Consider the following 72,089-nt stretch of genomic DNA (forward strand, 5'->3'; position numbering starts at 1 on the left):
TGTGGTCCATTTAGGTGATGAGGATGGTGGTACTGAGCCAGGGAGTGATGAAGATGAACCGGTGCCGATGCAGAGACCGCAAAGAGAACGCAATGCGCCGATCTGGACACGGGATTATGAGATATGAATGATCTTTAATGATCATGGGGGCGTGTAGTAAAAAAAAAAATAAAAAAAAAATCGTGCAAACCTTTTACCACTGGCAACGCCCGCTTCAGAGAGTGAAAGAAGAAGAAGAGAATGGCCACTGCGTCTATTTATAGACTAGAGATCATGGGAAGAGTATGCAAATAATTTTGGACGGTTTTGTCCTATAAAAAGCCTGTATTTGGGAGAGAGGGTGTCTTTTTTGTTTGGCAGAAGCAATTGCTGTCAGAAGTGCATTGGACTGCAGGATTGAAGAGTGAAGATTGAGTTGTGGAGTCATTGTATTTAACCACACAGCAGAATAAAGCAAAAGTGCGACCAATAATGGACGCAAACTGAACGATTATATATATGCATTCATGGCCAATGCACATGTTTGCACTGCCAAGATGCGTGAGTGGCGCCAAAAAGGGACAAACATATCACTACTTGACATCCAGAGAGCATATCTCAAAGTACGTGTCCACAAGACACTGTGGTCATACCAAAGGTAGAGGTCGATGGGAAAAGATACTGTCTGACACGTTTAGGGTTTGGCTTGAACGTGACTCCCCTCATAATGAAGGCTTTCATTAGTAGGGTGCTATCACAGGAGGAAGCTGTCGACCGCACAACTTCATCTTACATCGATGATATCTTTGTTGATGAAGACGTTGTGCCCACTTCAAGGATTCGGGAACATTTAGCGTGATTCGAACTTGAATGCAAGGACCCGGAACAACTTGGGGATGGAATACGTGTGCTGGGACTGACAGCACAAAATGAAGGAATAGAATCCCTGAAATTCCCAATATCATAACCCAACGGATTGTATTTTTTTTGTGTGGAAAGCTTGTAAGACACGTCCCAGTCTGTGAGTGGCTGTGTGTGGCATGCTGAGTAATAAAGAGAAGAGCCTGTTCGATCACAAACGGTTGGAACAACGAGGGTGCAATGTCAATTCTGTAGGAAAGGGGTTGCAGGGAAGAGAAAAGGGCATCACATACTAAGTTTTAAAGCCGGTTTTGAACTCTATGAAGGCAGGATACCAGCTGCAAGCAGCTCCTGCCCAGATGTGGCAACAGTACTCTATTAAAGTATGTACTCAGCAGTGAGCTACCGACTAGCGTGGTAGAATAAGCCAACCTTTTTTCCAGCGACCTTGGCAACAGATTTGGTGTACGTGTTTCATTTCAGATCAGGAGCTAAGGCCAGTCAAGACATGATGTTTCCTGAAGAGGAGAGCAACTCATTTAAATTTAAGCCGGATGAAAAAAGAGATGCTTAGTTTTATATGCATTAAAATTAACTAGCCACCCTTTTCCCCATTGAACCACGTGCTCAAGATCAGAATAAAGAGACTCAGAAAGATGTTTGTCATTGTCAGCCTCGTAGAGATTTTTGCAGAGAACACCACAATCTATGGCAAAAATCTCTACGAGTGATCAAGAAATGTGATTTGAGTGATTATTGATTAAGATAAAAAATAGAACCCTGGTGGACGCTTATGAGCTTCTTATATCTACCCACCTTATAATCAAAGAGAAAGGATTTGATAACTAAGAGGACATTTCCAGATATTCAATAGCTGGCAATCTTGTAAAATAAACCTTTATGCCATACTTATCAAAAGCCTTTGATATGTCAAGGTTTATTGCTCTAGAAATAAAACATCTTCTGAGAGATTCACCAATCCTCTGTGATATTATAGCTAGTAAATCAGCTGTAGATCTACAAGAACGGAAACCATATTGCATGTTACTGAGTCGGTTATTTCTGCTGAGGCGATTGACTACTTCTCTATTTATCACAGATTTCAGAGACTGATTGGTCCGTACTGAGAGGCAGATGATTTATCTTCAGAAATTTTAAATACGAAAAAGACTGATGAAGCTTTCTAGGGTGTTGGGAAGCACAGATATTTGTATGTCGCATAGTGTGTTTTCAGTCACAGGAGGAAATACGGAGTGGGTAGGCAGCCATGGTTGCAAAGCGTGGAATTTGCTGCAAAGTTCTTGACAAAGAGTTTTGCTAACCTTAGGTCAGTTGATGATGTTTGGGATATAGGATACATTAGTTCGCCAGAACTGGTGTTACTTTAAACTTGACATACTGAGCATACAAATCTTTTACATTCTTTATTACTCTTTTACAGTGGTTGCAAGTAGTCTTGAAGGTGGCTTTAGTTTTATAACCTTTATTTCATTGAAAGCAATGGAAATGGTGGTTATTGTGTGCAATGGTAACTGCACATTCTGGAGTGAACCACAGCTGACTGTTAGGCTTTCACTGAAATTATTGGAGTAGCTGAAGCGGTCCATGCAAACAATCATTCTGTCAAAGAAGAGGTACATCCATAAATATAAAAGCGAAAATGTATGTATGTGTGTTCGCTTTTTCTGTATGTCTACAAAAGGCTTCTTTCAAAGAAGCGGTCGCTCGCTTCACAACTTTTTAAAACTTATATCACATATAAATCGTAATATTTCAGAGTTAACAACGAAGCTCGCCTGTCTATTTAATTTGCTCGATTTGGGGAAGATAAATCGCCGCATGTGGGTTAGTCTTTTTCCTATAACATCTTGGGAAAATAAAAATAAAAAAAAGCATTCTGCCGTAAATGAATACTATCCCGCAGTCAAACTTGACCACATTAACTCATTAAAACGGGAACCTGCCACATCCAAGTAATTAAATAAATTCAAACGTGTTTCCGTTAGCACATTGCGGTGGGGCAATGGTTAACGTCGCACGTTTTTTTTTTTTTTCACACTTTAATTTACAACTTTGCATCAAGGATTCGGGTTCGATCCTCATACTTACTTTATTTTTAACCCCCCCCCCCGGAGTTTCCACACACACCTCCAAACACCTGGGCAACGCCGGGTACCCCTCGCTAGTCTGATATAAATGTCGGAAGTTATCTCAATCAGCCGTAGAGTATCGATATACAGTACGATGAAGAGGTACACCTGAAGACACATTATATTCTTTTTTATCTCAACTGAGACAACTGAGTGATTGGAAGATCCCAGTGGAAACAGAACAGAGGATGGGCACAGTTCTGGGCAAGTTGTAAGAAAAAGGTCAAGGAGACTTGCATACTGTCCGTCAGTGTCGGGCATGTGGGTAGGTTCGTAAAAAATTTGTGTTGTGTCATAAACAATGGAGAAATCGTGAGAGTACCTCCCCCTCATTATCTGTCTCGTTTGAATGGGCTAGCCATTCAACAATATGAATATTGAAGTCTACACAGATGTGAATGTTAGCCGAGGGATGAGCAGATAGAATGTGGATCAATTTTTTCAGAGATATTCTTATTGATGGAAACTCCATGTTAAGGGCAAATAGCACATTCTTGCATCTGCATTAGTGAACTTGTATCGGATTTGGCACTTTCTTAGTATATTAGGAGGCATCATGTCTATGGTAAACAGTGGTGACAATAGGGAATCATCTTGGAAGATACATCTTTGTATTTTTATCTCAGTTATGTACTGTCCATCAGCTATCAGATCGTCTCCATCTTCTCATTGCATTTTAAATCAAATTGATGATCTTGCCTAGTATTTTGCACTTCTCAAGTATTCTATTATTTGCTTGTGGGATCATATCGTACGCTTTTTTTGTAGTCGATCGATGCCATTGCTGTGTTCTTTTTTTCTACTTCTTACATCCTTCGGGATCTTTTGGTCTATGTATAATAGGTCATGTGCTCCTCTTTTTCCTTTTTGACAACCATTTGCTTCCTCAATTGTTCTGGTAGTATTTACCACATTGTAGGTAAGCATGTTATAGGTGTGGATGGTTCTTTGGTTCTTTTTTCTGTGTCTTTTTTGCACCAGCGTCGTTTTACCGTTAGTCATCTGGAATTTTTATTTTAAATTTATCTTTTTTTAATATGAAGTGGTTTAAATTTTAATTTGAGTTTATGTGGATGCCTTATTATAATGCAACTTATTTAAACCTTTTTTAATCAGTTTTATATTCTATTATACTGGGTAGTGTCAATTTAAAATCCATATTATGGTTGGCAAAAAGCCAAAGTGTAATTTTCGCAAGAAAATTATCTTCTTGATAGAACGAGAAGAAAATACACGTTCTTTCCCTCTGTTATTATTAATCATATTACTTGAACAATGAGGAAAAAATGTTGAATAAAATTAAAAATAGACAATAAGAACATAACAGAATAACAAAATTGAAATGGATAGAGATAAACCAAAGTAATGAACAACAACAACAACAACAACAACAACAACAACAATAATAATAAAATTTCTGATTTCATCTGATAATGACTTCTTCAAAAGAAATGGAATTTATTCTAAGAGGACTCTCCCTCAATCGCGACATTAAAGCAGGAGCTTCAAAATTCAAAGATTTTTTTTAATTATTAGTGATAGCAACAATGGCAGAGGTCTGACGTCAGGGATTTCTTTTTTCAAATTTTCTTACAGATGAGTTGATTCCAAATCTAATGTATCCACTACCAACAGGACTACTTCGGTTTTAACAACAGTCATATGCCTTTTCTTCAATGCTAAGGAAGCGTAATTACCACACTTCTCATTCTCATTCACAATCACTTTCTTGTTCCAGGACACTGAAAATGCTCCTCCTCCTCCTCCTCCTCCTCCTCCTACTACTACTACTACTACTACTACTACTACTACTACTACTACTACTACTAATAATAATAATAATAATAATAATAATTCTGATTTCGTTTATCAACATCTCCCTGGAAAGGGATGGGATTCATTTCCAGAGGATTTCCATCAATCCCGGCTCCAAACCGGGAGCTTCAAAGATCAAGGGTTTTCCTAAGGATGTTGGTGGTACCTACAATAGCAGAGGTCTGACGGGCGCCTAAAACATCAGGGATTCCTAGTTTTTCAATTGTCCTTCCATACGACTTTATACTACTCCTAGCGTACCTACTATAATCGGGATTATTTCTGTTTTAATCCCGTGTATATGCCTTATCTCCAAGGCCAATGGAGCATAATTACTCGTTCTCCTTCTCTCTCACATTCCTGTCCCAGGGCACTGAGAAGCCAACAATCTGCCACTTTTTTGAGACCTTGTCAATGACGACCAAATCCAAACGATTATGTTCCAATTGCTTGGTCTTTATGACACTTTTGTCCCACCATACCTCAACATTTCCATCCACGATTGTTCTCACTTCATCAGGCACCTCCTCAAACCACTTTCCAGCACACTTCACCCCAACTTTCTTACAAACCTCCCAATATATCCGAAGTCCCATACGATCGTGCCTTTTGCAGTACTCTCTCTGGGCTAATCCACTACACCCTGCCGCAAGGTGCGCAATTGACTCTTAGGTCTTACCACAAATCCGGCATTCTGCAGCAATTTCCTCTCCTACAACCATTTTTTTAACAATAGTATTCCTAATGCCTGCTCTTGTGCTGCACAAACAAAAGCTTCAGTACTCTTGTTATATGATAAGGGCTGTCCCCTTTTCATGTAAGTATAAAAATAGAGAGATTTAATTAAAATGAAAATGAAATAGCAATAGACGAAATTCGAACCTTGTAATTTAGGTTTAGAAATAGATTACGTGTGAGAATTAGAAAATGGAATGTAAAACAGCTTAGAGATAAAATAGTTTCAAGAAAAGAATGTGCACTGTCAATTTTGTTATGAAAATTCAATTGAAAGAATGCAGCTACAAGATAATTTAATAAACATGTTTTTAACATATTGGAAATATAGGTTACTGAGTATAGGTTAAAATTCATTTTGTAAAAAAAGGAAAAGTTTTGGACACGTATGTCCAGAACACGTGTGTATGACGTCATGGAAAATAGAAAGTTCTAGAGATAGTTAGAAAAACTTTAGAGAAAAGAAAGGAAAAACTAGGAGAAACCCAGAGGGAGTCTGAGGGCGACAGACGATAGTCTGCAGTTTGTCATTCGAACGTCTAGAAGCGAGACGGTCACTTTGAAACTTAATATGTGAAGCTTTGAATTCTTGATGATGAAAACCACGGCCGGTCGGGAGAAGAAATAAACCCATCATGTGTTTTTATAAAACGTCGTCTTTGTGTTGTGATTATACCAAAAGGTAAAGTGAATTGTTATTATATATGTCTATGTGTCTGTGTTATAAAATGTCTTGACATACACATCTCATATCTACACTAAGACTGTCTGAACACTATCTCCTCACTCAAAGAGCTTTCTTCCATCTACAAATGAACATGAACATTTTAATATAAATATGAATCTTCATAAAACGAACAATCTCTTCATAACAGAAACAACGACATTCGTCATAAACGAACAATTTCTCTCTCACAACATCCCCCTCTCTCTCTCTCTCTCTAAGACTCAACGACAAATAAGACACAAACTCTCTCTCTTAATAAGACCCTAAATATAACACTCTTAGCCAGATACCCAGCTCGAGGCCATTGCCATGATCTTTCATCAGCCACTTCTGCTATATCCTGGAAGAACCTTCCATACATTTTCTTCCTAACCAGTTCCTCTGCCCTTTCTCTATCCATACGTTTCACATAATCAGCCTTGGTCTCACATACCTCCACTTCATTGGCCACAACCTTAAGCATCCACTCCTCACTTCTAACCACATGCTCCTTCAACGACATCTCCTCAGTTCTAACACAATCTTTTACACTTTTCAATCCTCTCCCACCATCTTTCCTCTTTTGATACAGCCTCGCTATGCTACTTCGAATGTGAAATATACCAAACATTGCTAAAACTTTTCTTGTTTTATCTATGGCATGCAAATCCTTATCAGACCATTCTAAAAATCTCACACTGTATTTCAAAACACTGATTGCCCATTCACTGCTTTCATTAAGTTTCCTCCATACAATTTCGACTTCGCAATTAATTTCACTCTTCTAAGATACTCCTTCCTGACTTTCTCTGTTCATGATGCCTACACCCTCCAATACTCCCAAATTCTGTATCTTCTATTTCTTTCATGATTTCTCCATTTGGCAGCACTATTCCATTCAAATGAACCTTTACTCCTCTTTTCATCACCAGCACCGCACATTTACTAATCCCAAACTCCATCCCGATGTCTTCCAAGCTCTACCAGTCTCTCTATTTCTTTTTCATTTCTACCTAATATCTTCAAATCATCCATAAACAGTAGATGGTTGATGAGTCTTCCACCAGATCCAAGGTTATATCTCAGTTTCTCTCTCTTCAAGAGGATGCTGAATGGCATCATTATCATTACAAAAAGAAGTGGAGATAACGAATCTCCTTGGAATATTCCACGTTTAATACCAACCTGCCCCAGCACCTCTCTGTTTGCTGTCAGCACCGTCTTCCATTGAGCCATACTTGTCTCCAAAAGTCCTACCACATTCCTAGCAACCTTCATCATCAATAGTATTTCACAGATCCACAAATGAGGAACCATGTCGTAAGCCTTTCTGTAATCGATCCATGCTGCACTCAGATTCCTCTTTGCATCCTGCATTACTGCCTTATCAATCAGTAATTGCTCCTTGGTACCCTTCGAGCCTTTCCGACACCTTTCTATTCATCAGGGAAAACAACATTACTCCCAAGATGTCCATAAATCTTTTCTGCAAAGATTCCAGTTAACAGTTTCCACATCCAGGATCTTTCCAAATTAGTGTCGCCCTTCCCTTAACAAGCCAATCAGGGACATCTACCGACTCTACGACCCTTTGCAGTGCAGCAGCTATAGGTGAATAAAGGCATTGGAACTGTTTGAACCAGAAGCCCATCATTCCATCTGGACCAGGTGCCTTCCAGTTTGTATGCCAGCCTTCACGTCATCAATTTTCATACCACCAGTGTGGACCTTCTCTTTCAACATCGTTAGAATGGTCGTCGTTCCCTTTTCCAGCAATCTATACCTCCTTTCAAGCTCGTCCTTGGCTTTCTGTCCTAGTTTAACCCTTTTCTTATTTCTTCGATTCTACCAATGTAATTCTGCCACCGTTTAATACTTTCTTCAAGCCGCTTCTCCCAGTATGGCCTTCTATCATTCATTTCTCTTTTTTGCTTCTGTGTTAAGCCAAGACGATTCGCACCAATGTATGACGCTGCATACAGAAGCCGGTTAAGTTCCGTAATCAATACGTTCTTTCTTATGATGTTGTGAATTACTCTTTGAACTCTTTTTACCTCGCTTTTTACCTTCCGCCTATCACTACTCTTCATGTTTGGAATATCTATGATCTCATCTCACAGAAGAACCTCTCTTAACTTCTGAAGTACTTATTTTTCTACAGGTCAAAGCTCGAACTAAATCACCACATCTCCATACATCTGCTCCTTCCACTGGTTCAATTGTCTTAGAATCATTGATCTCATCTGCCTTAGATCCTTCAAACTCCTTCTCATCATTTCCCTAACCATAGGATTCCATTGAGTCCGGCACAATCACGTTGACACACCAGTTCTCACCAGATCACCGAAGTTAAGCAATGGGTGACCATTTGGGAAGGCTAGGCGCTGTATGTACCTTCTGGGAAGGTTGGGCGTGAGGCCAACACCCTCACCCCGTAAAAAGAACTCAGTCACTACAAAAGCATCTACAAAGTTGTGGATGGCCTATGCTCTTAGGGGCTCAAGGCTATGGACGGATAGGATTCCATACGTCCTCAGTTGCCCGCCTCCCATCATCGCTTACATTTCCCTTCTGCACTTCTACTCTCTCAGTGCTTTCATCAGAGCTAGTTTCATCAATTTTACTTTCGTTATTCATTTCATTCCTAATCATCCGTTCAATCTCTTCCCTTACAATCACAGAAAGTAGGTTTTTATTTTTAAAACACCCCTAGCCCCTCCTCCTCTCGATTCCCATTATTCACTTTTTGGATATATCCATCCGATTTGGTACTTCCACTTCTTACAAAGCATTCCCACAGTACTCTTCTTCCCCCATCCGTCCATGTTTTTTTTACATTTCCTGTTCCAATTTCCTTAGTGTTTTGGCACCCTCTCTGCCAATCTTCACTGCCCCTACATCCCCTCACATCCTCAGAATTTAGAACAGTTGTATGATGACGACAGGACCCACCCTGTTGACCAGTGGGACACCTGACGGACGTGAGACCATCACAAGATGTTCCAGCCTCATTTACGCCATTATTTTCAATATTTTGATTTGACATTCTCCCATAAATCGGGTTAGTAAATTTTAGGTTACACCACCACCGATAGTTTTATCGAGACATCATCTCTAGGAGGGTTCGCCACCAAGGTTAAAGATCCCCTCCTGACCTTTCTCCTCCACCACCACCACTATTACCACTACCACCACCGCCAACAACAACAGCAACAACAGAAATAAAATTTACAATGATAATAGTAACACTAATATCGGTAGCAGTAACACCAATAACAATAACAACAACAACAACAATAATAATAATAATAATAATAATAATAATAATAATAATAATAATAATAGTCATAAAAATAATCAAAGAAATAATCAAAGAACTATTCTTAAAAAGATATGGAACATGAAGAAAGTCAATGTAACATCAATGATCGTAGGAACACTAAGAACAATCCCAAAAACTTTGAAAAAAAATGGGAGGGATTCGGATCAGAGGGAAGGATGCGACAACACAAAGAGTAGGAATAATGTAAGCAACTGCAAACACTAACCAATAACATCGATATTGCAATAGGTAAAAATAGAAAGAACACAACTACAGCTAACCAAGAAAACCGAAACCGCAAAATACTATGATCCCTTCCAAAATAAAATGAACAAGTCTACATCGGCCGGCATCATACAAAAGAGTGCACTAGCCAGACTTTGGGAGGTTCTTTGTCATCCAAACCCCAGGGAATACCAATGGCCGACGCCAGCAAAAAATCAAAGGTAAGCAGCTGTTACGATAGCGTGAAGTCATTTGCAGTAGTTGAGACCACTGAAAATCTGAATAGACCACGACAGGTTTTTGCCAGTTAGTGATCACCGGCAATGGCCTGTGTGAGAATTAGTGATTGGAGTGAATGATAAAAATAAGCTACCAGATATCCCATAATAAACTAATCCTAACTCTCCAAAGAAATATACACATAAACACATGTGCTGGCATAAGCATCGGTTGATCATGCAAGGTCAATTAAGGTGAAAAGGTAAAGGAGGAAGACAATGAACAAATGTTTTTGGGACCAATTTTTCATGTGAACTCGTTGCCAGTGAATCCACCCTTATCAAATATTTTAGCTGTACCACTTCTTTCAGCCACTTCTACAGAGTGGGCCAAAAAGTGCAGCAATTTCAATCTGAATCCCAGATCATATGATATGCATTTGCATTAAAACCTGGCCCCTTTGGAGATAGGAGGATGGTGTTCTGCTTTGTTGTCCACCCTGTAATGTGATCTCAACCCGATCCACATACAAGCATATACTAATACACCGTATACATATATTTTCAGGGTGAAACATGAATTCTCAGCTGATGCCAAAATCTGTCCTTTATTTGGACGAGTGGTGAAGAGATCCTGGTGGTTCGAGAAAAAGGGGTTTAAGGCATCAACTGTGAAAGTATCGAAAGAAGTGTGAGAGTCTGGGTTGAAGAGGAGCGCTCGTGTTTCTCCGGGATCATATGACAGTAGAACACATTGTTTATTCTATGAAACTGTTACTATGATGAAAGATCCAAAATCAAAAAAGTAATGAAAGGATTTTATATGTGAGGACAGATGCATTTGTTTAAACTATAATTGGTCTATTGCAAAACCAGGGGGGATGAGTGAGCCACTGCTGTTCAAATCAAAATCAAATATTTTGGTGGTGATCTTCTTGTTAAAAAAGACACGTCCAGAAAGGTTATTGGCATCAGACAAGCAGTTGTTCAAGCAGTGCTCCCAAAAACTGTTATTATGTTTTGTGTCATAAATCAGGATTGTGGATTGATAGTTTTTCAATCATGAGATTAGCTTCATCATATCTAGATGTCCAAAGATTTGAAATGAACGTGGCATGTGCACTTGCTCCATATGTGTCAGGCGGTGATATGAGTATTCTTGGTCAGTCCTTGTTGTTTGCAGGAGAGACTGCGAAACATAACATAATAACAATGGACAGAAAAGGGTATCTTCCATGGGATGGGAATGTTCAGTCATCACACCAGGGAAGCAACTCAATCATGCTATACCACGACAAAAACTGCCGACTTGAAACTTGTCAAAATAATGAAGATTGACATTATAGATTATCGCTTTTCAAAGCATGTTAAACGTTGCTTAGAATTTCTGTTGGTCCCATACACATCTGATGTCTGTGATTGCAAAGTGGATATTTTTTGGGAAATGTCTTTTCGCTTCCACAAGAGTATGACCAGTTGGCAAGGTATGATGCACTTGCTGCATAAGGAGTGCAAATATCCGAGAAAATCTTCAGCACAATTTCTTCCAATGATAGACATGAACTCAGGAGATAAAATCTGCATCTTGTCCACCTTAGATGACTTATGCAGTCTATTGTGAAAACACAACATGCTGACTATCATAAATTTTGATCAAATATTTTGGAAGGCATCTGAAATCGTGCATGCTCTTACTGATGATGGTTCAATTAGGGATGTGATACTGTTGCTTGGCAACCTTCATATGTTGAGTGCCATTGGGACTTTGATTTATGGAACTGCATAAGAGAATATAGTGGAGATAGTGTATGGTGAAAATGTCATTCTACCCATGATGAGTGGAAAGGCAATACAACGAGCATTTCGTGGCCACCTGCTGGTAGATCAGTGTCTCACATGTTAGACTGTTGCCAAGATCATGGAGGGTGAACCTGGTTTTCATGTAGAGTAACTTGAGCGATTGTACATGTTGATGGAGATTGGTCAGTGAGGTTTAGATTCATTGTTGGAATTAGATTATTACATAGACAGAATTCACAATTTACAACCAAGAAAAAAGATGAACTGGCAAGGACCTCCAAAACCAGCAAACTATGGATAAACTATCAGCACATGCTAAGTATAGCAATAGGGCATTTGTTTCAGCTGATCTAATGAGGTCTTGAGAGATGCATCTCAGTGCTGTCTCAGCTTACTTGTCAATATTTGCGGTCGCTGGTCATCAGAATTATCTGAAGTCAGCTCGTCTATATATACAGAATATGTGTATGCCTTATAAGACGTTGTTGTGTTAAGAAAACAATTATAACCTATAGCTAGGCTTTAAAGATCTAAGATTTAAAGATCTCCACACCTATAGAATAGAAACAATAAACAAATGTTAGATGCATTGCCAAACAGCCAATATTAAATAAACACGAAATTACATCACATAAGAAAAAAACTATATTGATAAATAACAATAGTAATACTATTCACCATCTTGCAACAACATATCAAACACTATTATAAAAAATTACACTAGAATCAATATTACGAAGTTCCACTCTGGTTTTCACATAATCTCACATAGCAGCCAATACTGGGCTGTTCTTGGCTCTGATGTTATAATCGAGCAGACACTAATGAGCTCACTCAAAAGCCAAGGAAGGTCGACGCAAGGAAGTGGGATATCCAAGCACCAGAGAAAAGTTTGGACTATGTCATCCTTTTACAACCTCGCCATGCAAGATCTTGCCAAAAAAGTTCCATAACAAATGAACAGCATAAGGAGTTCTCTGCCGTTTAGTTGAAAAGAGACGAAATAGATTTCGGAAATGTTGTGGAAAAATTAGACAGTGTTATACCGTTTTGTGACTAATAATCGTTACGCAATATCATCACAGAAACTAATGCTAACAAAGACGTCGGAAGGGACATTTTACAAGAAATGAACGGTGTTCTCCTACTCTCACAAATGGAATTTAAATGCAAAGACTCTAGCATCCAGCAAGAACGTAAAAGTGAATGCACATCTTTGGTTCAAATTGCATTGCATTCATAGAAAATAACCTGAAACTAAATATCAAAAGCAAAAAATGTACTTTCATAGGTTACGATAAAATTCACCCGGCTTATTTAATCTACTTTCCGGACCAAAATGCCATAAACAAAGTTAGATGTATAAAATTCAATGATGCATTTAATTTAATATGAAATAATAAACCTAAACAATATATCAAAGTTATTATTTTCGTAAGAGGAGGGGGCAATAATGTGGGTTTAAATTATAAAAAATGATTGTCGAAATTTGTAACATATCCAAGAATTATGAAAACTGATGAAATGTGAGTTAATTGATTGGTGTGTTTGTAATGAAATAATCAGCCCAGACAATATATCAAAATTATTATTTTCGTAAGAGGGGGGCGAAAAACGTGAGGAAATCTTACCTAGAATTTTTATCGATCACAACGAAAATATTGATACTGACGACAATTGCAGTAAAACTACTGACGTAAATATAAACGCAACATGACGAAGGGATCAAAAAAGGCAACACTTCTTAAAAATTGAAAAGCTACAAGACTAGCAATGCATTACTGTCACTCGTTGAAAAGTGTACCAGAAAGTTAAAATCACTAAGAATGGGGGGAAAAAAGCTATGAAATCCGAATTTAAAGTTTAGCAGAAAATAATACATATGAAATAGTGGCAACACCAAAGGATAAGAATATAATTTCTTCTCGCTGGGTTTTCTCCAAAAAATCACAGCTTCTGGCAGTGAAACTTTTAGATTTTTTACAAATTTCTTGAGTTGAATATTTTGCCACATTCTCACCAACGACAAATTTAACGATAATTTGATTTTTCGGATGGGATCTGAGAGAAAGAGAAATTAAAGCTGGCAGCCATGGATTTATAAGGTGTAGTCTCGTGGAATCTCATGAGATCTCATCTTCCACTCCACATGTACGCAAATGGAATGGGGTCAGTTTTCTGATAAAATGTCTGTTGGCAGAGGCAGTCGAGAGAGACGTGCTGGAAGTTGAGAATGTTGTCACTGTCGAATTCTAGCTGGACTTTTGCATATTGTTTTTTTTTTGTTTTGCTGTTTACCCATTTAACATCAGACATCTACCTAGTTATGCCTGAGGAGACGAGTGCAAACTACCCTCCCCCAAGATTAAATAAAGGGTTCTGTTCGAAATGCTGTGCAGATTCCAGAATTTGACAGAAAGATTCTCACGTTTGAGAAGATACATCTGAAGAAGGTCGGAGGTAACATATACCGAAACATTCTGCAAATAACACTCAAGATGAGAACAGTCGTCTGAAGAATCCAAATAATACGAATCAATTGCATACACCATTGAGAAATTATATCGTTTAAGTAAATAAAACAGTACATGAATTTGTGTGTGTAAATATCTAACAGGTAAACTCTTAAACTACTGTTCACAAATTTTCAGGAAATAATATTTATCAATCAAGGATGGTTTATAGCGAATAATATTTTTGTTTACATGCATGAATAACGCGTAGAGACATCAGCAAATTTACATGTAAAATGTACATTAACACCAAGTAGACATTTTTTGCTGTCATATGCATGCACACACTGTATAGAGAACACGACATTAGGCTGGAACACTAGATAACACCAACTCTTTTTGTTTTTATTAATAAAAAAGAATGAAATAATACGTAACTTTTACTCGCAGTTTTGAATTTGTAAGCCTATATATCTTTTATTTTACGATCTCATATTTATTTCATATATATTTTTAAGATGGAGGGGAATACGGAATACGAACCGTGCTGAAATAATAACATTTAGAAAGCTATTCTTAATATGGGGAGGAAAAGGTATTTTTTAAACTATTCTGTACTTTCACCTAACAATTTATTAAATAAAAAACTGAAATATGGACCACGCTGAAATAATGGCGTTATTATTTAGAACGCCATTCTTAATATGGGTAGGTAGGGTCTGTTTTTTTACTATTCTTTACTTTCTCCTAAGAATTTAAAATAATTGAAGACCAAGCAACCAAGTTGTTTTCACCAGGAATGATATCCTCCTTAAAAACATTGGTGGGGGTGGGGAGAGATGAGGTCGCTGAAATACTACACCAGAACAGATACTACACTTTGATCCAAAAAAAGGCCAAGTAACTGTAATATAGTTTCCTACCAGGCATTATCTCCTCCTTAAAAAACAAAACAAAGCAAAGATACAAAATAATCGACACAGAATATATTTTAAGAAGGGGGGGTATGAAGTTAATCCCGGAAATGGCTGAAGCAGTTTACGATCTCCAAAAGGTTTTATTTTATATATATTTAAAAGGAAGGGAGGAGTGGGGATATGGAATCGGCTGAAGCAGTTTATGATCTAAAAATTTCTTTATTTTATATCTATTTTTAAGTGATGGAATCAGTCCTGGAAATGGTTGAAGCAATTTACGATTTCATACTTACTTTATTTCATATATATTTTTAAAAGAAGAGAGAGAGAAACTGGCATTCGGAATACGGATCGTGCTGAAATAATAGCGTTATTATTCAGAAAGGCATTATTAATATGGGGAGCGTATGTTTTTAACTATTCTATATTTTCATCTAGCAATTTAAAAATTGAAAAATAGCAAACAAGATACGGACTGTGCTGTTATTATTTAGAAAGCCATTCTTAATATGGGGAGGGGAGGTTTTGAAAACTATTTTGCACTTTCACCTAACAATTTATTAAATAAGAAACTAACATACAGAATACGGGCTGTGCTGAAATAATACAGTCATTATTTAGAAAACCATTTTAATATGGCGATTATGTGGATTAAAATTATCAAAATGATTGTCGAAATTAGTAACATATCCAAGAATTATGAAAAATGGTGAAATGGTGTGTTAGTAATGGAATAATAGTAAACCAAAGCAATGTATCAAAGTTTTTCTTTTCGTAAGGGAGGGGCCGATAATGTGGGATAAAATTAGAACAAATGATTGTCGAAATAAGTAACATATCCAAGAATTATAGAAAAATTATGAAATTGATTGGTGCGTTTGTAATAAAATAATAAGCCCAGACAATATATAAAAGTTACTATTTTCGTATATGGGGGGGGGGCGATAATGTGGGTTAAAATTATAAAACAATGATTGTCGAAATTAGTAACATATCCAGGAATTATGAAAAATTATGAAGTTAATGTGAGTTAATTGATTGGCGTTTTTTTTAATGAGATAATCAAATCAGACAATATATCAAAGATATTATTTTCGTAAGGCGGGCTATTATGTGGGTTAAAATTAGGGAAAATGATTGTCGAAATTAGTAATTATCCAAGAATTATGAAAAACGATGAAATGTGAATAAATCCATGTGTTTTTAATGAAATAACCAACCCAGACAATATATCACAGTTATTTTTTTCGTTGGGTATGGGGCGATGATGTTGGTTAAAATTATGAAAAATAATTGTCAAAATTAGTAACATATCCAAGAATTATAGAAAAATGATGAAATGTGAGTTAATTGATTGGTATATTTGCAATGAAATAATCAACACAGACAATATATGAAAGCTATTATTTTCGTAAGAGGAGGGGGGCGATAATGTGGGTTAAAATTATGAAAAATGATTATCGAAATTAGTAACATATCTAAGTATAATGAAAAATGATAAAATGTTAGTTAATTGATTGGTGTTTTTATAATGAAATAATCAACCCAGACAATATATCAGTTATTATTTTCGTAAGACGGGGGCGATAATGTGGATTAAAATTATGAAATATAATTGTCGAAATTAGTAACTGTTGTATACCCGTGCTAGGGGTTGCAAATGAAAGAAACCACAAGTAGTGTAAAGTGTACAAAATATATGTATTTATCATAAAGAATACAGGAGCCACTAAAGTGGTATGAGAAGAACGTGTTTGTAGCATGCGGTTAAACATGGTATGAAGGTCTCCATTTAGCCTATGAAATCAGCGGTATTCATAAGACTACTTGATTCCACTTCGTTCTGAAATAGGGGTGATTTTGTAGCCCACAACAGTAACATATCCAAGAATACTGAAAAATGATGAAATGTGAGTTAATTGATTGGTGTTTTTTTAATGAAATAATCAAACCAGAGAATATATCAATATTATAATTTTTGTAAGGAGGGGGGGGGGGCGATAATGTGGGTTAAAATCATGAAAAATGATTGTCGAAATTAGTAACATATCTAAGAATTATAATAAAATGATGAAATATGAGTTAATTGATCGGTGCGTTAGTACTGAATATTAATTCATTACTAACGCACCAATCAATTAACTCACATTTTATCATTTTTCATTGGCCCAGACAATATATCAAAGTTATTATTTTCGTTAGGGAGTGGCGATAATGTAGGTTAAAATTATGAAAAATTATTGTCGAAATTAGTAACATATCCACAAATTATAAAAAATGATGAAATATGAGTTAATTGATTGGTGTTTTTCTTTTCATGAAATAACAAAACCAGACAATATATGAATATTATTATTTTCGTAAGAGCAGGGCAATAATGTGGATTAAAATTATAAAAAAATGATTATCAAAATTAGTAACATATCCAAGAATTTGGAAAAATGATGAAATGTGAGTTAATTGATTGGCGTGTTTGTAATGAAATAATCAACCCAGACAATATATGAATTGCTTATTTTTGTAAGGGGCGGGCGAAAATTTTCTTAAAATTATGAAAAATGGTGTTCAAAATAAGTAACATATTCAAGAATTATGAAAAATGATAAAATGTGAGTTGATTGATGTGTTTGTAATAAAATAATCAATCTAGACATATATAAAAGTTATTATTTTCATAAGAGGGGGCGAAAATATGGGTTACAATTATGAAAAATGATTGTCAAAATTAGTAACATGTCCAAGAATTATGAAAAATGATGAAATGTGAGTTAATTAATTGGCGTGTTTGTAATGAAATAATCAACCCAGACAATATATGAATTGCTTATTTTTGTAAGGGGCGGGCGAAAATTTTCTTAAAATTATGAAAAATGGTGTTCAAAATAAGTAACATATTCAAGAATTATGAAAAATGATAAAATGTGAGTTGATTGATGTGTTTGTAATAAAATAATCAATCTATACATATATAAAAGTTATTATTTTCATAAGAGGGGGCGAAAATATGGGTTAAAATTATGAAAAATGATTGTCAAAATTAGTAACATGTCCAAGAATTATGAAAAATGATGAAATGTGAGTTAATTGATTGGCGTGTTTGTAATGAAATAATCAACCCAGACAATATATGAATTGCTTATTTTTGTAAGGGGCGGGCGAAAATTTTCTTAAAATTATGAAAAATGGTGTTCAAAATAAGTAACATATTCAAGAATTATGAAAAATGATAAAATGTGAGTTGATTGATGTGTTTGTAATAAAATAATCAATCTAGACATATATAAAAGTTATTATTTTCATAAGAGGGGCGAAAATATGGGTTAAAATTATGAAAAATGATTGTCAAAATTAGTAACATGTCCAAGAATTATGAAAAATGATGAAATGTGAGTTAATTGATTGGCGTGTTTGTAATGAAATAATCAACCCAGACAATATATGAATTGCTTATTTTTGTAAGGGGCGGGCGAAAATTTTCTTAAAATTATGAAAAATGGTGTTCAAAATAAGTAACATATTCAAGAATTATGAAAAATGATAAAATGTGAGTTGATTGATGTGTTTGTAATAAAATAATCAATCTAGACATATATAAAAGTTATTATTTTCATAAGAGGGGGCGAAAATATGGGTTAAAATTATGAAAAATGATTGTCAAAATTAGTAACATGTCCAAGAATTATGAAAAATGATGAAATGTGAGTTAATTGATTGGTGTGTTTGTAATGAAATAATCAACCCAGACAATATATGAATTGCTTATTTTTGTAAGGGGCGGGCGAAAATTTTCTTAAAATTATGAAAAATGGTGTTCAAAATAAGTAACATATTCAAGAATTATGAAAAATGATAAAATGTGAGTTGATTGATGTGTTTGTAATAAAATAATCAATCTAGACATATATAAAAGTTATTATTTTCATAAGAGGGGGCGAAAATATGGGTTAAAATTATGAAAAATGATTGTCAAAATTAGTAACATGTCCAAGAATTATGAAAAATGATGAAATGTGAGTTAATTGATTGGCGTGTTTGTAATGAAATAATCAACCCAGACAATATATGAATTGCTTATTTTTGTAAGGGGCGGGCGAAAATTTTCTTAAAATTATGAAAAATGGTGTTCAAAATAAGTAACATATCCAAGAATTATGAAAAATGATAAAATGTGAGTTGATTGATGTGTTTGTAATAAAATAATCAATCTAGACATATATAAAAGTTATTATTTTCATAAGAGGGGGCGAAAATATGGGTTAAAATTATGAAAAATGATTGTCAAAATTAGTAACATGTCCAAGAATTATGAAAAATGATGAAATGTGAGTTAATTGATTGGCGTGTTTGTAATGAAATAATCAACCCAGACAATATATGAATTGCTTATTTTTGTAAGGGGCGGGCGAAAATTTTCTTAAAATTATGAAAAATGGTGTTCAAAATAAGTAACATATTCAAGAATTATGAAAAATGATAAAATGTGAGTTGATTGATGTGTTTGTAATAAAATAATCAATCTAGACATATATAAAAGTTATTATTTTCATAAGAGGGGGCGAAAATATGGGTTAAAATTATGAAAAATGATTGTCAAAATTAGTAACATGTCCAAGAATTATGAAAAATGATGAAATGTGAGTTAATTGATTGGTGTGTTTGTAATGAAATAATCAACCCAGACAATATATGAATTGCTTATTTTTGTAAGGGGCGGGCGAAAATTTTCTTAAAATTATGAAAAATGGTGTTCAAAATAAGTAACATATTCAAGAATTATGAAAAATGATAAAATGTGAGTTGATTGATGTGTTTGTAATAAAATAATCAATCTAGACATATATAAAAGTTATTATTTTCATAAGAGGGGGCGAAAATATGGGTTAAAATTATGAAAAATGATTGTCAAAATTAGTAACATGTCCAAGAATTATGAAAAATGATGAAATGTGAGTTAATTGATTGGTGTGTTTGTAATGAAATAATCAGACCAGACAATTTATCAGTTTCTGTAGGTGGTTAACAATATTTTTTCTGAATTTTTAATGGAATTAACATTACAGTTGTAGTGATGAGTAGAAAGACATGATTATGTTGCTTTTTAGCGTGCTCTGGAGTTCTCTATGAATTAACAAACCTTCACTTTTGGGGTGGTGCTGGAAGGAGTAATGTCCATTTTGGGGTCACTATGCAATCTCCTACAATGTCATATTCCAAAAATATGGAATCATATTCCGGAAATGACATAGTTTCTCTTACTAATGTGTTGGTGGTGATTGTGGTAGGAAGCAGGGAGAACTACATCAATATTGAAAATTGTGGTAAAGTAAAAGTTGCCTAATCATCATTCGTGTCAATGCATTTATGTAATTATTTGGAAAACCTGCTGAGTTATGGGCAAGAAATAATATCATTTCACTTAAAATGATGCTGTCAGTAGTAGGGAGGGAAAGAACACAGTAATGTGGAATTTTGTAGTGAAGCAAGGGTTGCCTAGTATGGAACAATCACGTTGACACACCAGTTCTCACTAAATCACCAAAGTTAAGCAACGTTGAACCTGGCCAGTACCAGATGGATGACCATTTGGGAAGGCGAGGTGCTGTATGTACCTTCTGAGAAGGTTTGGTGTGGGGCCAGCACCCTCACCCTGTAAAAAGAACTCATCGCTACAAAAACATCTACAAAAAAAGCTGTAAATGGCCTATGCCGGATGCCCCTCAAGGGGCTCAAGGGCTATGGATGGATGGAAGGGTTGCCTAACCACTAAGCTTTTCAACATATTTGTTTGTTTGTAAAGCTTGATGAGTAATCTTCCGAAAATGACGTCTTTTTTCCAAAAAAATTTGTCGTCAGTAGTGGTGAATGAAACAGAGTAATGTGGAATTTGATAATGAAGCAAGGGTTGTCTAATCACCTAACTATGTCAATGTATTTATGCATTAATTTTAAAATCTTGTTGAAACATCTTCCAAAAATGATATAATTTTTCTTACAATAATAGTGCCGATAGTGACGAAGGAAAGAAACGCAGTAATGTTGAAATTTATGGTGAAGCAAGCGTTGCGAAGGCATTAACCAACACAATGTATTTATTTATTAATTTGGAAATCCTAATGATCTATGTTCTAAAACTGATTTCAATTTTCTTAAAATTATGGTAACCTTGGTAGAAAGAGAAATTATTTCATATATGTTGTACAATACCTGTTGAGAGTATGTTAGATTGTTTCATATATGTATATAAATTACCCGTCCGAAGGTAGGTAAACATAATTTAAATAGGTGTTGTAAATTACCTATCCCATAAGATAAAGTTATTTCATATACATTCTGTAAATTACCTGTCCTAGGAAAAGTACAATTATTTCATACACGTGTAATAGCCGTCCTAGGGTAGGTAAAATATTCTTTTGCTCGAAATAGCAAATGATACATGGACATTAAAAATTCCTCTCCAAAGAATAACAATAACATTTATATTCAAAATCACGTTAACTTTTCTCATTGTTTATACAGTCCCGAACAACGCCGGGTAGCCCTGCTAGTAATAATAATAATAAACGTTCTGTTAATTTAAGTTATATTACTCTTATCATTTTGCGAAATTACTTAATTCTGCCATCGTGTTAATGGATGGAGATGATGACGCATCCATATAACTGATCGCTTAATCTTATTTTCAGGTTTTAATCAAATTGTTTTTAATTTAACAAATCAAACGTACAAAGTAAACGAAAACAATTTGTGTGCGTAGTAATTTGAAGCAAATGAATAACAACGTCAATATATATATATATATATATATATATATATATATATATATATATATATATATATATATATATATATATATATAACGAGCTGTGAAACAGCGAAACAGTACTGTATGTGGATGACTATAATGCTCCCTACCTTGGGTTGAGCATTTCGAGAGGTGATATACAAACTGCCATTAGCGTATAAAGCGATGCTTTTTGTGTATACAAATCGAGCGGAAGCATTTGGACGATATCAAAACTAAACATTGTTAAATTCATTACCCACTCAGCAGCAGCCATATAGCGTAATGTTGAAAAACCTTGGCTGTCATTTGGGCGGTCAGGTTTCGATCCTGGCTTGAGGTAGTTGCCTGTCTAGCCACACTGATGAGCTGTGAAACAGCGAAACAGTACTGTATGTCGATAACTATATATATATATAGTCATCATATCAGCCCCATTATACCATTGATGTAATGGGCCTGAGGTTAGAACATCCGACTATCAACTGGATGGTTGTAGGTTCAATCCCGGGCTAGGGTTGGGTGATAGTCTAGCCGCACTGATGAACTGTGATACAGCGAAATAATTAGCATATGTATATACATAACTCATACCGTAGTTATAAATTCTATATTTTTGTTGTAAAACGGTTTTAATCTTTCTATACTCCTATTAATTCGTTTTTGTTCTGTGCATATTGATATTCATATTAAAACCCTCTTTTCTATTTATTTAAAAAGAAAATACAATTTTCTTATATATGGGTTGTCGAATTGCATTTACTAGCAAAAGATCTAGCTAATTTGCATATTCTTTTAAACATTCATTTTAATTAATTCCCTATTAGTTTTTTCGGTTTTCTTATGGGATGATCATCTAGAGTTCACTATTACGTGTAATTATATTCATGCAGATATTCTACATGATTTATACTTGCATAATATTTGCGTAAAAACATTTACAGTAAACAAAAAAATTGTTTCCATATATATTTATGTATACGTATATATTTTTGTTTAATCTATTAGTCTATCTACCTATATATCTATAAAAGTGAACGTGTCTGTGTGTCTGTGTGTCTGTGTGTGTACATTTCCCTACGCAATAACTTTATCAATTTTTACTCTACAGACTAGAAATTTGATATACAGTGTACTGAGAATTGGGAAAATCTTTGTGATCAGTTTTAGGCCAGAAATTTGGCCTGTAAGGGGTCAAAGTTCAACGATTTGACCTTTGAGAACTCTACCAAACTCTTCCGCCAATTTTGGGTTAAACACTTGAAATTTTACATATAGGTTCCTTGGACATGGATCTAACTTTATAACTTAATATCTTCACCTTCAACTGGGCACTTTTCAACAGTGGTGGGGATCGCTTTTTTCGCAAAATAGTTTTGAAAGTCATCCTCTCCTTTCGATTGTCTAGACTTAATTTAAACCTACGTCACTTCCGGTTTGGCGGTGGTCGTAACAGCAAAGACGTCACATTTTTTCCCGTTCTTTTCCTCCTTCGCAGTATGGGTTCCAGCCTGCCTTCCTACTACCACTTTTTTTTTTTGCTCAACATACACCTCCAAACACCCGGGCAACGCCAGTCTGAAATGCTAGTAATTTATAAAGTTATAAAGTTAATGAAAGAAAAATAAATATCTGTAATAATTTAAATAAAAATGACTAATAATCTTAATTATCCCTTAGAAAAGGTTAATTATATTGTGAATGTTCGTGTTGTAAAATAAATTGTTTTTAATCTAACAAATCGAACTGATAAAGGTAATTAACCAGAAACTGGATTTACAAATTTCAATATTAATAAACTGAACGAGTTTTTTTTTTTACATAGGGGATCACTACTTATCAAGGCCCGGAAGCCACTCGGGGATAAGGGTTATTGTGTGTATAGTAATCAATGGGATAATGTCGTAGTAATAGTTGGTATTGGAGATTTGATAAAGAGTCTTACTTAAGGGGGCGATTAATCAGGAATTTGTTTATGTTGAACTTGAAGATATCCAAGTTGTAGTCAGGTGGGAAACAGGCAAACGGAAGAGAATTCCACAGACGTGCACTTCTTAGAAAGAAGCTTTGTTCATGGAATCTATGTTTTGATTTAGGCACAAATAAAGAGTGAGAGAATTACTGACAGTGGTTTTAGCTAGACGGGTGTTTATCATGAAAGATTGGCGAGTGGGGACCAGAGATTGGAGATCGGACGAGCACTTGCCATGGAAATAACGATAAAATAAAGAGAGGATCGCAACGTCTCTTCTGTGGGAGAGAAGTGGCATGGAAGAGAAAAGGGCATCCCCCACTAAGCCACAAGGTCTATTTTGTACTTTTTCAAGGCAGGATAGGCTGTTTTTAGAAGCTCCAGCCCGGATGTGGGAGCAGTACTCCATCTTTGGACGTACTTGGCTTTTATACAGATAGAGAATTGCATTAGTAGTGAGATATCTTCTGGAGCAGTAGAAGGATCCTACCATTTTCCTAGCGGCCCGGGTAACAGACTTGATATACGTATTCCATTTCAGAGCAGGAGTAAAGGTCAAACCCAGAAGCTTGTTAAAACATGAAGCCTCCCCAAGACGAGAGCCATTTCAATTTCAATTGATGCTAGATGGGGATCAGAGTGTTGATGATGTAAAGATAGGAGCTTGGTTTTAGATGCATTAAAAGTAACCAGCCACCTCTTCCCCCACTGTATCACACGCTCAAGATCAGAAGAGAGAGAATCAGAGAGAGCTTTGCCATTTATGGTCTTTGATGTGTTGCCATAGATGGCCATGTCATCAGCATAGATGTCAACGAATGATTTAAGTATGTGTTTTGGGAGATCATTGATGTAGCCCTCCAGCATTAATACTGGGGGCCCATCAACTACTCTTATGAGCCTATCAGATAGAAATGATTTAATTATTAAGAAAACATTTCCAGTTATACCGTAGCTGAAAATTTTGTGAAGTAGGCCCTTATGCAATACCTTATCGAAGGCCTTGGATATGTCAAGAGCAATTGCCCTAGAAAGGAAGCCTTCGTCGAGAGATTCACTAATCCTGTGGGGTATAACCGTTAGCACATCTGCTGTAGATCTAACATAACAGAAACCATATGTATGTCACTAAGGAGGTTATTTCTGCTGAGGTGGTTGACTACTTCTTTATTTAATATGGATTCCAACAACTTACTCATGACACGCAAGAGACTTATTGGTCTGTACTGAGAGGGAGACAACTTATCACCTGAGTACATAATACAGAGCATACTGACGAGGTTTTCCAGGGTGTTGAAAAGCACTTCTTAAGGCAACGCTTAAATAGTTTTTTAAGTATGGGGGCAAGTTCTGGTTGAAGCTTTTTCAACACTATACTTGGAATGCCGTCAGGGCCAGTTGCTTTATTGATTAGCTTAGGTTCTTGATTAGCTTGGCGACCTCACGCACAGATATTTGTATGTTTCATAGTGTGTTGTCTGTTGTAGGAGGAAATACCGGGAGTTAATGGCCTTCGTCACAGAGGGTAGAGTTAGCTGAAAAGTTCTTGGCAAATAGTTTGGCCTTGTCTGATGTTGATAAGATGACCTCAGGTCCATTGATGATTGTTGGGATAGAACGCACGCTTCTGTTCAGGATCCTGTTTTCTATTTGCCAAAACTAATGGGAACCAAGCCGCTGCTCAGCTACTTTGCATTTAACGGACTGAGCATATAGCTCTCTTGCATTTTTTATTACTCTTTTACAGTGGTTGCTGGCAGTCCTGGAAGCAGCTTTAGTCTCAGTGCATCTATTATGTTGGTAGCTATGGAAAAAGTGATTTCTGTGTGCAATGGCAGCAGCATATTCTGGGCAGATCCATGGCTGGCTGTTAGGATTTTGTTGGAATGTTTTGGGTGGTATGAATCGGTCTATGCCTACAATTAACCATTCGGTCAGGTCTGATACTATAGAGGACACATCCTTTTTAAACATGGAATGCAGGGGTAGATCAGATATGAGTGTACCGAAGCTATCCCAGTCAGCCATAGAGTATCGATATACTGTACCGTGGAGAGGTACATCTGAAGAATTATTGTATTTCATTTTTATCTTAACCGATATGACGGAGTGGTCGGAGGATCCCAGGGGAGATAGATCGGAACATAAACATAGCTCAGGGCAGTTTGTGAGAAAAGAGTCTAAAAACGCTTGCATACTGACCGGAAGTATCGGGCACACGGGTGGGTTCGTGAACAATCTGAGTGAGGTCATAGGCAATGGCAAAATCATGACAGAACCTCCCCTCATCATCTGTCTTGTTCGAGTGGGTCAGCCATTCCACCTTATGGACATTGAAGTAACCGCAAATGTGAATGTTAGCCAAAGGATGAGCAGACAGGATGAGGTCAATTTTCTCAGATATACTCTTAAAGACAGTAACCCCGCTGTTTTAGAGCAATAGAGGGCAAATATAAATGCGTTTGTGTAAGCAAATGCAACCCGGAAGCACATATAAGGTAAATTAGGGTCTTCTCTGGAGATATCTCTACCACACGGAAAGTCATCTTTAATGTAGGCGCATATTCCATGTCCATGGCGATCTTTGGGGTCAGATTTAGATGTTAAGTTAGATTATCCTTTTATTATGAACTCATCTAGGGAAGTGGTCGGCCCTATGCCAGTTTCGCTTAGAAAGAGTAAGTCGGCTTCGTCTCTTGTAATTGGGGTTCAACCTCTGGAAAGTTGGAACGTAGACCCCTGATGTTGGAGAAGGAGACATGGTAGTAGACGTCTACGTTGGAGGACGGGATTCTAGGTTTATTCGTGTTTTTTTTTTTTTTTGAGATATATTATATTGAGTTTTGGGGGTTTGTGGAACAGATCCACAGACTTGGTTAGAGTAGGACAGAGAGGGAAAGTAAGAGAGAGAAAGACAGGGTTGTTTTGTAGCACGTTACAATTACCCACTAGTATCGCATCGAGAGGCCCCACCAGGAACTACTGCATGGTCCAGAATCCATTCACCAAATGGTAATACAGCAGTCCCAGTACTTTACACCTGCTTATAGGACAGCTTCCTAAGTGGTTATCCAAGATTCGGGTTCCTAACTATCAGGCGGGTAATGTCAGCCGAGATGAAACGTTTACCTCCAGCACCCTTACTAATGATAGACATAGAAACAGAAAATTTTTCGATATCTCAGGCTACTATTCACGAAGTACTACCGACATGGAAAGCAGCTTTTTCTTCACCCTTTGTCAGAAAAATCCCTCATTGGAAATGAGGACGGAGAGACAAAAAAAGAAGAAGCGAGAGTTACTGGAGCTGCCGATAACACATCCACAGCACAGTGTATTATCTAGTCTCCATTAAAAAAAGTAAGGACTTATTAATATCTACTTAATAGAAGTCCGTTACTCCATTCCCAGTTTAGAACGATATTTGAAAATAGTCTCCCCCTCACATATTTATGCGTGGATATTTTTTGCTTTATCTAACCTCGATAGAGAATGATTTGAGCATTCAAGCGACAGCTAAGAGAGAATTTATAAGATACCGTAGTAGAACTTTAAATTTGTGAGGTCGGGTTTTTTTATTGTATTAATTTAGATTTTGAAGAACTCATTTAAAAACTGTTTAAATACAATTTGGGGTACGTACTAAGTTTAAGCTGGTTAAAAAATAATGCATACTGCAGAGAAAAGGGCGCGTTTTTTTTCAGAGTTTAGTTAATACTGCAGATAATCACTTCTGTTGATGAGATGGAATATCGTCAGGGTGCTCCCACCTCAGAGAATTCGGATACCTAAGAGAAATCGAGGAACGACGATTTTTGTTTGTTTGTTTGTTACCAGTAACTCTGTCAAGCTTTACAAAAGCGCTAAGATAGAAGAGAGGGTCGTGAATGTATTGATGGATTCGAGAGTTTTCATGTCCCTAATCAATACAAGGGCGTCTGATAAATGTCCTTTGTAAAAAGAAGCGTAAAAAAATGAAAAGGAATTACGAGAAATAAAATATGATCTGAGAAGACCTTCATGCCATACCCTGTCAAAAGCCTTAGATATATCTAGAGTTACCGCTCTACCCTGCCCCGTTTTGCCCAGTGACTGTTCTGAGATTACAGTTAGGATGTCTGCTGTTGAACGGGCTTGTCTAAATCCTTATTGTTGGTCAGTCAGAAGTTTAGCATCTGTAAGGTGATGGTCTAGAGCTTGGTTAATTATTGTCTCAAATAGTTTGGCGAAAAGTGGGAGGAGGCTAATAGGGCGATAATTTACTGGGTCAGTTCTTCCGCCAGAATTCTTGAATACTCGTACCACAGAAGCAGTTTTCTAGCAGGCAAGAAAGCAAGATTCATTAAGGCATTTGTTGTAAAGTTTGGAGAGAACTGGAGCTACTTCGGCGGCGCACTTTTTTAATAGCACAGCTGGGATGAGATCATGTCCACATGCTTTTGAAGTGTCATGGTTTTTTATGACAGCATGCACCTGAGATGGGGCAATTTTCAGTGTGGCGTCTGTCCGCAAAGGAAAGTCAGGGAGGGGGTGGTTGGCAGGGTCCAGCGTGGAGTTGGAGGCGAACCGACTGGCAAGCATGTTAGCCTTCTCAGTTGCAGAGGAAACAACCTCAAGATTGTTGGATAGTGGGGGGATTGTTGATTGTCCATTATTTACTACACTGTTGTAGATTTTCCAAAAGTCGCGAGTTCTTAATTTCTGTGCTTCAATGCCTTTTTTGGTGGTTTCCGTAAATTCTCTCATAGCTGTCGCTATTTCTTTCTTCCTAATAACTCCAACGTAGGCTCGGTGCCACTTTGATGTACGGGGCTACTACAACTCTCTTTTATTAAGAGAATCGGCGGACGTTTATGAAATTTCCCTCCCTCTAAATTTCACGATTTACATATTTGTCTTTTTTCACGTTAATCTCATCATCGACTAAAAAAAAAAAATTACAAAAAAAAACATTATGACTTATCGTCGGGGATAATTTTTCAACTTAGCAAAATATTGTCACAACATTTTTCTCGTTGACGGTCACAAAATACGTATTCAGTTTAGTAGAACGTTATAATTGAAAACTGATGCCGACGATTAAATTCATAAGAATTTTTAAAAATCTATTTTGATGAAAGGTAAGTTTTTAATCGATGAGAATCGCAAATAAAGTGTAAATTATGAATTTAGAGAGGGAGAAAATTTCCTAAATGTCCGCCAGAGATTCGTTCATATTATCATCTCATAAGTTTTGATGCTCGATCGAAAGATATGTTTTGTTAACTCAAATCATTAAAGGAAAAACGCTGCGACGATTTTTTGTATTAATTCTAATGTAGAAGACAAATGTTTTAGAAACGTTACGATAACATGTAATGTTATAAAGAAAAATAAATAAATAAATAGTTGCCGCAGATTCGGCGCGTTTTGGAGTAAATGTTTTCTTAACATGGGGAAGTATGGGTGTTTATAGTACGCAGGGGCACGTTGTAGAAATTTACCGGTTATGCTTTAACATACATTAGAAAAGTATTTTTTGTTAAAAAAAAAACGCTCCAGTATGTTCCACGCTTCATTTAGAATGAAAAAAAAAGACCGTTGATAATAATTGAAATGAAACAAACACAAGTAGAAACATATGCAATGTCAATAATTGAAACGAAACAAAAACTAGCAGAAACATAAAATGTCAATAATTTAAATGAAACAAAACTAGTAGAAACCTATGCAATGTCAATAATTGAAACAAAACAAAAACTAGCAGAAACATAAAATGTCAATAATTGACATGAAACAAAACTAGTAGAAACATATGCAATGTCAATAATTGAAATGAAACAAATACTAGCAGAAACATAAAATGCCAATAATTTAAATGCAACAAAAACTAGTAGAAACATATGCAATGTAAATAATTGAAATGAAACAAAAACTAGAAGAACCATATGAAATGTCAATAATTGAAATGAAACAAAAACTAGTAGAAACATATGCAATGTCAATAATTGAAATGAAACAAAAACTTGCAGAAACATATGAAATGTCAATAATTGAAATGAAACAAAACCTAGTAGAACCATATGAAATGTCAATAATTAAAATGAAACAAAACTAGTAGAAACATATGCATTGTCAATAATGTAAACGAAACAAAAACTAGCAGAAACATAAAATGTCAATAATTTAAATGAAACAAAAACTAGTAGAAACATATGCAATGTCAATAATTGAAATGAAACAAACACTAGTAGAAACATAAAATGTCAATAATTGAAATGAAACAAACACTAGAGAAAACGAAAATGTCAATAATTGAAATGAAACAAACACTAGCAGAAACATAACATGTCAATAATTTAAATGAAACGAAACCTAGTAGAAACATATACAATGACAATAATTGAAATGAAACAAAAACTAGTAGAAAAATAGGCAATGTCAATAATTGAAATGAAACAAAAACTAGCAGAAACATATGCAATGTCAATAATTTAAATGAAACAAAACAAGTAGAAACATATGCAATGTCAATAATTCAAACGAAACAAAAACTAGCAGAAACATAAAATGTCAATAATTGAAATGAAACAAAAACTAGTAGAAACATATGCAATGTCAATAATTGAAATGAAACAATAACTTGCAGAAACATAAAATGTCAATAATTTAAATGAAACAAAAACTAGTAGAAACATATGTATTGTCAATAATTGAAATGAAACAAAAACTAGTAGAACCATATGAAATGTCAATAATTGAAATTAAACAAAAACTAGTAGAAACATATGCAGTCTAAATAATTGAAATGAAACAAAAACAAGCAGAAACATATGAAATGTCAATAATTGAAATGAAACAAAAACTAGTAGAACCATATGAAATGTCAATAATTGAAATGCAACAAAACTAGTAGAAACATATCCAATGTCAATAATTAAAACGAAACAAACACTAGCAGAAACATAAAATGTCAATAATTTAAATGAAAACAAAACTAGTAGAAACATATGCAATGTCAATAATTGAAATGAAACACACACTAGTAGAAAAATATGCAATGTCAATAATTAAAATGAAACACACACTAGTAGACACATATGAAATGTCAATAATTGAAATGAAACACACACTAGTAGAAACATATGCAATGTCAATAATTGCAATGAAACACACACTAGTAGAAACATATGCAATGTCAATAATTGCAATGAAACACACACTAGTAGACACATATGCAATATCAATAATTGAAATGAAACAAAAACTAGTAGAAACATATGCAATGTCAATAATTGAAATTAAACATACACTAGTAGAAACATATGCAAAGTCAATATTTGAAATTAAACAAAAACTAATAGAAACATATGCAATGTCAATAATTGGAATTAAACAAAATATAGTAGAAACATATGCAATGTCAACAATTTAAATAAAACAAAAACTATTACAAACATATGCAATGTCAATAATTGAAATGACAGACAAACTAGTAGAAACATATGCAATGTCAATAATTGAAATGACAAAAAAACTAGTAGAAACATACGCAATGTCAATAATTAAAATGAAACAAAAACTGGTAGAAAAATATGCAATGTCAATAATTGAAATGAAACAAACACAAGTAGAAACATATGCAATGTAAATAAGTGAAATAAACCAAAAACTAATAGACATATATGCAATGTCAATAATTGAAATGAAACAAAATCTAGTAGACACATATGCAATGTAAATTTTTAAAATGCAACAAAAACTAGTAGAAACATATGCAATGTCAATAATTGAAATGAAAAAAAAAACTAGTAGAAACCTATGTAATGTCAATAATTGAAATTAAACAAAAGCCAGTAGAAACATATGCAATGTCAATAATTGAAATGAAACAAAATCTAGTAGAAACATATACAATGTCAATAATTGAAATGAAACACACACTATTAGAAACATATGCAATGTCAATAACTGATATGACACTAAAACTAGTAGACACATATGCAATATCAATAATTGAAATGAAACAAACACTACTGGAAACATATGCAATGTCAATAATTGAAATGACACAAAAACTAGTAGACACATATGAAATGTCAATAATTGAAATGAAACAAAAACTAGTAGGAACATATGCAATACAAATAAGTGAAATGAAACAAACACTAGTAGAATCATATGCAGTGTCAATAATAGGGATGAAACAAAAAAGAGTAGAAACATATGCAGGGTCAATAATTTAAAGGAATCAAAAACTAGTAGAAACATATGCAATGTCAATCATTTAAATTAAACAAACACTAGTAGATACATATGAAATGTCAATAATTGATATAAAACAAACACTAGTAGAAAGATATGCAATGTCAATAATTGAAATTAAACAAACACTAGTAGAAACATATGCAATGTCAATAATTGAAATGAAACAAAAACGAGTAGAAACATATGCAATGTCAATAATTGAAATGAAACAAAAACTTATAGAAACATATGCAATGTCAATAATTGAATTAAAAAAAATCCTCGTAGAAACATATGCAATGTCAATAATTGAAATGAAACAAAAAACTAGTAGAAACATTTGCAATGTCAATAATTGAAATGAAACAAAAACTAATATACACATATGCAATATCAATAATTGTAATGCAACAAAATCTAGTAGAAACATATGCAATGTCAATAATTGAAATGAAACAAAAACTAGTAGAAACATAGGCAATGTCAATAATTGAAAGAAAACAAACACTAGTAGACACATATGCAATGTCAATAATTGAAATGAAACAAAAACCAGTAGAAACATATGAAATGTCAATAATTGAAATAAAAAACAAAAACTAGTAGTAACATATGCAATGTCAATAATTGAAATGAAAATAAAAACTAGTAAAAACATGTCCTATGTCAATAATTAAAATGAAACACACACTAGTAGAAACATATGCAATTTTATTATTGAAATTAAACACACACTAGTAGAAACATATGCAATGTCAATAATTGAAATGAAACAAAACTTGTTGAAACTTATGCAATGTCAATAATTGAAATGAAACAAAAACTAGTAGAAACATATGCAATGTCAATAATTGAAATGAAACAAAAACTAGTAGAAACATACACAATGTAAATAATTGAAATGAAACACAACTAGTAGAAACACATGCAATGTCAATAATTGAAATGAAACAAACACTAGTAGAAACATATGCAATGTCAATAATTGAAATGAAACAAAAACTAGTAGAACCATATGCAATGTCAATAATCTAAATAAAACAAACATTATTAGAAACATATGCAATGTCAATAATTGAAATGAAACAAAAACTAGTAGAAACCGATGCAATGTCAATAATTGAAATGAAACAAACACTAGTAGAAACATATGCAATGTCAATAATTAAAAAGAAACAAACACTAGTAGAAAAATATGCAATGTCTATAATTGAAATGAAACAAAAACTCGTAGAAACATATGAAATGTTAATAGTTGAAATGAAACAAACACTACTAGAAAATATGCAATGTCAATAGTTGAAATGAAACACACACTAGTAGAAACATATGCAATGTCAATAATTAAAATGAAACAAACTCTAGTAGAAACATATGCAATGTCAATAATTGAAATGAAACAAAAAGTAGAAGAAACATATTAAATGTCAATAATTGAAATGAAACAAAACTAGTAGAAACATAGTAAATTCCAATAATTTAAATGAAACAAACGCTACTAGAATCATATGCAATGTCAATAATTGAAAAGAAAGAAAAACTAGTAGAAACATATGCAATGTCAATAATTGAAATGAAACAAACACGAGTAGAAACATATGCAATGTCAATAATGTAAATGAAACAACCACTAGAAGAAACATATGCAATGTCAATAATTGAAATGAAACAAAAACTAGTAGAAACATATGCAATGTCAAGAATTGAAATGAAACAAACACTAGTAGAAACATAGGCAATATAAATAATTAAATGAAACAAAAACGAGTAGGAACATATGCAATGTAAATAATTGAAATGAAACAAACTCTAGTAGAAACATATGCAATGTCAATAATTGACATGAAACACACACTAGTAGAAACATATGCATGTCAATAATTAATATGAAACAAACACTAGTACAAACATATGCAATGTCAATAATTTAAATGAAACACAAACAAGTAGAAACATATGCAATGTCAATAATTGAAATGAAACAAACACTAGTAGAAACATATAAAATGTCAATGATTGAAATGAAACAAGAACTAGTAGAAACATATTAAATGTCAATAATTGAAATAAAAAAAAACCTGTTGAAACATATAAAATGTACATTATTGAAATGAAACAAACACTACTAGAAACATTTGTATGTCAATAATTAAAATGAAACAAACACTTGCAGAAACATATGCAATGTCAATAATTGCAATGAAACAAAAACTAGTAGAAACATATGCAATGTCAATAATTGAAATGAAACAAACACTTTAAGAAACATATGCAATGTCAATAATTGAAATGAAACAAAAACTAATAGAAACATATGCAATGTCAATAATTGAACTGAAATACACACTAGTAGACACATATGCAAATTCAATAATTGAAATGAAAAAAAAACAAGTAGAAACATACGCAATGTCAATAATTGAAATCAAACTCAAACTAGTAGACACATATGCAATGTCAATAATTGAAATGAAATAAAAACTAATAGAAACATATGCAATGTAAATAATTTAAATGAAACAAAAACTAGTAGAACCATATGCGATGTCAATAATTGAAATGAAATCCAAACTAGTAGAAACATATGCAATGTCAATAATTAAAATGAAACAAAAACTAATAGAGACATTTGCAATGTCAATAATTGAAATGAAACACACACTAGTAGAAACATATGCAATGTAAATAATCGAAATGAAAAAAAACGTATTGAAACATATGCAATGTCAATAATTGAAATGAAACAAAAACTAGTAGAAACATATGCAATGTCAATAATTGAAATGAAACAAACACTGGTAGAAACATATGCAATGTCAATAATTGAAATGAAAAAAAACTAGTAGAAACATATGCAATGTCAATATTTGAAATGAAACAAACTATTAGAAATATATGCAATGTCAATAATTGAAATAAAAAACACACTAGTAGACACATATGCAATGTCAATAATTGAAAAGAAAAAAAAACTAGTAGAAACATATGCAATGTCAATAATTGAAATGAAACTCAAACTAGTAGACAGATATGCAATGTCAATAATTGAAATAAACAAAAACTAATAGAAACATGTGCAATGCCAATAATTGAAATGAAACAAAAACTAGTAGAAACATATGCAATGTCAATAATTGAAGTGAAACGAAAACTAGTAGACACATATGCAATGTAATAATTGAAATGAAACAAAAACTACTAGAAACATATGCGATGTCAATAATTGAAATGAAACAAACACATGTAGAAACATATGCAATGTCAATAATTAAAATGAACCTCACACTAGTAGACACATATGCAATTTCATTATTGAAATGATACACACACTAGTAGAAAAATATGCAATGTCAATAACTGAAATGAAACAACAACTAGTAGAAACATATGCAATGTCAATACTTGAAATGAAACAAAAACTAGTAGAAACATATGCAATGTAAATAATTGAAATGAAACAAAAACTAGTAGAAAAATATGCAATGTCAATAATTGAAATGAACCAAAAAATAGTAGAAACATATGCAATGTCAATAATTGAAATGAAACAAAAACTAGTAGAAACATATGCAATGTCAATAATGAAAATGAAACAAAAACTAGTAGAAACATATGCAATGTCAATAATTGAAATGAAACAAAATCTACTAGAAACATATGCAATGTCAATAATAGACAATACACCAAAAACTAGTAGAAACATATGCAATGTCAATAATTGAAATGAAACAAAAACATGTAGAAACATATGCAATGTCAATAATTAAAATGAACCTCACACTAGTAGACACATATGTAATTTAATTATTGAAATGATACACACACTAGTAGAAAAATATACAATGTCAATAACTGAAATGAAACAAAAACTAGTAGACACATATGCAATGCCAATACTTGAAATGAAACAAAAACTAGTAGAAACATATGCAATATCAATAATTGACATGAAACTAAAACTATTAGAAATATATGCAATGTCAATAATTAAATAAGACAAAAACTAGTAAAAACATATGCAATGTCAATAATTGACATGGAACAAAAACTTGTAGAAACATATGCCATGTTTATAATTGAAATGAAACAAACACTAGTAGAAACATATGCAATGTCAATAATTGAAATGAAACAAAACAAGTAGAAACATATGCAATGTACATAATTGAAATGAAAAAACTAGTAAAAATATATGCAATGTCAATAATTGACATGAAACACACACGAGTAGAACCATATTCAATGTCAAAATTGAATAAAAGAATTAGTAGAAACATATGCAATGTCAATAATTGAAATGAAACAAGAACGAGTAGACACATATGCAATGTAAATAATTGAAATGAAACACACATAAGTAGAAACATATACAATTTCAATAATTGACATGAAACAAAACCTAGTAGAAATATATGCAATGTCAATAATTTAAATGGAACAAAAACAAGTGGAAAAATAGTCAATGTCAATAATTGAAATGAAACAAAAACTAGTTGAAACATATGCAATGTCAATAATTTTAATGAAACAAAAACAAATAGAAAAATATGCAATGTCAATAAGGGAAATGAAAAAAAAAATTGTAAAAACATATGCAATGTCAATAATTGCAATGAAACACACACTAGTAGGAACATATGCAATGTCAATAATTTAAATGAAACACACATGAGTGAAAACATATGCAATGTCAATAATTGAAATGAAACACACATGAGTGAAAACATATGCAATGTAAATAATTTAAATGAAACACACATGAGTGAAAACATATGCAATGTCAATAATTGAAATGAAACAAAACAAGTATAAACATATGCAATTTCATTATTGAAATGTAACACACACTAGTAGAAACAAATGCAATGTCAATAACTGAAATGAAATAAACAAGTTAAAACATATGCAATGTCAATAATTGAAATGAAACAAAAACTAGTAGAAACATATGCAATGTCAATAATTGAAATGAAACAAAAACTAGTAGAAACATATGCAATGTCAATAATTGAATAAAACAAAAACTAGTAGAAACATATGCAATGTCAATAATTGAAATGCAACAAAAACTTGTAGAAACATATGCAATGTCAATAATTGAAATGAAACAAAAACTAGTAGAAACATATGCAATGTCAATAATTTAAATGAAACAAAAACTTGTAGAAACATATGCAATGTCAATAATTGAAATGAAACAAAAACTAATAGAAACATATGCAATGTCAATAATTGAAATGAAACAAACACTAGTAGAAACATATGCAATGTCAATAATTGAAATGAAAAAAAACTAGTAGAAACATATGCAATGTCAATAATTGAAATGAAACAAAAAGTAGTAGAAACATATGCAATGTCAATAATTGAATAAAACAAAAACTAGTAGAAACATATGCAATGTCAATAATTGAAATGCAACAAAAACTAATAGACACATATGCAATGTCAATAATTGAAATGAAACAAAAACTAATAGAAACATATGCAATGTCAATCATTGAAATGAAACAAAAACTAGTAGAAACATATGCAATGTCAATAATTGAAATGAAACAAAAACTAGTAGACACGTATTCAATGTCAATAATTGAAATGAAACAAAAAATAGTAGAAACATATGCGATGTCAATAATTGAAATGCAATCCAAACTAGTAGAAACATATGCAATGTCGATAAGTTAAATGAAACAAAAACTAATAGAAACATATGCAATGTCAATAATCGAAATGAAAAAAACGTATCGAAACATATGCAATGTCAATAATTGAAATGAAACAAAAACTAGTAGAAACATATGCAATGTCAATAATTTAAATGAAACAAACTATTAGAAATATATGCAATGTAAATAATTGAAATAAAACACACACTAGTAGACACATATGCAATGTCAATAATTGAAATGAAACAATAACTAGTAGAAACATATGCAATGTCCATAATTAACATGAAACTCAAACTAGTAGACACATATGCAATGTCAATAATTGAAATAAACAAAAACTAATAGAAACATGCGCAATGTCAATAATTGAAATGAAACAACAACTAGTAGACACATATGCAATGTAAAAAATTCAAGTGAAACAAAAACTAGTAGACGCATATGCAATGTCAATAATTGAAATGAAACAAAAACTACTAGAAACATATGCGATGTCAATAATTGACATGAAATCAAAACTAGTAGAAACATATGCAATGTCAATAATTAAAATGAAACAAAAACATGTAGAAACATATGCAATGTCAATAATTAAAATGAACCCCACACTAGTAGACACATATGCAATTTCGTTATTGAAATTATACACACACTAGTTGAAAAATATTTAATGTCAATAACTGAAATGAAACAAAAACTAGTAGAAATATATGCAATGTCAATACTTGAAATGAAACAACAACTAGTAGAAACATATGCAATGTCAATAATTGAAATGAAACAAAAACTAGTAGAAACATATGCAATGTCAAAAATTTAATAAAACTAAAGCTAGAAGAAACATATGCAATGTCAATCATTTACATGAAACAAAAACTTGTAGAAACATATGCCATGTTTATAATTGAAATGAAACAAAAACTAGTAGAAACATATGCAATGTACATAATTGAAATGAAAAAACTAGTAAAAATATATGCAATGTCAATAATTGATATGAAACACACACGAGTAGAACCATATGCAATGTCAAAATTGAATAAAAAAATTAGTAGAAACATATGCAATGTCAATAATTGAAATGAAACAAGAACAAGTAGGCACATATGCAATGTAAATAATTGAAATGAACACACATAAGTAGAAACATATACAATTTCAATAATTGACATGAAACAAAACCTAGTAGAAATATATGCAATGTCAATAATTTAAATGAAACAAAAACTAGTAGAAACATAGTCAATGTCAATAATTGAAATGAAACAAAAACTAGTTGAAACATATGCAATGTCAATAATTGAAATGAAACAAAAACGAATAGAAACATATGCAATGTCAATAAGTGAAATGAAAAAAAAAATTGTAAAAACATATGCAATGTCAATAATTGGAATTAACCACACACTAGTAGGAACATATGCAATGTAAATAATTTAAATGAAACACACATTAGTAGAAACATATTCAATGTCAATAATTGAAATGAAACAAAACAAGTATAAACATATGCAATTTCATTATTGAAATGTAACACACACTAGTAGAAACATATGCAATGTCAATAACTGAAATGAAAAAAACCAGTAAAAACATATGCAATGTCAATAATTGAAATGAAACAAAAACTAGTAGAAACATATGCAATGTCAATAATTGAAATGATACAAAAACTAGTAGAAACATATGAAATGTCAATAATTGAATAAAACAAAAACTAGTAGAAACATATGCAATGTCAATAATTTAAATGCAACAAAAACTTGTAGAAACATATGCAATGTCAATAATTGAAATGAAACAAACACTAGTAGAAACATATGCAATGTCAATAATTTAAATGAAACAAAAACTTGTAGAAACATATGCAATGTCAATAATTGAAATGAAACAAAAACTAATAGAAACATATGCAATGTCAATAATTGAAATGAAACAAACACTAGTAGAAACATATGCAATCTCGATAATTGAAATGAAAAAAAACTAGTAGAAACATATGCAATGTCAATAATTGAAATGAAACAAAAACTAATAGAAACATATGCAATGTCAATCATTGAAATGAAACAAAAACTAGTAGAAACATATGCAATGTCAATAATTGAAATGAAAAAAAAACTAGTAGACACGTATGCAATGTCAATAATTGAAATGAAACAAAAAATAGTAGAAACATATGCGATGTCAATAATTGAAATGAAATCCAAACTTGTAGAAACATATGCAATGTCAATAATTAAAATGAAACAAAAACTAATAGAAATATATGCAATGTCAATAATTGAAATGAAACAAAACCTAGTAGAAACATATGCAATGTCAATAATTGAAATGAAAAAAAACGTATCGAAACATATGCAATGTCAATAATTGAAATGAAAAAAAACATATCGAAACATATGCAATGTCAATAATTGAAATGAAACAAAAACTAGTAGAAACATATGCAATGTCAATAATTGAAATGAAACAAACTATAAGAAATATATGCAATATCAATAATTGAAATAAAACACACACTAGTAGACACATATGCAATGTCAATAATTGAAATGAAACAAAAACTAGTAGACACGTATGCAATGTCAATAATTGAAATGAAACAAACAATAGTAGAAACATATGCGATGTCAATAATTGAAATGAAATCCAAACTAGTAGAAACATATGCAATGTCAATAATTAAAATGAAACAAAAACTAATAGAAACATATGCAATGTCAATAATTGAAATGAAACAAAACCTAGTAGAAACATATGCAATGTCAATAATTGAAATGAAAAAAAACGTATCGAAACATATGCAATGTCAATAATTGAAATAAAAAAAACGTATCGAAACATATGCAATGTCAATAATTGAAATGAAACAAAAACTAGTAGAAACATATGCAATGTCAATAATTGAAATGAAACAAACTATTAGAAATATATGCAATATCAATAATTGAAATAAAACACACACTAGTAGACACATATGCAATGTCAATAATTGAAATGAAAAAATAACTAGTAGAAACATATGCAATGTCCATAATTAACATGAAACTCAAACTAGTAGACACATATGCAATATCAATAATTGAAATAAACAAAAACTAATAGAAACATGCGCAATGTCAATAATTGAAATGAAACAACAACTAGTAGACACATATGCAATGTCAATAATTGAAGTGAAACAAAAACTAGTAGACACATATGCAATGTCAATAATTGAAATGAAAACAACACTACTAGAAACATATGCGATGTCAATAATTGACATGAAATCAAAACTAGTAGAAACATATGCAATGTCAATAATTAAAATGAAATAAAAACATGTAGAAACATATGCAATGTCAATAATTAAAATGAACCCCACACTAGTAGACACATATGCAATTTCGTTATTGAAATGATACACACACTAGTAGAAAAATATTTAATGTCAATAACTGAAATGAAACAAAAACTAGTAGAAACATATGCAATGTCAATACTTGAAATTAAACAACAACTAGTAGAAACATATGCAATGTCAATAATTGAAATGAAACAAAAAAAAGTAGAAACATATGCAATGTCAATAATTTAATAAAACTAAAACTAGTAGAAACATATGCAATGTCAATAATTTACATGAAACAAAAACTTGTAGAAACATATGCCATTTTTATAATTGAAATGAAACAAACACTAGTAGAAACATATGCAATGTCAATAATTGAAATGAAACAAAACAAGTAGAAACATATGCAATGTACACAATTTAAATGAAAAAACTAGTAAAAATATATGCAATGTCAATAATTGACATGACACACACACTAGTAGAACCATATGCAATGTCAATATTGAATAAAAAAATTAGTAGAAACATATGCAATGTCAATAATTGAAATGAAACAAGAACGAGTAGACACATATGCAATGTAAATAATTGAAATGAACACACATAAGTAGAAACATATACAATTTCAATAATTGACATGAAACAAAACCTAGTAGAAATATATGCAATGTCAATAATTTAAATGAAACAAAAACTAGTAGAAACATAGTCAATGTCAATAATTGAAATGAAACAAAAACTAGTTGAAACATATGCAATGTCAATAATTGAAATGAAAAAAAACGAATAGAAACATATGCAATGTAAATAAGTGAAATGAAAAAAAAAATTGTAAAAACATATGCAATGTCAATAATCGAAATCAACCACACACTAGTAGGAACATATGCAATGTCAATAATTTAAATGAAACACACATTAGTAGAAACATATTCAATGTCAATAATTGAAATGAAACAAAACAAGTATAAACATATGCAATTTCATTATTGAAATGTAACACACACTAGTAGAAACATATGCAATGTCAATAACTGAAATGAAAAAAACTAGTAAAAACATATGCAATGTCAATAATTGAAATGAAACAAACACTAGTAGAAACATATGCAATGTCAATAATTTAAATGAAACAAAAACTTGTAGAAACATATGCAATGTCAATAATTGAAATGAAAGAAAAACTAATAGAAACATATGCAATGTCAATAATTGAAAGGAAACAAACACTAGTAGAAACATATGCAATGTCGATAATTGAAATGAAAAAAAAAACTAGTAGAAACATATGCAATGTCAATAATTGAAATGAAACAAAAACTAATAGAAACATATGCAATGTCAATCATTGAAATGAAACAAAAACTAGTAGAAACATATGCAATGTCAATAATTGAAATGCAACAAACACTAATAAACACATATGCAATGTCAATAATTGAAATGAAACAAAAACTAATAGAAACATATGCAATGTCAATCATTGAAATGAAACAAAAACTAGTAGAAACATATGCAATGTCAATAATTGAAATGAAACAAAAACTAGAAGACACATATTCAATGTCAATAATTGAAATGAAACAAAACATAGTAGAAACATATGCGATGTCAATAATTGAAATGAAATCCAAACTAGTAGAAACATATGCAATGTCAATAAGTTTAATGAAACAAAAACTAATAGAAACATATGCAATGTCAATAATTAAAATGAAACAAAAACTAGTAGAAACATATGCAATGTCAATAATCGAAATGAAAAAAACGTATCGAAACATATGCAATGTCAATAATTGAAATGAAACAAAAACTAGTAGAAACATATGCAATGTCAATAATTGAAATAAAACACACACTAGTAGACACATATGCAATGTCAATAATTGAAATGAAAAAATAACTAGTAGAAACATATGCAATGTCAATAATTAACATTAAACTCATACTAGTAGACACATATGCGATGTCATTAATTGAAATAAACAAAAACTAATAGAAACATGCGCAATGTCAATAATTGAAATGAAAAAACAACTAGTAGACACATATGCAATGTCAATAATTCAAGTGAAACAAAAACTAGTAGACACATATGCAATGTCAATAATTGAAATGAAACAAAAACTACTAGAAACATATGCGATGTCAATAATTGACATGAAATCAAAACTAGTAGAAACATATGCAATGTCAATAATTAAAATGAAACAAAAACATGTAGAAACATATGCAATGTCAATAATTAAAATGAACCCCACACTAGTAGACACATATTCAATTTCGTTATTGAAATGATACACACACTAGTAGAAAAATATTTAATGTCAATAACTGAAATGAAACAAAAACTAGTAGAAACATATGCAATGTCAATAATTGAAATGAAACAAAAACTAGTAGAAACATATGCAATGTCAATAATTTAATAAAACTAAAACTAGTAGAAACATATGCAATGTCAATCATTTACATGAAACAAAAACTTGTAGAAACATATGCCATGTTTATAATTGAAATGAAACAAACACTAGTAGAAACATATGCAATGTCAATAATTGAAATGAAACAAAAACTAGTAGAAACATATGCAATGTACATAATTGAAATGAAAAAACTAATAAAAATATATGCAATGTCAATAATTGATATAAAACACACACGAGTAGAACCATATGCAATGTCAAAATTGAATAAAAACATTAGTAGAAACATATGCAATGTCAATAATTGAAATGAAACAAGGACGAGTAGACACATATGCAATGTAAATAATTGAAATGAAAAACACATAAGTAGAAACATATACAATTTCAATAATTGACATGAAACAAAACATAGTAGAAATATATGCAATGTCAATAATTTAAATTAAACAAAAACTAGTAGAAACATAGTCAATGTCAATAATTGAAATGAAACAAAAACTAGTGGAAACATATGCAATGTCACTAATTGAAATGAAACAAAAACTAATAGAAACATATGCAATGTCAATAAGTGAAATTAAACAAAAAATTGTAAAAACATATGCAATGTCAATAATTGAAATGAAACACACACTAGTAGGAACATATGCAATGTCAATAATTGAAATGAAACACACATTAGTAGAAACATATTCAATGTCAATAATTGAAATGAAACAAAACAAGTATAAACATATGCAATTTCATTATTGAAATGTAACACACACTAGTAGAAACATATGCAATGTGAATAACTGAAATGAAAAAACAAGTAAAAACATATGCAATGTCAATAATTGAAATGAAACAAAAACTAGTAGAAACATATGCAATGTCAATAATTGAAATGAAACAAAAACTAGTAGAAACATATGCAAGGTCAATAATTGAAAGGAAACAAACACTAGTAGAAACATATGCAATGTCAATAACTGAAATGAAACGAAAACTAGTAGAAACATATGCAATGTCAATAATTGAAATGAAAAAGAACTAGTAAAAACATATGCAATGTCAATAAATGAAATGGAACACACACTAGTAGAAACATATCCAATGTCAAAAATTGAATACAAAAAACTAGTAGAAAAATACGCAATGTCAATAATTGAAATTAAACCAAAACGAGTAGACACATCTGCAATTTAAATAATTGAAATGAAACAAAAACTAGTAGAAACATTTGCAATGTCAATAATTGAAATGAAACAAACACTAGTAGAACCATATGCAATGTCAATAATTGGAATTAAACAAACACTAGTAGAAACATATGCCATGTGAATAATTGAAATTAAACAAACACTAGTAGAAACATATGCAATATCAATAATAAAAATAACACAAACACTAGTAGAAACATGTGCAATGTCAATAATTGAAATGAAACAAAATCTAGTAGCAACATATGCAATGTCAATAATCAAAATGAAACAAACACTAGTAGAAATATATGAAATGTCAATAATTTAAATGAAACAAAAACTAGTAGAAACATATACAATGTCAATAATTGAAATAAAACAAACACTAGTAGAAACATAAAAAATTTCAATAATAGAATGAAACACTAGTAGAAACATATGTATTGTCAATAATTTAAAAAAGAATTGTTTAAACATATACTATGTTTATAATTGAAATGAAACAAAAGTTAGTAGAAACATATGCAATGTTAATAATTGAAATGAAACAAAAACTAGTAGAAACATATGCAATGTCAATAATTGAAATGAAACAAAACCTAGTAGAAACATATGCAATGTCAATAATTGACATGAAACAAAAACTAGTAGAAACATATGCCATGTCAATAATTGAAATGAAACAAAACAAATAGAAACGTATGCAATGTCAATAATTGGAACGAAACAAAAACTAGTAGAAACATATGCAATGTCAATAATTGCAATAAAAAAAACTAGTAAACACATATGCAATGTCAATAACTGAAATGAAACACACACTAGTAGACACATATGCCATGTAAATAATTGAATAAAAAAACTAGTAGAAATATACGCAATGTCAATAATTGAAATCAAAGCAAAAAAAGTAGGCACATATGCAATGTAAATAATTGAAATTAAACAAAAACTAGTAGAAACATACGCAATGTCAATTATTGAAATGAAACACAAACTAGTAGAAACATATGCAATGTCGATAATTGAAATGAAACAAAAACTAATAGAAACCTATGCAATGTCAATAATTGAAAGGAAACAAACACAAGTAGAAACATATGCAATGTCAATAATTGAAATGAAACAAACACTAGTAGAAACATATGCAATGTCAATAATTGAAATGAAACAAACACTAGTAGAAACATATGCAATGTCAATAATTCAAATGAAACAAAAACTAATAGAAACATATGCAATGTCAATAATTGAAATGAAACAAAAACTACTAGAAACATATGCAATGTAAATAATTGAAATGAAACAAACACTAGTAGAAACATATGCAATGTCAATAATTTAAATGAAACAAAAACTTGTAGAAACATATGCGATGTCAATAATTGAAATGAAACAAACACTAGTAGAAACATATGCAATGTCAATAATTGAAACACCAAGAACTAGTAGAAACATATGCAATGTCAATAATGTAAATGAAACAAAAACTAGTAGAAACATATGCAATGTAAATAATTGAAATGAAAAAAAAACTAGTAGAAACATATGCAATGCCAATAATTGAAATGAAACAAAAACTAGTAGAAACATGTGAAATGTCAATAATAGAAATTAAACAAACACTAGTAGAAACATATGCAATGTCAACAATTCAAATGAAACAAAAAATCTTAGAAACATGAGCAATGTCAATAATTGAAATGAAACAAAAACTAGTAGAAACATATGCAATGTCAATAATTGAAATGAAACAACACTAGTAGGAACATATGCTATGTCAATAATTAAAACGAAATAAGCACTAGTAGAAAAATATGCAATGTCAATTATTTTAATGAAACAAACACTAGTAGAAACATATGCAATGTCAATAATTGAATAAAAAAACAATTAGAAACATATACAATCTCAATAATTGAAATGAAATAAAAACGAGTAGAAACATATGCAATGTCAATAATTGAAATGAGACAAAAACTAGTAAAAACACATGCAATGTCAATAATTGAATTAAAACAAACACAAGTAGAAACATATGCAATGTCAATAATAAAAATAAAACAAACACTAGTAGAAACATATGCAATGTTAATAATTGAAATCAAACGAACACTGGTAGAAACATATGCAATGTCAATAATTTAAATGAAACAAAATTAGTAGCAACATATGCAATGTCAATAATTGAAACGAAACAAAAACTAGTAGAAACATATGCAATGTCAATAATTGAAATGAAACTAATCTAGTAAAAACATATGCAATGTCAATAATTGAAATGAAACAAAAACCAGTAGAAACATATGCAATGTCAATCATTGAAATGAAACACACACTTTTAGAAACATATGCAATGTCAATAACTGAAATGAAACATATACTAGTAGAAACATATGCAATGTCAATAATTGAAATGAAACAAACACTACTAGAAACATATGCAATGTCAATAATTGAAATGAAACAAAAACTAGTAGACACAGATTAAATGTAAATAATTGAAATGAAACACACACTTTTAGAAACATATGCAATGTCAATAATTGAAATGAAACAAACACTACTAGAAACATATGCAATGTCAATAATTGAAATGAAACAAAATCTAGTAGAAACGTATGCAATCTCAATAATTTCAAGGAATCAAAAACTTGTAGAAACATATGCAATGTCAATAATTTAAATGAAACAAACACTAGTAGACACATATTCAATGTCAGTAATTGAAAGTAAACAAAAACTAGTAGAAACATATGCAATGTCAATAATTGAAATGAAACAAAAACTAGTAGAAACATATACAATGTCAATAATTGAATAACTAAAACTAGTAGAAGCATATGCAATGTCAATAATTAAAATTAAAAAAAAACTAGCAGAAACATATGCAATGTCAATAATTGAAATGAAAAAAAAAGTGGTAGCAACCTATGCAATGTCTATAATTGAATAAAACACAAGTTGAAACCTATGCAATGTCAATAATTGAATAACAAAAAACAAGTAGACATATATGCAATGTCAATAATTGAATAAAAACACTAGTATAAACATATGCAATGTCAAAAATTGAATAAAAAAAAACTAGTAGAAACATATTAAATGTCAATAATTGAATAAAATCTAGTAGAAAAATATGCAATATCAATAATTTAAATGAAACAAACACTATTAGAAACATATGCAATGCCAATAATTGAAATGAAACAAAAACTAGTAGAAACATATGCAATGTCAAAAATTGAAATGAAACAAACACTAGTAGAAACATATGAAATGCCAATAATTGAAATGAAACAAACACTAGTAGAAACCTATGCTATGTCAATAATTGAAATGAAACAAAATCTAGTAGACACATCTGCAATGTCAATAATTTAATAAAAAAAACTAGTAGAAACATATGCAATGTCAATAATTGAAATGAAACAAACACTAGTAGAAACATATTAAATGTCAATAATTGAAATGAAACAAAAACTAGTAGAAACATATGCAATGTCAATAATTAAAATGAAACACACACTAGTAGAAAGATATGCAATTTTATTATTGAAATAAAACACACACTAGTAGAAACATATGCAATGCCAATAATTGAAATGAAAAAAAAACTAGTAGAAACATATGCAATGTCAATAATTGAATAAAACAAAAACTAGTAGAAACATATGCAATGTCAATAATTGAAATGAAACAAAAACTTGTAGAAACATATGCAATGTAAACAAATGAAATGAAGCAAACACTAGTTGAAACATAGGCAATGTGAATAATTTAAATGAAAAAGAAATTTGTAAAAACATATGCAATGTCAATAATTTACTAAAAAAACTAGTAGTAACATATGCAATATCAATAATTTAAACGAAACAAAAACTAATAGAAACATATGCAATGTCAATAATTGAAATGAAACAAAAACTACTAGAAACATATGCAATGTCAATAATTGAAATTAAACAAAAACTAGTAGAAAAAAATGCAATGTAAATAATTAAAATGAAACAAACACTAGTAGAAACATATGCAATGCCAGTAATTTAAATGAAACAAAACCTAGTAGACACAAATGCAATAGAAATAATTGAATAAAACGAACACTAGTAGAAACATATGCAATGTCAATAATTGAAATGAAACAAACAGTAGTAGAAACATATGCAATGTCAATAATTTAAATGAAACAAAAACTTGTAGAAACATATGCGATGTCAATAATTGAAATGAAACAAACACTAGTAGAAACATATGCAATGTCAATAATTGAAACACCAAGAACTAGTAGAAACATATGCAATGTCAATAGTGTAAATGAAACAAAAACTAGTAGAAACATATGCAATGTAAATAATTGAAATGAAAAAAAAACTAGTAGAAACATATGCAATGCCAATAATTGAAATGAAACAAAAACTAGTAGAAACATGTGAAATGTCAATAATAGAAATTAAACAAACACTAGTAGAAACATATGCAATGTCAATAATTCAAATGAAACAAAAAATCGTAGAAACATGAGCAATGTCAATAATTGAAATTAAACAAAAACTAGTAGAAACATATGCAATGTCAATAATTGAAATGAAACAAACACTAGTAGGAACATATGCTATGTCAATAATTAAAACGAAACAAACACTAGTAGAAACATATGCAATGTCAATAATTTTAATGAAACAAACACTAGTAGAAACATATGCAATGTCAATAATTGAATAAAAAAACAATTAGAAACATATACAATCTCAATAATTGAAATGAAATAAAAACGAGTAGAAACATATGCAATGTCAATAATTGAAATGAGACAAAAACTAGTAAAAACACATGCAATGTCAATAATTGAATTAAAACAAACACAAGTAGAAACATATGCAATGTCAATAATAAAAATAAAACAAACACTAGTAGAAACATATGCAATGTTAATAATTGAAATCAAACGAACACTGGTAGAAACATATGCAATGTCAATTATTTAAATGAAACAAAATTAGTAGCAACATATGCAGTGTCAATAATTGAAACGAAACAAAAACTAGTAGAAACATATGCAATGTCAATAATTGAAATGAAACTAATCTAGTAGAAACATATGCAATGTCAATAATTGAAATGAAACAAAAACCAGTAGAAACATATGCAATGTCAATAATTGAAATGAAACACACACTTTTAGAAACATATGCAATGTCAATAACTAAAATGAAACATAAACTAGTAGAAACATATGCAATGTCAATAATTGAAATGAAACAAACACTACTAGAAACATATGCAATGTCAATAATTGAAATGAAACAAAAACTAGTAGACACAGATTAAATGTAAATAATTGAAATGAAACACACACTTTTAGAAAAATATGCAATATCAATAATTGAAATGAAACAAACACTACTAGAAACATATGCAATGTCAATAATTCAAATGAAACAAAATCTAGTAGAAACGTATGCAATCTCAATAATTTCAAGGAATCAAAAACTAGTAGAAACATATGCAATGTCAATAATTTAAATGAAACAAACACAAGTAGACACATATTCAATGTCAGTAATTGAAAGTAAACAAAAACTAGTAGAAACATATGCAATGTCAATAATTGAAATGAAACAAAAACTAGTAGAAACATATGCAATGTCAATAATTGAATAACTAAAACTAGTAGAAGCATATGCACTGTCAATAATTAAAATGAAAAAAAAACTAGCAGAAACATATGCAATGTCAATAATTTAAATGAAAAAAAATTGTAGCAACCTAGGCAATGTCAATAATTGAATAAAACACAAGTAGAAACCTATGCAATGTCAATAATTGAATAACAAAAAACAAGTAGACACATATGCAATGTCAATAATTGAATAAAAACACTAGTATAAACATATGCAATGTCAAAAATTGAATAAAAAAAAACTAGTAGAAACATATTAAATGTCAATAATTGAATAAAAAACTAGTAGAAAAATATGCAATATCAATAATTTAAATGAAACAAACACTAGTAGAAACATATGCAATGCCAATAATTGAAATGAAACAAAAACTAGTAGAAACATATGCAATGTCAAAAATTGAAATGAAAAAAACACTAGTAGAAACATATGAAATGCCAATAATTGAAATGAAACAAACACTAGTAGAAACATATGCTATGTCAATAATTGAAATGAAACAAAATCTAGTAGACACATCTGCAATGTCAATAATTTAATAAAAAAAACTAGTAGAAACATATGCAATGTCAATAATTGAAATGAAACAAACACTAGTAGAAACATATGAAATGTCAATAATTGAAATGAAAAAAAAACTAGTAGAAACATATGCAATGTCAATAATTAAAATGAAACACACACTAGTAGAAAGATATGCAATTTTATTATTGAAAAAAAACACACACTAGTAGAAACATATGCAATGCCAATAATTGAAATGAAACAAAAACTAGTAGAAACATATGCAATGTCAATAATTGAATAAAACAAAAACTAGTAGAAACATATGCAATGTCAATAATTGAAATGAAACAAAAACTTGTAGAAACCTATGCAATGTAAACATATGAAATGAAACAAACACTAGTTGAAACATAGGCAATGTGAATAATTTAAATGAAAAAGAAATTAGTAAAAACATATGCAATGTCAATAATTTACTAAAAAAACTAGTAGTAACATATGCAATATCAATAATTGAAATGAAACAAAATCTAGTAGAAACATATACAATGTCAAAAATTTAATAAAAAAAACTAGTAGAAACATATGTAATGTCAATAATTGAAAGGAAACAGACACTAGTAGAAACATATGCAATGTCAATAATTGAAATAAAAAAAACTAGTAGAAACATGCAATGTCAATAATTGAAATGAAACAAAAACTAGTAGAAACATATGCAACGTCAATAATTGAAATGAAACAAAAATTAATAGAAACATATGCAATGTCAATACTTAAAATGAAACAAAAACTACTAGAAACATATGCAATGTCAATAATTGAAATGAAACAAAAACTAGAAGAAACATATGCAATGTCAATAATTGTAAAGGAAACTAACACTAGTAGAAACATATGCAATTTTATTATTGAAATGAAACACACACTAGTAGAAACATATGCAATGTCAATAATTGCAATGAAACAAAAACTAGTAGAAACATATGCAATGTCAATAATTGAATAAACTAAAAACTAATAGAAACATATGCAATGTCAATAATTAAAATTTAACAAAAACTTGTAGAAACATATGCAATGTCAATAAATGAAATGAGACAAACACTAGTTGACACAAAGGATATGTCAATAATTGAAAGGAAACAAAAACTAGTAGAAACATATGCAATGTCAATAATTAAAATGAAAAAAACTAGTAAAAATATATGCAATGTAAAAAATTTAAATGAAACAAACACTAGTAGAAACATATGCAATGTAAATAATTTAAATGAAACAAACACTAGTAGACACATATGAAATGTCAATAACTGAAATGAAACAAAAACTAGTAGAAACATATGCAATGTCAATAATTGAAATGAAACAAAAACTAGTTTAAACATATGCAATGTCAATAATTGAAATGAAACAAAAACTAGTAGAAATAATTGAAATGAAACCACACTAGTAGAAACATATGCAATGTCAATAATTGAAATGAAACAAAAACTAGTAGAAACATATGAAATGTCAATAATTGAAATGAAAAAAAAAACTAATAGAAACCTATGCAATGTCAATGATGTAAATTAAACAAAAACTAGTAGAAACATATGCAATTTAAAAAATTGAATAAAAAAAACTAGTAGAAACATATGCAATGTTAATAATTTAAATGAAACAAAAAATTGTAGACACATATGCAATGTAAATAAATTAAATGAAACAAACACTAGTTGAAACATAGGCAATGTCAATAATTGAAATGAAACAAAACCTAGTAGAAACATATGCAATGTCAATAATTGAAATGAAACAAAAACTAGTAGAAACATACACAATGTAAATAATTGAAATGAAACAAAACTAGTAAAAAAATATGCAATGTCAATAATTGAAATGAAACAAAAACGAGTAAACACATGTAAATAATCGGAATGAAAAAAAAAGTTGTAAAAACATTCGCAATGTCAATAATTGAAATGAAACAAAAACTAGTAGAAACATATGCAATATCAATAATTGAAATGAAACAAACACTAGTAGACACATATGCAATGTATATAATTGACATGAAACAAACACTAGTAGAAACATATTCAATGTAAATAATTGAGATGAAACAAACACTAGTAGAAACATATGCAATGTCAATAATTGAAATGAAACAAACACTAGTAGAAACATATTAAATGTCAATAATTGAAATGAAACAAAAACTAGTTGAAACATATGCAATGTCAATAATTGAAATGAAACAAAAACTAGTTGAAACAAATGCAATGTCAAATATTGAAATGAAACCAAACTAGTAGAAAGATATGCAATGTCAATAATTAAAATGAAATAAAACTGGTAGAAACCTATGCAATGTAAGTAATTGAATAAAAAAATAGTACAAACATATGCAATGTCAATAATTTAATAAAAAAAAAAACTAGTACAAACATATGCAATGTCAATAATTGAATAAAAAACTAGTAGAAACATATGCAATGTCAATAATTTAAATGAAACAAACACTACTAGAAACATATGCAATGTCAATAATTGAATAAAAAAACTAGTAGAAACATATGCAATGTAAAAAATGTTATAAAAAAACTAGTAGAAACATATGCAATGTCAATAACTGAATAAAAAAAACTAGTAGTAACATATGCAATGTCAATAATAGAATAAAAAAACCCAGTAGAAACATATGCAATGTCAATAATTGAATAAAATACCTAGTAGACACATATGCAATGTCAATAATTTAAATGAAACAAACACAAGTAGAAACATATGCAATGTCAATAATTGAAATTAAACAAACACTAGTAGAAACATATGCAATGTCAATAATTGAAATGAAACAAAAACTAGTAAAAACATATGCAATGTCAATAATTGAAATGAAACAAAAACTAAGAGAAACATATGCGATGTCAGTAATTGAAATGAAAAAAAAACTAGTAGAAACATATGCAATGTCAATAATTCAAATGAAAAAAAATACTAGTAGAAAAATTTGCAATGTCAATTATTGAAATGAAACAAAAACTAATAGAAACATATGCAATGTCAATAATTTAAATGAAACAAAATCTAGTAGAAACATATGCAATGTCAATAATTGAAATGAAAAAAAAACTAATAGAAACCTATGCAATGTCAATGATGTAAATGAAACAAAAACTAGTAGAAACATATACAATGTTAATAATTGAAATGAAACAAAAACTTGTAGACACATATGCAATGTCAATAAAGGCAATGAAACAAACACTAGTTGAAACATAGGCAATGTCAATAATACAAATGAAACAAAAACTAGTAGAAACATATGCAATGTCAATAATTGAAATGAAAAAAAACTAGTAAAAATATATGCAATATCAATAATTGAAATGAAACAAAAACGAGTAAACACATATGCAATGTCAATAACTTAAATGAAACAAAAACTAATAGAAACATATGCAAATCAATAATTGAAATGAAACACACACTAGAAGACACATATGCAATGTCAATAATTGCAATGAAACAAAAACCAGTAGAAACATATACAATTTCAACAATTGACATGAAACAAACAATGGTAGGAACATATGCAATGTCAATTATTGACATGAAAACAAAATCTAGTAGACACATATGCAATGTCAATAATTTAAATTGAACACACACTAGTAGAAACATATGCAACGTCAATTATTGAAATGAAACCAACACTAGTAGAAACATATGCACTGTCAATAATTGAAATGAAACAAACACTAGTAAAACATATGCAATGTCAATAATTGAAATGAAATCAAAACTACTAGAAACCTATGCAATATCAATGATTAAAATGAAACAAACACTGGTAGAAACATATGCAATGTAAATAATTTAAATGAAACAAACACTAGTTGAAACATAGGCAATGTCAATAATTGAAATGAAAAAAAAACATGTAGAAACATATGCAATGTCAATAATTAAAATGAAAAAAAAAGTAAAAACATATACAATGTCAATAATTTAAATGAAACACACACTAATAGAAACATATGCAATGTCAATAATTGAAATGAAACAAACACTAGTAGCAACATATGCAATGTCACAAATTGAAATGCAACAAAAACTAGTAGAAACATACGCAATTTCAATAATTGAAATAAACAATAACGATTAGACACATATGCAATGTAAATAATTGAAATGAAACAAAAACTTGTTGAAACATACGCAATGTCAATAATTGAAATGAAACAAACACTAGTAGAAACATATGCAATACAAATAATTTAAATGAAACAAACACTATAAGAAACATATGCAATGTAAATAATTGACATGAAACAAAAACTAGTAGAAACATATGCAATGTCAATAATTTAAATGAAACAAAAACTAATAGAAACATATGAAATCTCAATAATTGAAATGAAACAACAACCAGTAGAAACATATGCAATGTCAATAATTGAAATGAAACAAAAACTAGTAGAAACATATGCCATGCCAATAATTGAAATGAAACAAAAACTAGTAGAACCATATGCAATGTCAATAATTAAAATAAAACAAACATTAGTAGAAACATATGCAATGTCAATAATTGAAATGAAGCAAACACTAGTAGACACATATGCAATGTCAATAATTGAAATGAAACAAAAACTAGTAGAAACATATACAATGTCAATAAGTTAAATGAAATACACACTAGTAGAAACATATAAAATGTCAATGATTGAAATGAAACAAACACTAGTAGAAACATATGTATTGTCAATAATTGAAACAAACCAAAACTTGTTGAAACCTATGCAATGTAAATAATGGAAATGAAACAAACATTAGTAGAACCATACAATGTCAATAATTGAAAGTAAACAAACACTAGTCGAAACATAAGCAATGTCAATAATTGAAATGAAACAAAAAAACTAGTAGAAACATATCCAATGTCAATAATTGAAATGAAACAAAACTAGTACAAACATATGCAATGTCAATAATTGAAATTAAACAAAACTAGTAGAAACATATGCAATGTCAATAATTAAAATGAAACGAAAACTAATAGAAACATATGAAATCTCAATAATTGAAATGAAACAACAACTAGTAGAAACATATGCAATGTCAATAATTGAAATGAAACAACAACTGGTACAAACCTATGCAATGTCAATAATAGAATAAAAAAAAATTGTAGAAACATATGCAATGTCAATAATTGAATAAAAAAACTAGTAGAAACATACGCAATGTCATTAATTGAACAAAATAACAAGTAGAAACACATGCAATGTCAATAATTGAAATGAAACAAACACTAGGAGAACCATATGCAATGTCAAATATTGAATAAAAAAATAGTAGAAACATATGCAATGTCAATAAGGGAATAAAATACTAGTAGAAACATATACAATGTCAATTATGTAAATGAAACAAACACTAGTAGAAACATATTCAATGTCAACAATTGAAAAAAAAAAACTAGTACAAACATGCAATGTCAATAGTTCAAATGAAACAAAAACTAGTAGAAACATATGCAATGCCAATAATTGAAATGAAACAAAAACTAGTAGAACCATATGCAATGTCAATAATTAAAATAACACAATTATTAGTAGAAACATATGCAATGCCAATAAGTGAAACGACGCAAACACTAGTAGACACATATGCAATGTCAATAATTGAAATGAAACAAAAACTAGTAGAAACATATGCAATGTCAATAATTAAAATGAAACAAAAACTAATAGAAACATATGAAATCTCAATAATTGAAATGAAACAACAACTAGTAGAAACATATGCTATGTCAATAATTGAAATGAAACAACAACTGGTAAAAACCTATGCAATGTCAATAATTGAATAAAGAAAAATTGTAGAAACATATGCAATGTCAATAATTGAATAAAAAACAAGTAGAAACATACGCAATGTCATTAATTGAATAAAAAAAAACTAGTAGAAACACATGCAATGTCTATCATTGAAATGAAATAAACACTTGTAGAACCAAATGCAATGTCAATAATTGAATAAAAAAATAGTAGAAACATATGCAATGTCAATAAGGGAACAAAAAACTAGTAGAAACATATACAATGTCAACATTGGAAATGAAACTAACACTAGTAGAAACATATTCAATGTCAATAATTGAAAAAAAAACTAGTACAAACATGCAATGTCAATAGTTTAAATGAAACAAAAACTAGTAGAAACATATGCCATGCCAATAATTGAAATGAAACAAAAACTAGTAGAACCATATGCAATGTAAATAATTGAAATGAAACAAAAACTAGTAGAAACATATACAATGTCAATAATTGAAATGAAATACACACTAGTAGAAACATATAAAATGTCAATGATTGAAATGAAACAAACACTAGTAGAAACATATGTATTGTAAATAATTGAAACAAACTAAAACTTGTTGAAACCTATGCAATGTCAATAATTGAAATGAAACAAACATTAGTAGAACCATACAATGTCAATAATGTTAAGTAAACAAACACTAGTAGAAACATAAGCAATGTCAATAATTGAAATGAAAAAAAAAATAGTAGAAACATATCCAATGTCAATAATTGAAATGAAACAAAACTAGTACAAACATATGCAATGTCAATAATTTAAATGAAACAAAACTAGTAGAAACATATGCAATGTCAATAATTAAAATAAAAAAACACTAGTAGAAACATATGCAATGTCAATAATTAAAATGAAACAAAAACTAGTAGAAACATATGCAATGTCAATAATTGATTAAAAAAACTAATAGAAACATACGCAATGTCAATAATTGAAACGAAACAAAAACTGGTAGAAATATATGCAATATCAATAATTGAAATGAAACAAAAAATAGTAGACACATATGCAATGTCAATAATTGAAATGAAACAAAACCTAGTAGAAACATATACAATGTCAATAATTGAAATGAAACAAACACTAGTAGAAACATATGCAATATCAATAATTGAAATTAAAAAAAACTAGTACAAAAATAAGCAATTTCAATAATTGAAATGAAACAAACACTAGTAGAAACATATGCAATGTCAATAATTGAACAAAAACTATTGGAAACATACGCAATGTCAATAATTGAAATGAAACAAAAACAAGTAGACATATATATAATGTAAATAATTGAAATAAAACCAAAAACTACTTTAAACATACGCAATGTCAATAATTGAAATGAAACAAAAACTAGTAGACCCATATGCAATGTCAATAATTAAATTAAACAAACACTAGTAGAAACATATGCAATGTCAATAATTGAAAGTAAACAAACACTAGTAGAAGCATATGCAATGTCAATAATTGAAATGAAACAAAAACTAGTAGACACATATGCAATGTCAATAATTGAAATGAAACAAAAACTAGTAGAAACATATGCAATGTCAATAATTGAAAAAAAAACTAGTAGAAACATATGCAATGTCAATAATTGAAATGAAACAAAAACTTGTAGAAACATATGAAATGTCTATAATTGAAATGAAATAAACACTAGTAGAAACATATACAATGTCAATAATTGAAATGAAACAAAAACGAGTAGAAACATATGCAATTTCAATAATTGAAATGATACAAAAACTAGTAGAAACATATGCAATGTCAATTATCAAAATAAACACACACTAGTAGAAAGATATGCAATTTTATTATTGAAATAAAACACACACTAGTAGAAACATATGCAATGTCAATAAATGAAATGAACCAAACACTAGTTGAAACATAGGCAATGTGAATAATTAAAATGAAAAAAAAATTAGTAAAAACATATGCAATGTCAATAATTGACTAAAAAAACAAGTAGAAACACATGCAATGTCAAAAATTTAAATGAAACTTACACTAGTAGAAACATATGCAATATCGATAATTGAAATGAAACAAAATCAAGTATAAACATATGCAATGTCAATAATTGAAATTAAACAAACACTAGTAGAAACATATGCAATGTCAATAATTGAAATGAAACAAAAACTAGTAGGAACATATGCAACGTCAATAATTGAAAGGAAACAAAAACTAATAGAAACAAATTCAATGTCAATACTTTAAATGAAACAAAAACTACTAGAAACATATGCAATGTCAATAATTGAAATGAAAAAAAAAACTAGAAGTAACATATGCAATGTCAATAATTGAAATGAAACAAAAACCAGTAGAAACATATGCAATTTCAATAATTGAAATGAAACAAAAACTAGTAAGAACATATGCAATGTCAATAATTTAAATGAAACAAAAACTAGTTGAAACATGTACTATGTCAATAATTGAAATGAAACAAACACTAGTAGAAACATATGCAATTTTATTATTGAAATGAAACACACACTAGTAGAAACATATGCAATGTCAATAATTGAAATGAAACAAAAACTAGTAGAAACATATGCAATGTCAATAATTGAATAAAACAAAAACTAGTAGAAACATATGCAATGTCAATAAATGAAATGAGACAAACACTAGTTGAAACAAAGGACATGTCAATAATTGAAATGAAACAAAAACTTGTAGACACATATGCAATGTCAATAATTGAAATGAAACAAACACTAGTTGAAACAAAGGCAATGTCAATAATTGAAATGAAACAAACACTAGTAGAAACATATGCAATCAATAATTGAAATGAAAAAAAAACTAGTAAAAATATATGCAATGTCAATAATTGAAATGAAACAAAAACGAGTACACACATATGCAATGTAAATAATTGGAATGAAAGAAAAGTTGTAAAAACATTCGCAATGTCAATAATTGAAATAGAACAAAAACAAGTTGAAACATATGCAATAACAATAATTGAAATAAAACAAGCACTAGTAGAAACATATGCAATGTCAATAATTGAAATTAAACAAAAACGAGTAGAAACATATGCAATGTCAATAATTGAAATGAAACAAAAACTAGTAGAAACATATGCAACATCATTAATTTAAATGAAACAAAAACTAGTAAACACATAATCACTGTATATAATTGAAATGAAACAAACACTTGTAGAAACATATGCAATGTAAATAATTGAAATGAAACAAAAACTAGTAGAAACATATGGAATGTCAATAATTGAAATGAAACAAACACTAGTAGAAACATATCAAATGTCAATAATTGAAAGGAAACAAAACCTAGTAGAAACATATGCAATGTCAATAATTGAAATGAAACCAAAACTAGTTTTAACATATGCAATGTCAATAATTGAAATGAAACAAAAACTAGTAGAAACATATGCAATGTCAATAATTAAAATGAAGTAAAACTGGTAGAAACCTATGCAATGTCAATAATTGAATAAAAAAACTAGTATAACATATGCAATGTCAATAATTTAATAAACAAAAATTAGTAGAAACATATGCAATGTCAATAATTGAAAAAAACAACTAGTAGCAACCTATGCCATGTAAAAAATTTAATAAAAAAACTAGTAGAAACATATGCAATGTCAATAATTGAATAAAAAAAAAAACTAGTAGTAACACACGCAATGTCAATAATAGAATAAAAAAACTAGTAAAACATGTGCAATGTAAATAATTGAAAAAAGTAACTAGTAGACACATATGCAATGTCAATAATTGAAATGAAACAAACACTAGTAGAAACATATGCAATGTCAATAATTGAAATTAAACAAACACTAGTAGCAACATATGCAATGTCAATAATTGAAATGAAACAAAAACTAGTAAAAACATATGCAATGTCAATAATTGAAATGAAACAAAATCTAATAGAAACATATGCAATGTCAGTAATTGAAATGAAACAAAAACTAGTAGAAACATATGCAATGTCAATAATTGAAATGAAACAAAAAACTAGTAGAAACATTTGCAATGTCAATTATTGAAATGAAACAAAAACTAATAGATACATATGCAATGTCAATAATTGCAATGAAACAAAAACTAGTAGAAACATATGCAATGTCAATAATTGAAAGGAAACAAACACTAGTAGAAACAGATGCAATGTCAATAATTGAAATGAAACAAAAACCAGTAGAAACATATGCAATTTCAATAAATGAAATGAAACAAAAACTAGTAGAAACATATGCAATGTCAATAATTGAAATGAAACAAAAACTAGTAGAAACATGTACTATGTCAATAATTAAAATGAAACACACACTTGTAGAACCATATGAAATTTGATTATTGAAATAGAACACACACTAGTAGAACAATATGCAATGTCAATAAGTTAAATGAAACAAAAACTAATAGAAACATATGCAATGTCAATAATTGAATAAAACAAAAACTAGTAGAAAAATATGCAATGTCAATAATTCAAATTAAACAGAAACTTGTAAAAACATATGCTATGTCAATAAATGAAATGAAACAAACACTAGTTGAAACATAGGCAATGTCAATAATTGAAATTAAACACAATCTAGTAGAAACATATGCAATGTCAATAATTGAAATGAAACAAAAACTATTAGAAACATATGCAATGTCAATAATTGAAATGAAACGAAAACTAGTAGAAACCTGTGCAATACAAATAATTGAAATGAAACGAACACTAGTAGAATCATATGCAATGTCAATAATTTAAATGAAACAAAAACGAGTAGAAACATATGCAAAGACAATAATGTTAAGGAATCAAAAACTAGTAGAAACATATGCAATGTCAATAATTGAAATGAAACAAACACTAGTAGAAACATACGCAATGTCAATAATTGAAATGAAACAAACTCTAGTAGAAACATATGCAATGTCTATAAGTGAAATGAAACAAACACTAGTATAAACATATTAAATGTCAATTATTGAAATGAAACAAACACTAGTAGAAACATATGCAATGTCAATTATTGAAATGAAACAAACACTAGTAGAAAAATATGCAATGTCAATAATTGAAATGAAAAAAAACTAATAGAAACCTATGCAATGTCAATGATTGACATGAAACAAAAACTAGTAGAAACATATGCAATTTAAAAAATTGAATAAAACAAAAACTAGTAGAAACATATGCAATGTTAATAATTGAAATGAAACAAAAACTTGTAGACACATGTGCAATGTCAATAAATGAAATGAAACAAACACTAGTTGAAACATAGGCAATGTCAATAATTGAAATGAAACAAAAACTAGTAGAAACATATGCAATGTCAATAATTGAAATGAACAAAATCTAGTACAAATATATGCAATATCAATAATTGAAATGAAACAAAAACGAGTAAACACATATGCAATGTAAATAATTGAAAAGAAAAAAAGTTGTTAAAACATACGCAATGTCAATCATTGAAATAGAACAAAAACAAGTTGAAACATATGCAATATCAATAATTGAAATGAAACAAACACTAGTAGAAACATATGCAATGTCAATAATTTTAATTAAAACAAAAACGAGTAGAAACATATGCAATGTCAATAATTGAAATGAAACAAAAACTAGTAGAAACATATGCAATATCAATAATTTAAATGCAACTAAAACTAGTAGACCCATATGCAATGTATATAATTGAAATTAAAAAAACACTAGTAGAAACATATGCAATGTCAATAATTGAAAGGAAACAAACACTAGTAGAAACATATGCAATGTCAATAATTGAATAAAAAAACTAGTAGTAACATATGCAATGTTTATAATTGAAGTGAAACAAACACTAATAGAAACATATGCAATGTCAATAATGGAAACAAAACAAAATCTAGTAGAAACATCTGCAATGTTAATAATTGAAGTGAAACAAACACTAATAGAAACATATGCAATGTCAATAATTGAAATAAAACAAAATCTAGTCGAAACATATGCAATGTCAATAATTGAAATGAAACAAAAACTAGTAGAAACATATGCAATGGCAATAATTGAAATGAAACGCACACTAGAAGACACATATGCAATGTCAATAATTGAAATGAAACAAAAACCAGTAGAAACATATGCAATTTCAACAATTAAAATGAAACAAAAAATGATAGGAACATATGCAATGTCAATTATTGACATGAAACAAAATCTAGTAGAAACATATGCAATGTCAATAATTGAAATGAAACCAAAAACTAGTAGAAACATATGGAATGTCAAAAATTATAATGACACTCACACTAGTTGACACATATATAATGTAATTATTAAAATGAATCACACACTAGAAGAAACATATGCAATGTCAATTACTTAAATGTGACAAAACTAGTAGAAACATATGCAATGTCAATAATTGAAATGAAACAAAAACTAGTAGAAACATATGCAATGTCAATAATTTAACAAACAAAAACTAGTAGAACCATATGCAATGTCAATAATTTAAATGAAACAAAAACTATTAGAAACATATGCAATGTCAATAACTGAAATGAAACAAAAACCAGTAGAAACCTATGCAATGTCAATAATTGAAATGAAATAAAAACTAGAAGAAACATATGCAATGTCAATTATTGAAATGAAAAAAAAACAAGTAGAAACATATGCAATGTCAATAATTAAAATGAAACACACACTAGTAGAAAAATATGCAATGTGATAACTGACATGAAACAAAACCTAGTAGAAACATATGCAATGTCAATAATTGAATAAAACAAAAACTAGTAGAAACATATGCAATGTCAATAAATGAAACAAACACTAGTTGAAACATAGGCAATGTCAATAATTCAAATAAAACAAAAACTTGTAAAAACATATGCAATGTCAATAAATGAAACAAACACTAGTTGAAACATAGGCAATGTCAATAATTGAAATGAAACACAATCTAGTAGAAACATATGCAATGTCAATAATTGAAATGAAACAAACACTAGTAGAAACATATGCAATGTCAATAATTGAAATGAAACAAAAACTAGTAGAAACATATGCAATGTCAATAATTGAAATGAAACGAAAACTAGTAGAAACCTGTGCAATACAAATAATTGAAATGAAACGAACACTAGTAGAATCATATGCAATGTCAATAATTGAAATGAAACAAAAACGAGTAGAAACATATGCAATGTCAATAATGTTAAGGAATCAAAAACTAGTAGAAACATATGCAATGTCAATAATAGAAATGAAACAAACACTAGTAGAAACATATGCAATGTCTATAAGTTAAATGAAACAAACACTAGTAGATACATATGATATGTCAATAATTGAAATGAAACAAACACTAGTAGAAACATATGCAATGTCAATAATTGAAATGAAACAAACACTAGTAGAAAAATATGCAATGTCAATAATTGAAATAAAAAAAAACTAATAGAAACCTATGCAATGTCAATGATTGACATGAAACAAAAACTAGTAGAAACATATGCAATTTAAAAAATTGAATAAAACAAAAACTAGTAGAAACATATGCAATGTTAATAATTGAAATGAAACAAAAACTTGTAGACACATGTGCAATGTAAATAAATGAAATGAAACAAACACTAGTTGAAACGTAGGCAATGTCAATAATTGAAATGAAACAAAAACTAGTAGAAACATATGCAATGTCAATAACTGAAATGAAACAAAAACTAATAGAAACATATGCAATGTCAATAATTTAAATGAAACAAAAACTAGTAGAAACATATTCAATGTAAATAATTGAAATGAAACAAAAACTAGTAGAAACATATGCAATGTTTATAATTGAAGTGAAACAAACACTAATAGAAACATATGCAATGTCAATAATTGAAACAAAACAAAATCTAGTAGAAACATATGCAATGTCAATAATTGAAGTGAAACAAAAACTAGTAGAAACATATGCAATGTCAATAATTGAAATGAAACGCACACTAGAAGACACATATGCAATGTCAATAATTGAAATGAAACAAAAACCAGTAGAAACATATGCAATTTCAACAATTGAAATGAAACAAAAAATGATAGGAACATATGCAATGTCAATTATTGACATGAAACAAAATCTAGTAGAAACATATGCAATGTCAATAATTGAAATGAAACCAAAAACTAGTAGAAACACATGCAATGTCAAGAATTATAATGACACTCACACTAGTTGACACATATGCAATTTAATAATAAAAATTAAACACACACTAGAAGAAACATATGCAATGTCAATTACTTAAATGTGACAAAACTAGTAGAAACATATGCAATGTCAATAATTGAAATGAAACAAAAACTAGTAGAAACATATGCAATGTCAATAATTTAACAAACAAAAACTAGTAGTTCCATATGCAATGTCAATAATTGAAATGAAACAAAAACTATTAGAAACATATGCAATGTCAATAATTGAAATGAAAAAAAAAACAAGTAGAAACATATGCAATGTCAATAATTAAAATGAAACTCACACTAGTAGACACATATGCAATTTCATTAATGAAATGAAACACACACTAGTAGAAAAATATGCAATGTAAATAACTGACATGAAACAAAATCTAGTAGAAACATATGCAATGTCAATAATTGAATAAAACAAAAACTAGTAAAAAAATATGCAATGTCAATAATTCAAATTAAACAAAAACTTGTAAAAACATATGCAATGTTAATAATTGAAGTGAAACAAACACTAATAGAAACATATGCAATGTCAATAATTGAAATAAAACAAAATCTAGTAGAAACATATGCAATGTCAATAAGTTAAATGAAACAAAAACTAGTAGAAACATGTGCAATGTCAATAATTTAAATGAAACAAAAACTATTAGAAACATATGCAATGTCAATAATTGAAATGAAACAAAAACTAGTAGAAACATATGCCATGTGAATAATTGAAATGAAACAAACACTAGTAGAAACATATCCAATGTCAATAATTTAATAAAACAAAAACTAGTAGATACATATGGAATGTCAATAATTGAAATAAAACAAAAACTAGTAGAAACATATGGCATGTTTATAATTGAAATGAAACAAACACTAGTAGAAACATATGCAATGTCAATAATTGAAATGAAACAAAACAAGTAGAAATATATGCAATGTACATAATTGAAATGAAAAAAACTAGTAAAAACCTATGCAATGTCAATAATTGAAATGAAACACACACTAGTAGAAACATATGCAATGTCAAAAATTGCATTAAAAAATAAGTAGAAACATACGCAATGTCAATAATTGAAATGACACCAGACCGAGTAGACACATATGCAATGTAAATAATTGAAATGAAACACACACTAATAGAAACATATACAATGTCAATAATTGAAATGAAACAAACACTAGTAGAAACATATGCAATGTCAACAATTTAAATGAAACAAAAACTAGTAGAAACATAGTCAATGTTAATAATTGAAATGAAACAAAAACTGGTAGAAACATATGCAATGTCAATAATTGAAATGAAACAAAATCTAGTAGAAACATATGCAATGTCAATAATCGAAAGAAAACAAAAACTTGTAGAAACATAGGCAATGTCAATAATTGACATGAAACAAACACTAGTAGAAACATATGCAATGTCAATAATTGAAATGAAAAAAAAAACTACTTGAAACATATGCAATGCCAATAACATAAATAAAAAAAAATTGCAAAACATATGCAATGTCAATAATTGAAATGAAACACACACTAGTAGAAACATATGCAATGTCAATAATTGAAATGAAACAAAAACTAGTAGAAACATACGCAATGTCAATAATTGAAATGAAACAAAAACGAGTATACACATATGCAATGTCAATAATTGAAATGAAACAAAACCAAGTAGAAACATATGCAATGTCAATAATTTAAATGAAACTCAAACTAGTAGACACATATGCAATGTCAATAATTTAAATTAAACAAACACTAGAAGAAACATATGCAATGTCAATAATTGAAATGAAACAAAAAATAGTAGAAACATATGCAATGTCAATAATTGAAATGAAACAAAAATGTATAGAAACATATGCAGTGTAAATAATTGAATAAAAAAAAACTGGTAGAAACATATGCAATGTCAATAATTGAAATGAAACACACACTAGTAGAAACATATGCAATGTCAATAATTAAATAGAACAAAAACTAGTAGAAACACATACAATGTCAAAAATTTAAATGAAACAGAAACTTGTAGAAACATATGAAATGTCATTAATTTACATGAAACAAACACTAGTAGAAACATATGCAATGTCAATAATTGACATGACACAAAAACTACTAGAAACATATGCAATGTCAATAATTGAAATGAAAAACAACTAGTAAAACGTATGCAATGTCAATAATTGATATGAAACACACACTAGTAGAAACATATGCAATGTCAATAATTGAAATGAAACAAACACTAGTAGAAACATATGCAATGTCAATAATTGAAATGAAACAAAAACAAATAGAAACATACACAATGTCAATAATTGAAATGAAACAAAAACTAGTTGACACATATGCAATGTCAATAATTGAAATGAAACAAAAACTAGTAGGAACATACGCACTGTTAATAATTGAAATCCAAAAAAAACTAGTAGAAACATATGCAATATAATAATTGAAATGAAACAAAACTAGAAGAAACATATGCAATGTGAAATTTTGAAATGAAACAAAAACGAGTACAAACATACGCAACGTCAATAAATGAAATGAAACAAACACTAGTAGAAACATATGCAATGTCAATAATGAAAATGAAACAAAAACTAGTAGCCACATAGTCAATGTCAATAATTTACATAAAACAAAAACTAGTAGAAACATATGCAATGTCAATAATTGAAATGAAACAAACACTAGTAGAAACATATGAAATGTCAATAATTGAAATGAAACAAACACTAATAGAAACATATGCAATGTCAATAATAAAAATGAAACCAACACTAGTAGACACATATAATTGAAATTAAACAAACACTAGTAGAAATATATGCAATGTCTATAATTGAAATGGATCAAAACTAGTAGAAACATATGCAATTTCAATAATTGAAATGAAACAAACACTAGTATAAACACATGCAATGTCAATAATTAAAATGAAACAAACACTAGTAGAAACATATGCAATGTCAATAATTGAAATGAAACAAACACTAGTAGAAACATATGCAATGTCAATAATTGAAATGAAACAAAACTAGTAGAAACATATACAATGTAAAAAATTGAAATGAAATAAACACTAGTAGAAACATATAAAATGTTAATGATTTAAATGAAAAAAACACTAGTAGAAACATATGTGTTGTCAATAATTTAAATTAAACAAAAACTTGTTGAAACATATACAATGTCAATAATTGAAATGAAACAAAAGTTAGTAGACACATATGCAATGTCAATAATAGAAATGAAACAAACATTAGTAGAAAAATATGCAATGTCAATAATTGAAATGAAACATAAACTAGTAGAAACATATGCAATTTCAATAATTGAAATGAAACAAAAACTAGTAGAAACATATGCAATGTCAATAATTTAAATGAAACAAAACTAGAAGAAATATAAGCGGTGTCAATTATTGAAATGAAACAAAAACTTGTAGAAACATATGCAATGTCAATAATTGAAATGAAACAAACACTAGTAGAAACATATGCAATGCCAATAATTGAAATGAAACGAAAACTAGTAGAAACATATGCAATGTAAATAATCGAAATGAAAAAAAAAAACTGGTAAAAACATATGCAATGTCAATAATTGAAATGAAACACACACTAGTAGAAACATATGCAATGTCAATAATTGAATACAAAAAAATTGTAGAAAAATACGAAATGTCAATAATTGAAATGAAACCAAAACGAGTAGACACATATGCCATTTAAATAATTGAAATGAAAGAAACACTGGTAGAAACATATGCAATGTCAATAATTGAAATGAAACAAAACTAGTAGAAACATATGCAATGTCAATAACTGAAATGAAACAAAACTAGTAGAAACATATGCAATGTCAATAATTGAAATGAAACAAAGACTAGTAGAAACATATGCAATGAAATAATTGAAATGAAACAAAAAATAGTAGAAGCATATGCAATGTCAATAATTGAAATGAAACACACACTAGTAGAAACATATGCAATGTCAATAATTGAAACAAACAAAAACTAGTAGAAACACACGCAATGTCAATAATTGAAATGAAACAAACACTAGTAGAAAAATTTGCAATGTAAATAATTGAAATGAAACAAAAACTAGTAGACACATATGCAATGTCAATAATTGAAATGGAACCAAAACTAGTAGAAACATATAAAATGTCAATGATTATAAGGAAACTCACACTAGTAGACACATATGCCATTTGTTTATGGAAATGAAACACACACTAGTAGAAACATATGCAATGTCAATAAATAGAATAGAACAAAAACTAGTAGAAACATATGCCATGGTAATAATTGAAATGAAATAAAAAATAGTAGAAACATATGCAATTTGAATAATTGAAATGAAAAAAAAACTAGGAGAAACATATGCAATGTCAATAATTGAAATCAAACAAACACTAGTAGCAACATATGCAATGTCAATAAGTAGAATGAAACAAAAACTACTAGAAACATATGCAATGTCAATAATTGAAATTAAAAAAAAAACTAGTAAAAACATATGCAATGTCAATAATTGACATGAAACACACACTAGTAGAAACATATGCAATGTCAATAATTGAAATGAAACAAAAACTACTAGAAACATATGCAATGTCAATAATTGAGATGAAAAAAAAATTGTAACAACATATGCAATGTCAATAATTGAAATGAAACAAACACTAGTAGAAACATATGCCATGTAAATAATTGAAATGAAACAAACACTAGTAGAAACATATTCAATTTCAATAATTGAAATGAAACAAAAACTAGTAGAAACATACGCAATGTCAATAATTGAAATGAAACAAAAACGAGTAGACACATATGCAATGTAAATAATTGAAATGAAACAAAAACTAGTAGAAACATATGCAATGTCAATAATTGAAATGAAACAAAAACTAGTAGAAACATATGCTATGTCAATAATTGAAAGGAAACAAAAACTAGTAGAAACATACGCAATGTCAATAATTGAAATGAAAAAAAAACAAGTAGACACATATGCAATGAAGATAATTGAAATGAAAAACAACTAGTAAAAACATATGCAATGTCAATAATTGAAATGAAACAAAAACTAGCAGAAACATATGCAATGTAAAAATTGAATCTAAAAACAAGTAGAAACATATGCAATGTCAATAATTGAAATGAAACAAGAACGAGTAGACACATATGCAATGTCAATAATTGAAATGAAACAAACACTAGTAGAAACATATGCAATGTAAACAATTGCAATTAAACAAACACTAGTAGAAACATATGCAATGTCAATAATTGAAATGAAACCAAAACTAGTAGAAACATATGCAATGTCAATAATTGAAATGAAAAAAAACTAGTAGAAACATATGCAATGTCAATAATTGCAATGAAAAAAAAACTGGTAGAAACATATGCAATGCCAATCATTGAAATGAAACAAACACAAGTAGAAACATATGCAATGTCAATAATTGAAATGAAACAAACACTAGACGAAACATATGCAATGTCAATAATTAAAATGAAACACAAACTTATAGGAACATATGCAATTTCATTATTTAAATAAAACACACACTAGTAGACACATATGCAATGTCAATAATTGAAATGAAAAAAAAAACTACTAGAAACATATGCAATGCCAATAATATAAATAAAAAAAAATTGTAAAACATATGCAATGTCAATAATTGAAATGAAACACACACTAGGAGAAACATATGCAATGTCAATAATTGAAATGAAACAAAAACTAGTAGAAACATACGCCATGTCAATAATTGAAATGAAACAAAAACGAGTATACACATATGCAATGTCAACAATGGAAATGAAACAAAAACTAGTAGAAACATACGCAATGTCAATAATGTAAATGAAACAAAACAAATAGAAACATATGCAATGTAGATAATTGAAATGAAAAAAAACTAGTAAAAACATATGCAATGTCAATAATTGAAACAAAACACACACTAGTAGAAACATATGCAATGTAAAAATTGAATAAAAAAACCAGTAGAAACATACGCAATGTCAATAATTGAAATGACACAAGCACGAGTAGACACATATGCAATGTAAGTAATTGAAATGAAACAAACCATAGTAGAAACATATACAATGTCAATAATTGACATGAAAAAAACATTTGTGGAAACATATGCAATGTCAATAATTGAAATGAAACAAACACTAGTAGACACGTATGCAATGTCAATAATGTGAATGAAACGAACACTAGTAGAAACATATGCAATGTCAATAATTGAAATCAAACAAAAACTAGTAGAAACATATGCAATGTCAATAATTGAAATGAAACAAAAACCAGTAGAAACATATGCAATGTAAATAATTGAAATGAAATGAAAATTAGAAGAAACATATGCAATGTCAATAATTGAAAGGAAACAACACTAGTAGAAACATATGCAATGTCAATAATTAAAATGAAACACACACTAGTAGAAACATATGCAATGTTTATTATTGAAATGAAACAAAAACTAGTAGAAACATATGCAATGTCAGTAATTAAAATGAAACACACACTAGTAGAAACATATGCAATATCAATAATTGAAATGAAACAAAAACTTGTAGAAACATATGCAATTTACAATAATTGAAATGAAACAAAAACTAGTAGAAACATATGCAATGTCAATAAAAAAACTAGTACAAACATATGCAATGTCAATAATTGAAATGAAACAAAACTTGTAGCAACATATGCAATGTCAATAATTTACATGAAACAAACTCTTGTAGAAACATATGCCATGTAAATAATTGAAATGAAACAAAAACTACAAGAAACATATGCAATGTCAATAATTGAAATGAAAAAAAACTAGTAAAAACATATCCAATGTCAATAATTGAAATGAAACACACACTAGTAGAAACATATGCAATGTCAATAATTTAAATGAAACAAAAACTAGTAGAAATATATGCAATGTAAATAATTGAA

Source organism: Euprymna scolopes, chromosome 29 (genome assembly GCF_053919585.1).
Source record: "Euprymna scolopes isolate OS-2025 chromosome 29, ASM5391958v1, whole genome shotgun sequence".
Classification (NCBI taxonomy): Eukaryota; Metazoa; Mollusca; class Cephalopoda; order Sepiida; family Sepiolidae; genus Euprymna; species Euprymna scolopes.